The sequence below is a fragment of the Solea senegalensis genome, linkage group LG5, assembly GCF_019176455.1.
Source record: "Solea senegalensis isolate Sse05_10M linkage group LG5, IFAPA_SoseM_1, whole genome shotgun sequence".
NCBI lineage: Eukaryota > Metazoa > Chordata > Actinopteri > Pleuronectiformes > Soleidae > Solea > Solea senegalensis.
Genome location: NC_058025.1, coordinates 12,487,651 through 12,545,417, shown reverse-complemented (window position 1 = coordinate 12,545,417; position 57,767 = coordinate 12,487,651). Strand labels below are relative to the sequence as shown.

Sequence of the window (57,767 nt, the reverse complement as noted above, 5' to 3'; positions counted from 1 at the left end):
ACGTTCTACATGAATGGAGTTAAAGCTAGTGTCAAGGGTGGAACCATTCTCCTCTGGCATCAACAAAGCATTTTCACCCAGAGAACTACCACTTGCTGGATATGTTCTCTTTTTATGGCCTTTCTCTATGAACCTGGATGTACTTGAAAATCCCCAGCCTGGCCCGTCTGCCACCAGCAACCATGCCCCATTTAAATCACCTCTTTTCCCCACTCTGATGCTTGATTTGAACCTCAGCAGGTTGTCCTTGTCCGTGTCTACATGCACTGAGTTGCTGCCATGCAACTGGCTAAATAAATATTTTCGTTAATTTGTCGTCAACGGGTGTTTAGAGATGACAGACTCTTCAAGATATTTGTGGCCCAAGTATATCTTCCCACATCTGCTCTCTGCCCACATGCAAGTTCTTATCCCTTTATCATTGAACTATTTGTCAGCAGACGTGCAACTTAAGCTGACAACGGTTCCACTTCATAAAAAACAAATGCTGTTGTCGTTGGAAGAATGACTTTTGGCCTCTGTCTACATGAGCAACAGAGGTATTTGCTTACAGACCGAGCACCGATGAAGGCACATCAGGTGTTGAGCCAAATTGATTTGCTGATTAAATTATGCCGTAGAGCAGAGTGTTGAGCCGAAGAACTCCAACGACACACAAAGTGGAAGCAGATGTTCTCCTTACATTGCCTAGTTAGTAATCCCCATCTTCAACACAGCCTCATTGATCCACACACAAATCCAGATCTAGATTGGTCTCCAGTGTCTCACATCTTTCCGTGGGCCGCAGCTTTGTCCTCACCTGTGCGGCTGGATGTGCATATAGCAGACGATTTGATGACATGTACATGGTCCCTATTGAATAAGTCATCCGGGCTCTGCTTAAACACCCATAGTGCTCATGTATTTTTCAGCGAAGACCATTTCTCTGTCTCTCCGTCTAAGCCCCACTCTGTCTGCCTGTCTGCTTGCCTCTGTCTTTGTGTGTAAATATTACCATTTAGGCTTTTTTTTTTTAAACTCATATCATCACCGTTAGTGTCATTCTTGTGCTGGTTGAATTCCATCACTGACCATGAAAAGCAGGATGAGTCCACTGAGAATGAATGTGAAAACGTACACTTCTTGTGTATTATCTCTTCATGTGTTGTCATTTGTATTCCGCTTTATCCACAGTGTCACAGTGAAAGCACATTCATAGTAACAGGCACGTTTTGAACCCAGCCATTGGAGAATTAATGCCATTTTGATCAAGCCCTTTTGCATTCCTCCACTGGCTTTGAACTGCTAAATGATTGATGGGTGAGATGAAAATGAATGTAGGTCACTGTGGGTGGGGGTTTGACAGAAGCAGCATAAATCAGATAACGTATTGAGGATAATGACCCAGCTAGAGCATTACAGGTGTATTCAGTAGCTTAACCACTCTGCCTTATCCACTAAATTCTGGTTTGCACATTTTACTACCCAACTGCAATGTGATGTTATCAAAAACATCACATTACATAACACACAACAGTCACCTGTAGGTCATTAAGACGAGGAGGGCGTAAACTGCATGGCTCTGTCATTAACTAGTGACTCGTTCAGGGACGATGTATAAATAGGTGGATGGACAGTCATGGATTGACAGATGGATACAAACTAAAGTTCATGACCATAATTATTTTCATATGCTCTGAATGTGGGCGTCATTTTGAGTGGAGTCTCTTGGGAGAGGAAAATACTCTCGTGGTAAGTGTCTCTGTGCTCTGTTGGATTTGTTATCAGATGTGTGAGGTTTGAGAAATGTGTTCCGGACTTCGTTCTCTATGATCTCTGTTTAAATCATGCAAAAATATTCTTGTCTCCTCATTAAAGAAGTTCACTCCACATTCCCTCGGACGGGATGATGCAGCCAGACATAGAATGAGACCATCTACTGTTACAGACCTGAGCTCAAAGACGGTCGGAAGGAATCCAGAAAAATAATATGCATCGACGACTGAGCATCTGGGTAACTAAAACAGTATTAAATCTATAGCACACAGACTACATGTGCACCTCTTAGTCAAACTGATATGCAGGATATAAATAGTTTAGGGTTTTGATACTTAAAGATTAAAATGTTGGACCATGATAAAATGTTAAAATGTGGTTGGAAGAAGTAATTCAATTAAGTTTGGGAGTATGGCTGAATTATTTCACTTTGACTTTGCACAAGGAATATAAAGATTGAGTCAGATTATCGCCTTAATACCCAAACCCAGCCATTATTCCAGTGGAGTACATTGTTGTGTTTAGTAAAATATTTATCATGATATAACATCTATATTGCATTACCACTTGCCCCAGATTTCAGCTGTATTTTTGACACACACAGTAGACTGTGCTCTCAGTCTGTCAGAACAAAGCTCGTCCTTCTCTCTCTTGCTGAAAACTCACCAGAGATGCTCTTCTAAAAGAGTTTGGTTCAAGCTTCCATCTGTCTGTGAGAGCTGTATCTGTGTTGCAATCTAGAGATGAGCTGCAGACGCAACAAAAGGTCTAAAAAAGAGGGACCCCTGAGTTCTCTGTAGCTGGGTGAGAAAATGACAGAGGGAAATTGAAAGTGATGCAGGGCTATCAAAGGAGGAAAAAAAAGATGAATAAAAGGCTTAGAAAGGGACTGGGGAACAGATGGAGAGGGGAAAAAAAGGTGAAAATCATAAAGGCAGTGTCAGAAAAGTAGAAAAAGAAAAGGGGTGAGGGCCATAAGGAGTTAAAGCTGGTGTCAAGAGTGGAGAGAAAAGAAAGTTCTGTTGTCAGCACTGAGAAGGCAGCAGGTGATGGACGGATAATGAGGGAGGGAGGCGCCTCTTTGACCTGTCCTGACCTCTTGCTAGATGTGGCTGCTGGGAAGAGACGCAGGAAGTGGGCGCAGCAGCAGCAGCAGCAGTCCTAATGTGATGGGATATCCTGCCGCCTGCCTGCTAACCCGTCTTCCTCTGTTGGTAAATGTCTGTTCCCATCCTTTTCGCAATCACCTCTGCAGGATGAAGTTGTGCTGCTTAATAGTGAGAAAAACACAGTCAGAGACACATCATGTTATGATGCATCGCATGCTCACGTACACGCGCACAGATGGATATATGCACTGTTGTACGTGGGCCTTACCACACACACACACACACACACCTCCAGTTGACTCAACAACATTCACAGCCAAGGACGCTGTCACTCGGGTCACCAAATTACGCACGGATGAAGGTCAGTGTTGAAAATGTTGCACAGAAAGGAAGAGCTGGTGGATGGAACACACAGAAAGTCTGCCAGAGATGGCACTAACAAAAACAATATTATCATGCAGTGCAATGCAGCTGGTTTGAGTTACTGAGTGCAAACACGGACTATTATCCATCTCAGTGCAGTTTTACATATAAACACCAAAATGAAAGCCGTGTTTAAAGGGCTCCACATAATTACCCTGCAATTACACTATTTATCATTCTGTGATCACTAAAGCCAAATGCTAAATGGCTCGTCTCTACAAAAGAACAGTTGTTTTATTTGACATTATACTTCATTATGGTTAGGTACACATGTCACTGTCAGTCAGACAAAGTTCAGCGACTTGTGTGTATTTTCTCCAATGGAAAAGCCGCCTTTCCTTGCAGCCCCCCACCCACCCACCCACTTATGGAACATCAAAGCACGGCCACGCTGCAAATTTCAAGCCCATGTTGGCATTGCCCTCCTACCTCCAGATCCAGTAATTACAGCTCATACAAGACATCAACATTATTACTCGTCAAACCATGGTATAATAATACCACAAAGCACTTCAAAGGGACAACTCACATTTCATGGGAAAAATACAAACTCATGGATTATGCATCAGGAAAGACTGATTCAACCTTTCGACGCAGCTGGGGCTCAGTTCATGTGATACAGAGTAAGAACTAAACATGATTATCAAATGTTATGTTGGTGTAATTTGAAAGTATGTTTTATGTGATTGTTCAAACCACTCCTGCTTGTGGTGCCAACTGATTTGACCAGTGTGTACGCTGCATTTGCAGCGTCTCTCTCACACAGGATTACAGCAGCCGAGAGCGAGTTTAGAGGGAAAAGTTAAATTGCAGCGCTTGGATGTTAAGATGAGCTGCCATGCTACCAACGATTTTTTTTATGCTTCAATACTGCCCTCTTGTGCCTCATGTGTTAACATGTTTTTGTTTTTTTTTGGTTTTTTTTAAATGTTCTTTCCATATATATTTTCTTCTCAAAGTCAGATGAAGAAAAACAGGTTTATATTCTTCCTTTTTAAAGACACCAAAGAAGATCAACTTCATCTACATTCTTTTTTGCAATATTTTATTTTTCATTTTCCATTTTAGGACACAACACACAGAAAATACACAAACACCAACCCACCTGCTTACGAACTAAGAGAGACCAAACTCATAAGAAGCAGGTAACGCTCAAGAAAAAAATGAAACGAATAAATAATAATAAAAGAATAAATCATTGTGGATGAATAATCAATCAATTCATCCACCTCATTCTTCATCTAAACTTCATTTATTACAGAAGCTGAATAATGACAGCAGACACATTACACAATATAGCATACGGAATGGGAAAAATACATGTACATTACATACATATATATATATACTATATATTACATATATATATATATGTGTATATATATGTATATATATACATATATATATGTAAAATTAGATCTAAAAATTTAAATGAGAGCTTAAACGAGGGGTCTCAAACGCAAATGACCTGGGGGCCTCGTATCTAGTTTGGTCAGTAGGGGGCCGGCCAAGTGGGAAAAAAAATCTAACTTTTTTAGAAAAAGACATTGAAATAGTAATATTTATGATGATATTTCACATCATTTCAAAATGAAAGTGTTTGTTTTGTTATAGTTCACAATATAAACATATTGATGATGCAAATAACATGCATAATGATGCATAATAACTCATTATAACTTAACATTAATTGACTGGCCACATGGAATTGATTGCATATCATGAGTTTGGGACCTCTGGCATGATTTTCACAACAATGTCATTCAGTGATTCCACATGACTATTTTATTTTCTAGTTTCACAAAAGATCATGTGAATAGCTAAGGGTGTGTTTCTCTTTCTTGTTAGGTTCCTGCACTGAAAGAAACTCTTCTTGACAAATGTAAACACTGCTGGATGAGCTTAGAATTCACTCTTACTTAAGAACAGTAATATCTATACCCCCAATTACTGAATTTTGTCAATGAAAACTTGAAATGCAAGAATATTATTTAATTTTTGTTACATCTAGTCAACGTACAGCACATTTAACCAATAGTAATCCATAGGTTGTGCCGTTGTTGTATGTCAACACTGACAAGCAATGTAATATTTATCACAGTTAAATTATGAAGTAACATCTTAACAATGCTGTGACCTACTTCTCTGACTGGAAAGTCAACACTTTCATCATCACCAGCACCAACTGCCAAGACAATACATGTCACTGACCTTCCCTGATGCCACTAATATGTCAGATATTTTTATTATTCACTTAGAGGGGCCTGTTCCATTTATTTCAACATGCTTTGCTTGAGTATGAAGCCTTCAAATCCCCGTCCTCATTCAGGAACCTCCTTCAGCAGTGTTTTTTTTTTTTTTAACCTTGTGGAGCTGGGAGGATGTGTGGAAATGGAGTAAAGGAAATTAAGAAATCAGGTGACCTCTGAAAATATCCCGCCTGTCTCTGAACACCTGCTGCTTTCCAGCTGTTGTTCAAATTTACATAATTCAATGTGTTATAATTTAATTGGAGGCCTGGAGGATAGATAGAATATTCTATTTAAACAAATTTTAGTCTAAATGATGATTTACAAACTCAACGTGTGCAAATTCACCATGACACTGTTGTTGTTCAACATTCATTATCTTGCTGCAAGATGAACCCCCTGGCCAACAAATGTGTCTTGCTTTGTTACTTGTCTTTTTCTCACATTTTTGACAATAGTGAAAGGGAACTCCTCCTGCAGTTCAGCATTCATTGTCCTCATTAGTGTTTTACTGCCATTTTATAAAGACTTGGGCATTTGAAAATAAATAAAAGTACCACCAGTTCAGCAGGAAAATTGTAAGATAACAAAACTGTTCTGCTTCAGGTTGGATTAAAGCTGCAACATGTTCAAGAATACGCAGTAGTATCACCCAGATTGTTGGGTGATACTACTGCATATGGCCATAATCCAATATTTTGATTACATTTGAATTAAACAAAATGACACAAAAAAGAGGGCAAATTCAAACGAAACAGAACATTTCTGTGTTTACTGTATTCTGATCATTTGAACATTAGATAATGGACGGTCAGTTGAAAGACGTCCTCGCTCACTGGGGAAGTGTTCACTGCAAGCAGAGGTCTCAAATGCACGGCCCGCAGACCTCATGCGCCCCACCACTTAATATCAAGTTATAATGAGTTATTTCTGTATGTTTTTGTTTTATTAATAATAAAAAAATGGTGAGCTAGTTATCGTTCCATATCAAAACAAACACTTTTATTTTGAAATTATGTGAAATATCATCATAATTATTATTATTATTACGATATCATTTTTCTCAAAAAGTTTGACCCTTTTTTCACTTTTTCACAGGCCTCCTACTGAACCAAACCAGATACTGAGTGGCCCCCCACGTCATTTGAGTTTGAGATCCCTGATGGAAAGAGAAAATGGAAGACACTGAAAAAACTATAAAATAATGATGTGAAAGTAATGACATTCTTCATTACTTCCCATGACAGTAAAGAGTAATTTATCCATTTTCTGTCTAGTCCACTTTCTTATGAGAAAAGTTTATCTCATGCATAGTTAATCTGTAAGTTATGTCTAAATCATAAAAGAGAAGTCACTTCAGTTTGATAGATTATTGCTTCACTAATCAATTAATGTTTTGTTTTTGTTTTTTCTCTATTTTGTGTGTTTTACTTTCGGTTCTTCTTTTGCAAGGCAAAAGGACTTCAAGTACATCCGAGACATCAACACTCTCACTCATGTTCAAATCATATGTATACTATGCTATGCTATGGTACACCCTGGACAGTTCTGCAGTCCATCACAGAGCCACATATAGAGACCAACAACCATCCACTCTCACACCTATGGTCAATTCAGATTGAGGTCACTATGTAACCACTATTTACAACATTGTTAGGCAGAGGACCTTTGCAAAACACATAGAACCTTGAAGCAGATGCATCTGCATGTGGACTAATGAGAGTATAATCTGGATCAAATGTTGTGTTGCTTGTGTGTGTGCTTTAAAAAAATATTATTATTATTATTATTTTGTGTGATGTACTCAGCTTGTCAAACACAACTACAAAGACCATCATGCATTGCAACGAAACAGCAATTCTCATGACACATCTCTCTACCACAAGTAAAAGCTTCCTCTTTTGGAAGCATCCACTGTGCTAACCTTTGGGTAGTGGTTGGCTCCCTTGCCTTGAGGTTGTCATTTTGACACGTAAACCAGTAATCGTATCGACAGGTAGAGGCCGCCGGGCACTAAATATGTGCCGTCAGTGAGCCGCTGGTGCAGCTAGCGCTCTAGCTCAGAAGCTTGCTAAAACAGCCACAGAAGCTAGTGTGCGCTAATGGCAGCTAACTGAGGTGACCGCACTGGTCAACTCTAATGTTTGGGAGCTACGTTCACCACGAAGGAGCAGCTGACAGAAGAAAACGTTGACACTGTTTCTACGGGATACTCGACGTGGAAGCAGAACTCGGTGAGTAACGCAATCGCTTATGTGACACTGCGTCTTCGGTAGACTGTACAGCTGACTAGCTAAACTTGACGGCTAAGTTAGCGTCATGACACGAAAACAGGTCAGTCATGTATATGAGGTGTCTCTATTAATGTGGAGACACATATTTATGCAAACCAATGACACAACTTTGATGTTTTACTTTGTTGTCACCTTTTAATACGTTGTCGTATGAACATTTTGTCACGTGAGTTGCCACAGTTCAGAGATGATGAGGCTTATTTTTCTCCCCGTTTATGAAGTAAGATCGTGATTTTATCACTGCCCTATTTATGGATCATGTTTCTAAACTACCTTTAAAAGTACAGGGCCTGTTTTCACTCAAAACACAACCATTGAGACTTCATTGACCGTACAAAAAAACCCTCATTGTTTATCACCTTATATGTCTATGCAACTGTTTTATATAGCACGCCTAAGGATATACTTTCAGAGAATATAAATATGCGATCGAACCGCAGAATGAAGACAGTCACACTGCTTGACAGAAGTGGAATATTACAGTAATGAGCAATTCTTGAGAATATAATTGTTTTTAATTAGTAAAGACCAGGACTGAATGATTTGGGGGAAAATATCTAATTGCAATGAAAGTTTCTGTTCAGTATTCACATTGTAGTAGATTTAAAACGGATGCCATCTAAATATTAACTACTCTTTCATCCATCCATCCATCCATCCATTATCTACCTCTTTATTCTAACATAATTCCCATTACAGTAACATTAACAGTTAAGTATAAAAACACAAGTGGATATTCATGCATAACATGTTAATTGCTGCCTTGCTATTTATTTGTTCATTGTGGAAATGAAATTAGGAGATTGATGAAAATAGTGAACAGATATACCAGTATTTTATAATCTTGATTTGTTTGTTTGTTTACTTTTTACTTGGACATGGCTCCTCCAATATTATCATCACTTATATTCACTGATTTATTTATATTCGACAAGACAAAGCACATCACAATGTGAGTTAACAGGTTACAGGTGATAATCCAGACACACCCACGCTGCACCCCTTTTAACAATGGCATGTCGTCTATTGACAAACAGGTATTTATGTTGGTCGTCCTTTTTGATAACATTATACATTTGATTTATCTGATGTTACCCACCTGAAAGCGCAACCTGCTTCTATTACTTTAGGACCTCTCAGATTCACTTCGAGTTTCTGCTCACAGTCCCTTGTTCCATTTCCAAATCTATACTAACAGTGTTGTCATTGATCTTGCTGAGCCCATAGTGTTAATCTTTAAAATGTTGATATTTGAAATGGCGGGAATTTTAATTTAAGAAATAGGCCGCCAGTGTCCCATTGTGGGATTAATTTCATGCAGTTTTGGACTGCTGTAAAAGTTAAGGAACACTGCAAAATTCTACAAAAAGAGTGCCTTCCCCTGTCCTCTGACTCGCTGCAGTTTCAGTTGGATGTTGGATTTTTACACTTGTCATATATTAATTATACAATATAAATCGTGCTTTGATTCACTCAGCCCTTCTTTTGGTCTCTCTTTCTCTCAAACTGTCACTCAAAGAGACTCACACACAACCACACAAGAGCAAAACCCCTGACAAGAAATGCATCAGTATAGGCAGGCTGGTGAAACAACATAATTTGGTCTTTTGGAACAGAAATAGCATGTAAACATAACATAGTGTGAGGGGAGTGAGGTCTGATTATATGTGATCTTAGAGAATGCACCCATGAAGCATTTTAATGCCAGGTGTGCACCAGTTACTAGGTCTAAACCGGGGAGGACTAATGTGCAGGGGTCAGTAGTTGTGCTTGCCTTAGCAAAATAAGTTTCTGCTTACATGTCTCTGTTTTTGTCTCTTCTTTCCTCTCTTCCAAACAGCATGTCTGTAGAGTCCCTAAAGTGAATTTACAGGCTTCAGACCAAGATGAACTCAAATTTCCCATGGTTCCCCATGAACCTCACCTGGAGTGGTTGGGTGTTTTGAGAAAGGACACACATCGGGTCTATAATCAAAAGTCATGAATCTCCATCAGGTCCTCACAGGGGCTGTCAACCCGGGAGACAATTGTTTCTCTGTAGGGAGTGTCAACAATGTGCCATTTACGGTAAGATATGTCAAGCTCTGGAAATATTTTCCTCCCTGACATGTAGGGGCTCTGTATCTTGAGGTGTGGGTAAACCGATAGGTCACTAAGACAATACACCCATTTTAGACCCTGCACTCAGTATTGCTGAATAAAAAGGATACCAGTCATATAAAATGATGCCAATGCTGTTGCAACCTGTGTTGTCTGGTGACACTCAAAATAGAAGTTTATAAGGACAGTAGCCTTCCTTATGTTCCTTTGTCACACCAGACATTACGATGTGTCATTGTAGGAAGTACCAAATGAATCACATCAATGAATTTTGGTCATCATACATTTTTATTTATACATGTTCTCTTTTTCTGTCCCATTTCAGATAGTATTCAGTAAAAGATGTCATACAAGTGGTACCACACAACACAGGACAATTTCTTAAAAAATACCTTGTTGCACAAGAGTTTGAGCAGTTGTTCTGTCTATGAAACAAGGAACAGCTTTTCTGTTTCAAGGATTGTTTTCAGCAATAACAAACAAACACCTCATTAGCTGTGTTTACCCTGGTTTGAACAAAAACAATTTACAGGGCTGAATTATTAATCTTCTTTTCTGTGTAGCTCATCTCTCTAGACCAAAATCATGTTTTTTTTTGTCTGTATTATAATGCAAAAGTATTGTGTTTGTGTTGGTCAAAGATTGCTTTACCGGCTTCGTCACAACACCCACACTATTTTTCTCTCAAAGACAGTGATGGAGAGAAATAACAACTTAGGCCAGGTTTAAACAAAAATACTTGTTATTATTTGTAATTTTTAAAATCGACCAGTTTTAGAAACAACTGACTGGCTAGATAGCAATGATACAATGGGGTTACTCAAGCATTGCCTAATGGAATTAAGAATGAAAGATTGTTTTGTCATATTAACTGTATAAATGAAGTGATTAACAACAGGATGAAAGCACTCTTTGTTTAAGATTAAGACTTTATTTCATGTCTTGAATTCAGAAAGGCAGTACCTCTGATAGCATTTGTCACAAGGACCTGAGCTATTCAGTGACTGGATCAATAGCAGAACTATGTCCTTCTCTCTGTCCTCTTGTAAAAGAGTCACAGTCACAGTGCATCATAGCTCATGTGAAGAGCTCCATCTGAGCGCTATGGAAATAGAGTGTATAATTTAAATCTTGCTGCTTTCTCTTCAGAGGTGTCACATGATGGCAGAGCAAAAGTGCAATTCAAGTGTGACCCTTCATGCAATTCTCTCTGGATTGAGCAGAGTGTCATCTTAATCTATTCTCTCTACTCTTTTCTTTGTCCTCTGACATAGGCCTATGCGTCAGGTTGCGACGTGGTTATTTTGGGAAGTGACTTTGAGCGACTGCAGATCATCCCAGGGGCCAAGCATGGCAATATCCAGGTTGGCTGTGTCGACTGCTCACTGCAGGGTGGACAGGTAAGAGCCCATGAGGTCAATCTGGTATGTTGCTGAAATGCCACAGTTTTATTGAATACAGACACCATTGTATTACAGTTTAAATTCATATTTATTTTGTGTTAAACAAATTAGATTATTGGTGCATTGAATTTACTTTGGAAGTTGGAATTGGGAGTGATGTCACCTCTGAGTTGACAGTGTTTCAGTTGAGCAATCAGAAAAAAAACATGGATACTCACAGGACTATAGACAACTTATAAACCAATATATACACTCCACCTGGAGCACACTTAAGAGTATTATGCATACAACTGACTTAATGGGAAACAAATAAGACAGAAGTACAATAAACAATAAATTAAGTTTGCTGTGACTTACTGACTTGGAAATCTTACCTGAGGGGAGTTTTCATTTCAAACCTTGGCTTGAGAAATTCCAAGTTCCAACTACAACTGCAACACACCATTATTTATTATGTATAAGTAATCACATGTAATGTAAACTGAATCACAATTATTGTACTATGAGTCAATAGAAGATAAAGCTCTTGATGCAAGACAGTGTTGTGCTATGAAATTGTATTTCAGAATTTAAGCAATATAATGCAACATTATTACACTGTACAGTCATCATGAAAAACAAACCAGTATGACCCAAATTACAAAAAAAGGGGCATAAAAGTTTGTTTTTGTACCGTGAAGCACAATTACATGTTTACATGGCTACATGTGTGGCAGAAGAACTTTATTCAGGGGTTTGCCAATATCATGCTCATCTTAAGAATCCTATACACGTTTTCTTTCTTTGTTCTTTTTAACACTTTTAAGTGTACTGTGACTGGTGTGCAAAGTACAAGCTCTGCATTGCTCTAATTAAATGTTGGCAGCTTAATGTTTTCAGAAAATCATTTGTTGGCAACGTCAAAGGCACTGTAAAAAACTTGAGCTTCCAGTCATCAACTCTAAGTGAAGGAAGCATTAACAAGTAAAGCATGTAGTGATACACAAGAAGATATCTCCTTTATGAGCTCTGGTTTTGAGTATTGGCACAAACAACAGATCTGGTGTGATATGTTTTAATGTGCATTTGAAGTAGATTTCTAGGAGAAAATGGATTTGTGAAATGATTTAGTTATTTATAATTTCCAATTCCATCTGTGTGACAGAGATAATGACAAGTTGCTCTCTTTGTGCGGCGTCCGTTTCATGTTTAATTTCTTTTATTATTTATGTTTTGGCAGGACTGCAAATTGCTGTTTAAAATTGAAGCTTTGAAATATTTTTTATGGTATTTGGTATGGAAAGGTTGATATCTGCCTTTCATAACTTTTTCAATTCAAATCAGTCTTATCTGTGGCAAAATCATTCAGAAATTGGAGGAATTATGTATAAATAAAGACCCTAAATCCCAACTGCACTACAGTTAATGTTAAGTCTCCAGACCGGGGAGTCTGGTAGTCTGCAGTTTGTTTTTAATTTGTTAGTTTTTTTTCCTCACCGGAAGCTAAAGCAGTCCATGGTATTAATGAGCCCGCTCCGCTCAGCTACTCTAATTCTGCATTTGATTTTACAATTGTTATAGAGTTGCTGCTACATTTGCATACACTTGAAAGTCCTTCCTAAAGATATTACCATGAGTAGTCATTATTTCCAGATCCAGAAAAAAACAGACAGGGCTGATTTCATTCAGAGAGGGGTGTTTATATTCACCCAATCTCTTGCCACTACCCTCATGTGATATTTAATCCAATTGAGCTGGGCCACAACTAATCTCACATGCCTCTAGCGTGGTTTAGCATTTCTTAAAACGTGCTCAGCTGGTATTCTTGCCCTTCTCCACACTGTGAACAGTACAGTGCTATTAGTTTACAAGGTATTGTTGAGCTCATAATGTAAGTGGCTGCACTGTGTATATACTGTGTAATAACCACCTACTGTCCTTTATTTTGAAATTTCACCTACAGACAAATAGTTTTAATGAAATAAGAAAAGTTTTTTGTAATATTTATTTATTACTTATTTATGCAAATGGAAGATTTGCAGAAGCATAGCAACATGCAGCAGCAGGCTTTTATGTCTTCCATCTGGTTGGACACTACCGTTATTTGCCTTGCTTAATGCCATGAACAGAAGTTTATTTTTTAGAGTGCAGTAAAAATAATGGCATATTTAGATTACCTCAGAATTTGTGGTTATCAGTTGCTGTAGTAAGCAAATCAAAACAAACCTATGTAGTGCAGCATTGCACCTTTACACATGAGTATGTGGCTCACTTATTCAAAGAATCCACTCGCGGACAGTCGGCATATTCTTTACCTCACAAAAGACACAGCTGCTCTTATCCAAGACTTAGACCTAGGGTTGTTATTTGTCTAAATTGCCATTGTAATCCATCCATTCCCACACTAACATTGTGACTGTGGCTGCCATAGAGAGCACTATAGCATCTTATCAGTAGTCTGTGCATACAGTCGACAAGGCAACAACACTGGGTTGATACAGGCTATATATTTTTAGTTTATTGAGGGACTATGCTCATTAATTGTTGAGCGATGCCATGGTTGTATTCCCCAGTGTGGCTTCCATTTATTAAATTCAATAACTGCAATGTTTTATATCTGTGTGTGTTATTTAAAGCAGTGAATTTTAAATCTTTTTCCATTTCAAGAAATATATGTGTAATGATGCATGGTTTCACAGTGAATCAGAAAGTATTTCTTGATGTGTAATCTGATGCCTTTTCTCTGTTGACAGATTGCAGCTTCCTATGGAAGCACTGTGTGCATCTTTGAGCCTGTTCAGCACCCAGGTCAAAAGGATGCATCATCGACTGTAAGTAACCTATGTTCTATTTTAATTACTGTCTGTTCACGCAGTTATTCAAACAAGACATTTCTCTTTCAGGCAATGCACTCGTAGTTAGTTAAAAGAGATTGGAATATTTTCCCTCTAATCCTATTAGTTTTACCAGGGAAGAACAAATGTTTGAAATACACACACATATTCTAACTGAATCTAGTCATGAAGTCACTATTTCTTTTACACAATGAAATTAAATCATTTTTACACAATGAACAATGCTCAGTATCTCTTTCATAGTAGAAGTCTCCTGCCAGCACACTTGCAGTCCATGTGGCCTGATCACAAGTTGCTCACATGGAAGCAGCTTCACTGGCAGCTCACTCTTGTAAATAATGGTGGAACTGAGTAAAGTAAATGATGTTTTGCTTTTTCTTTCTTTGCAGAAGTTTCACTGCCAGTGGCAGAAGACTGGTCAGTTTGTATTGCATTCAATAGTACGCAACCTGGCATGGCACCCCACAGGTACTTTGAGATATAATTTGTTTCTTAATGTCACATATCTTACCAAAAGTAACTCAAAAGCATTAATGGTAAGTTATTATTATTTTTTAATTTTATGACAATAATACTGTAAGATTGAATGTGTTTGTGTGTCTAGGCAGCACTCTCTTAACAGGCTCTAGTAGCCTTCAGTTGTGGGCTAATGCTGATGGACTTACAGAGGAAACTGAAGGAGGAAAGCAGCCTGAAATGACCATGATAGATTCTCATTGTGCCTGGAGGTGCATCTGGCAGAGCAAGTAAGAACTGATGAAGACCTTAACATGGAGATTTGAAAAAGGAAGGAACTTTATTTATTCAAAACGTCTACTTCACCTCACTTACCTGACGTTATCAACAGTTTTTTTGTTTTTTACTAAATAGAACATTTATAAACCAGCTAGTTCCATTGGTGATACATTTAGCTTAACTTTTCAGCCTTCTTATTTACTTTTCTGAGATGAAGAATTGTGTTTTAGCATGCATTAGTAACATGCAGATAAACAGTCCATGAGAGAGCAGGAAATGTGGAAAAAGAAACAATGACAGAAATTCATCAGCTATCAGCTTTTTAATTGATCTGAAGTCATATTTTTGTAAAGGCTACTGTATTTTTTTTTTCCTTTTTTGTCTTAAGGACAGCCTCTCCAGTCAGTTTGATGAAGTTTTCACCTGATGGGGATTTCTTTGCTACTGCTGGACAGGTAAGCATCTTTTACCTGGGGTGGCTAAACCTGTTCAAATTTGCATACAAACTACCCTGTAGACTACCCTGTTTCTTTGTTTATTTACAATGACAGAGCTTGTGGTAATGACATAATTTTAATTGTCAGTAACTAAACAATACTGTCTTGCCCTCTTCTCCAACCTAATGGCTATAACTCTGCACCATGCCTTCAATTATATGCCTATTTGTGTCTCTTTTACAGGATGACTGCTTAGTAAAGGTCTGGTACTGCACCAGCAAGTGGAAGTCGGGTGTTTCGAGACTTTTTATTCCTCCAGATCCCAGTGTCAGTGTCCAGGGAAAGCTGGCCTTCTCCTTTGTCTACCTGGCCCACCCTCGTTCTGTTACCGGCTTCTCTTGGAGGAAAACCAGCACATATATGCCACGGTATATAAACTGTCAGAGCAAAATTACACAGTCCCACTTTTGCAGCCAAATTTTCCCAAAGTGAAGTATGATTGGTCCTTCTAAATTGCAAACACTCAGATAGGAACCATATCAATACATATGGCATTACTTTTTAGATGATCAGGAATATTGATAGGTGTGCGTCCTCTGTCTGACACATTCAAATCCATGGCTGATTGGGGGTTTGGGGGGCAGAATACTCACTACAGAATACACCATTACCACCTGTGCTTAATCACAATACAATTTCTCAAGAAATAGTCATTTTATTGGGGACCTTTCAAATGGTTCCTGGGACTCACTACATTGAAAATCTATCAACATCACTGGATGATAAACGGTCAATATTAGATAATTAACACAATTATGGGTTGGAATTATTGGTGGACTTCTAACTAAACCATTATTTTTCCTCTTCCCTTTTATTCTTCCAAAAAGAGGTGCGGTGTGTAATGTTCTGCTCACCTGCTGTAAGGACAGTGTGTGTCGGCTCTGGGCAGAGACACTGTTGCCGGGTGACGGCCTCATGTCTGGGCTCCTCAACAACAATGCATCTGGCCAGCACAATGACGCACCTAGATGTGCTGCTCCTACTAGAAAACACACCTGCAACGGGAAGGTGCAAGGAAATACAACACATGAAGTAAGGAACTTTATTGTACGTTTTATAGTTGCCAGTTTATCTTTTCTAATATTTGTTCTAATATTATTAAAGCTTTGTGGAAGGCTTTGGATGAAATCAGTGAATAAGTCTCCTTATTGTTTGGCCACTGTGGGCCACTTTTCTACTGTATATGCATTTAAAAGTCAATGTATAACCAGGCCTCACTGTCAAATAACAGAGCCCAGGGCTCATGAGCAGATAGGAAAATTTATTTGTAAATGTCTCTTCTCTGCCTTAAGAAAAGCCTGTAAAAGCTAGATGTGTGGAATTATTAAGTATCACAGATGAGAAATGCTTTTTCTGCGAGTGGATCATCCTGGCAGTCTAATAAGTCACTTCACCTGAAGAGAAACGCTAATTCACCATCGCAGAGAAGCTTTGTCAGTAGATACAAGTTGATTAATTCACAGTTTTTCCACAGTTTAAAAATGATTAATGGTGAACAATGTTTTTTCTCTATTATGTGTACAAAGAACAAGAAAGCATGTTGATTGACCCAAGCCATCATTCTTACAGGATTAGAAACAGTTATATAATTGTCTGATTTCAATAATGTACATTTTCATTGTGTTTTATTTTTGACAGTTTAATTTTCAAGAACCATGGCACTTCTCTATAAATCAGGATGTGCCCAAGCTTTCCCAGACTGAGTGCCTGCCTCAGCATCAGAGCCGCCATTACCATCACAAAAAATGTAGCAGCAACATACCTCTTGCCAACGCCCTCTGCCACTTCCACATAGCTGCCAGCATCAACCCAGCTACAGGTTAGACTTGAAAACATAACTTTTTTAATCTAGTTGTTGATCGTTGAAACAGATTTGATTACATTTAGTGATCTATTTAAGCTGCACTTCTTAAAGAAAAAGCTATTAGTTATTCATAGTCCATAGAGGCTGCATAGAGAGAGTGGCCAATAATCAGTTGTTGGTCATCAGTTGGTCACATGGCTTGAATATTTTTATTTTTTTCAGCAAACATTCTGCAGATTTTATACGTCACCTGTGGTCCGTTCAAGTTCCAGTGACCTTTTAACCTCACTAAAAGTTGTTCTCAGTAAATTTTCATTTTGTTTATCTGTTTTTTGTGGGGTAGCTTAAACTTAAGTTTGACCTGAATCAGGACAGAACTGTAGGGTCATATTTGTACGCTTGAATTATATTTTAGCATATTTCAACCCACGCTCTTATTCATAAATGTAAATTTGCTCCAGCAGTTTTCTGGTTATCCAGCATGCCCCTAGTCTAATGTTATGTACATTTCTGTTATTCTCAACCCTCTTTGTTAAACGTTGTAATGCCTTATCACTTATTGATATTTTGTGTTCGTCAGACATTCCTCTGCTGCCCTCAATCTCCTCTCTGACTGCATCAGATGATGAGGAACCTGGAGGTCCTTTTACTGTCCACTGGCTCAACAACAAAGAGCTTCATTTCACTTTGGCTATGGAAGTCTTTCTGCAGCAGCTCCGAGGCAGCTTGGAGCAACGCAATGAATGCTCCAATGAAGGTATAGGAAAACATTTGGATCAAATTTTTATTTAAAAGGGTGTGCATATGAAAAAGAAGAATTCACATCGAGGCACTTTATGAATTCTCTTTCAGAGCCTGAGGATGAGGAGTACTCTGATGAAGAGGATCATGGTAGCAGGCCAAGTGATCCCCAAGGACCAGAGGCTGTGGAGCTTCCAGTTGCAGCAGTGGAGCATGAGGTGGATGTGCTGCTAGAAGAGTGGAATAAAGGGGCAGATATGTTGTTCAGCATCCATCCCATGGACGGCTCTCTGTTGGTCTGGAATGTTGACTGGTTGGATGAATACCAACCGGGAATGTTCAGACAAGCTCAGGTACATTCATATTTATGTAAAACAATGTATTAATGGCTACTTAATTTATGATTAAGTTACATTAACAAGCATAACCCTTTATAGTAATGTATTTTTCATTCATTTTTATGGATTGTCATATGCCATAACACATCTGCATCTCTGCATTTCTTGGTCAAACAATTGTCAGTTATATTTTCATTTTATTATTTAATTATCAGTGTAAACGAAATAGACTTTTGGGTTCACTCTTTTGAATGACTTGCAACCACATTTTCAAGTTTCAAGTGTTTTTTTGAGGGGGGGTCTTTGTCAATGTCAAAACATCACTTGCTGCTCAGCTTCAGAATGTAAATCAACATCAATTCAGCCCTTTATTTTGAGTCAAACTTTTAAAAACATAAATAAATAAATAAAATGGGTTCATGATTGTCATTGCCATCTATGTTATGCAGTTTCATATTTAATTAACCCTTTTATTTGAGTCCCACTAATCTATAAACTAATAGAGCTCTAGTTTTATTTATTGTTTGTTTGTTTTACATTTTACTACTCTAATGTCTCTCTTCCTCTCAGGTGTCTTTTGTGTCCCGTTTACCTGTGGCATTTCCTGCAGGCGATGCAATCTCCTTGAGCCACAGTGTTGTTTTGTATGCCTGCAACAAGAATGTGGATCTAGCTATCCAACATGGCAGACAACGACCACCTGGGACCACATTGCCTCAAACTAAATCTGCTTTAATAAGCTACAGAGACCAAGGAAAAGCTACACCCAGCAGTAGTCTTCGACTAAGCATTTTCACCCCAAACGTGCTTATGATCTCCAAACACGCCGATGGTTCTCTGAACCAGTGGGCAGTCAGTTTCGCAGAGGACTCTGCTTTCTCCACTGTCCTCAGTGTCTCTCATAAGTCACGGTACTGTGGCCACCGCTTCCACCTCAATGACCTGGCCTGTCACTCATTACTCCCTCTCCTCCTCACCACGTCACACCACAATGCTTTAAGGACACCAGAGGTAGACAACATTCTGGCTCCCCCAGAGGCCTGCTCTTCTGGTTTCTCTCTGCCCCGGAGTTCACGAGCCAGCCGGGCGTCCCTAGGTGTGGTTTCCCAAGATCCTAATGCAATCTACAGTGAGCTGATTCTATGGAGAGTGGACCCTGTTGGCCCTCTGTCTTTGTCAGGCGGGGTCTCAGAGCTAGCCAGGATCAATTCTCTCCACGCGTCAGCATTTGCTAATGTAGCCTGGTTGCCCACACTCATTCCCAGCAGCTGTTTAGGTAAGAAAAATATAATTACATTTTGCATGGGAGGTTTCTCATTAACTCCCTGTGTGTGCATGGGTTTTCTCCGGGTTCTCCGGCTTTCTCCCACAGTCCAAAAACATGGGAATTGGACACTCTAAATAGACCGCAGGTGTGAGTGAGTGAGAGATTAGATGGTTGTCTGTCTCTATTAGTGGCCCTGCAATGGACTGGCGACCTGTCCAGAGTGAACCCCACCTATCGCCCTATGTCATCTGAGATCGGCACAGTTCCCCCGTGATTTTGTGGAAGATAAAGCAGTAGAAGATGGATTTCTCATTACTTCATTATCATATCATACTTTTCTTTATCAAACTGTTATTCTGCTTTAGTATTATAGAGAAAATTCATTTTTTTCTGAATAACCAACTATGACCAAATTAATCAGTACTCAGCTATACAAGTAAACACTGAAATATTCTAGTACGAGTCTTTGCTGGACTTTAAATAGTCTGCACTGCATATCTTTTATAATTGTTCATTTAATTTATTATATCTCAATATTGTTATCACAAACATGATCCCTTTTTTTTTTTCCCCCCTTGCCATCCTTAGGTGCATACTGTTACTCCCCAAGCGCCTGCTTCGTGGCAAGTGATGGCCACTCACTCAGACTCTATCAGGCTGTTATAGAAGCTAAGAAACTCTTGAGTGAACTCTCCAACCCCGAGATATCGGTAAGTTCTCGAATGGGATTCTCATACAGGATACAGTCACCATTGCAGTGATTGGTTTTCCCCATATGCACTTACAGAATTGCACAAGGAATATTAAGATTATTGGAATGGCAGTGACCACTCTAACCCAGAGTTGAATCCAGCAAGAAATTATTATTGGAATGGCAGTGACCACTCTAACCCAGAGTTGAATCCAGCAAGAAATTACCAATATTAGGTTTTTGTGAACTCATAATTTGTCTTTTTTTTTTTTTCATTGAAAAGTTATTTGTCTCATTGAAAGTGCTTTTAGGTTTTTAGGTTATGTCAAATATATTGGCATCATAATTATATGTTTAAGCTGATACTAACATGAAATGTCTTTTTCTCCTTAGAAATATGTTGGGGAGGTATTCAACATGATCAGTCAGCAATCCACTGCAAAACCAGGGTGTATTATTGAGCTGGATGCCATAACTGACTTTGTAAGTGAAGCGAAATGAGCATATCCCTAATAATTATAATTTAAACTTGCTGTCTCTCTAAGGACAAGGCTTTTATTTTCTCTATTTTTCTTTTTTATTAAAACGAAATAAATATATATAGAAATCCATGTATAGACCTTGTTTTTAATGCCTAAGTAACTATTTTTGTGCGGCACATTTGGTATTTGTTTCTGTAATGGACAACATGAGGATTACTTTACGTTTACTTTAAATTTAAGGTTAAGGTTAACAGGCATAAGTGTTTCCTTGTTTCTCAGAGGAAACATCCACATTCTGTAGCCAATCTTGTTTGTTTTTCTAGAAGCCATGATATCTTTATAAGATGTTGCTTCAAAAAAAAGTTTTGCACAAAAAGACCTTATTTTTCTGCTGAAAATAAAGTCTATATAGGAAATATTATGACTGTGAAAGGTCAAAACTAGTTCACAGCAAAACATCTCTCTTCCCCTCAGACACCTTCTATGTTTGTTTGTCTATCATTGTCACAACTTGTGTCTGTGCCAGTGTGTTTGCATCTGATGTAGTTTGATTGTAGCTTCCGTTGTTCAATACAGCAGGGGAAGGAGACCCAGCTCCTACATGTCTTTGAGGAAGATCTGATCCTTGGCAGTCAGAGAACAGAGAGCACACAGGACCCTCCTGATCTTCATCATGATGGTATACATTTGTTTTTCAAATTTTCTCTTTTAAAGTTTGATTTGCATCTCATTTAAACTCTCATTTCATTAATATCTAATCTCTGTGTATCTCTGTTTTTGTTTCTTTGTAGCCTCAAGTGAGGCAACCTTCTCGGCTCGATTTTTCCTGGTAGTGGTGGAAGTAACACCGAAAGGGCGCTCACTCCTCCACATGTGGCATCTCCATCTTGCTGCTCAACCCATTATTATGGGTAAGCCCTTTAAGCAAAAGTATTTTCACTGGAATTTGTTTACCATGACTTGAGCACAAGTTCATTTTTATCCATTGTCTTGTTTCATACCTAAGCAAAATGATGAATGGCAGACAATTTTACTCAAATGATGTCTGTCACAGTGTAATGTGTATATATAAATAATAATATTTTGATCACAAAGTCTTTCTTTGCATACTCTAAACAATATTTCCCTCTTCCTGTTTATGTCCTCAGAGGAGACCAAGACAGAAACTCCTATGAACAGCTCTCACTTTGACTTTGACACATTCAGTTCTCCAGTCACTCAGAGGAGTAAAACCTGCACTTCCAATTTGCAGAGTGCTTGTCGCCTCAACCTCACTACACACACACTATACAGCCAAGAGATGGTCCTGCCAGAAGGGGTAGAAATTATCAGTGTTACGCCCTCAGCAGGTAAGAGACAATGAGAGCATACAGTCAAATAGAAAATCTACAGGTTTAAGTTTACGTTCACTAAGCTTTGTACATGTGGGATGGATTCTGTGCTTAATTGTGTATTGCCATTCCACTCCTAGGTCACCTGAGTGCATCTTGTTCTCTGCCAGCTGGCCGTGTGCCTTATCTCCTTGCTACTTCCTGTTCCGATGGAAAGGTGCGCTTCTGGAGGTGTAATGTTGTGGCGACAGAGCCTTTCAGTATAGATTGTTTGTCATACCAGTGGGAGGAGTGGCCACTCCTGGTCGAGGAAAGGCTTCCCAGCAGCAGTGAAATAAGTGTGCCAGGTCGCCCCGTTGAGGTCAGCTGCTGTCACACTGGAAGGTTTGCAGTTGCCTATAGGCAGACACCAAATGCACATCTGAAATCCACACCTCATTTGAACTATCAGGGAGTGTTGATTTCTTCTCCTGCACAAGCTTCCTCGCCCTATAACACTCACCTGGCCCCAAGCTTGACTCTACCACATAGCCTAAATTCCACTCTAAGCCCCAACCAAGCAAACAGTAGAGAGCCCATGGTTTACATTGGCATTTTCCAGTGTGAATCCACAGGTGGGTCACAGTGGATTTTAGAACAGACCATAGTCCTCGACAGTACAGATTCCACGGCTAGTTATGGCATTAGCAGCAGCACAAGTGGAAGTGCCAGTAGTCCAAGTAACATGGACTTTTCTTTACCTATTGAGAACTGCTCAGGTTCCACCAGTAGGAGCCTGGTTCATTTGGACTGGGTGTCTCAAGAGGATGGGTCACATATTCTGACTGTCAGTATTGGGACAAAGATTTATATGTATGGGCGCCTTGCTGGAAAGCCTCCAGACCTGTGTCTGTCATCTGATGCAAGTAAGGAACAGAGCTTGTCTCGCCTAGTTTTGCTTCGTTCGGTCGATCTGGTCTCTTCTGTTGAAGGTTCATTACCCATCCCAGTCTCTCTTTCCTGGGTACGAGATGGCATCCTGGTCGTCGGGATGGACTGTGAGATGCACGTTTACTCCCAGTGGCAACCTCCAACACCACCTAAAGCCAGTGCTGCCATCGCCCAAGACACAGACATTGGCAGCAGTGTCTCCTCCATAGTCTCAGCTGTCAGACAGAGTCAGGAGGATGGGCTCAATCCTGGGGCTTCACTAGCTCCTCCCAAAAAGGCATTTTCAAGGTCGATGATGAGTCTGGCTCAGAAACTCCGCGGGAAGAGAACAGCTTATGACCCGCCTGTAGAGATGGAAGATTCTGGACTTTTTGAAGCAGCACACAAACTCTTTCCCACTCTTCCCCAGTATCATCCTGTACAGTTACTGGAGCTCATGGATTTAGGGAAGGTATGTTAAAGAAATGGTCAACTACTGTATTTACATACTGTGTATTTTATATTTATGTTTTGATTTTATATTATGATTAGATCCTTGTCCAGATAAAATAATAACTTTGCCAGAAAACTGACATTTGTTGTGGTTGCTGATGTGTAACATAAATTGTCTTTACTAAGGTTCACCGTGCCAAAGCCATTCTCTCTCACCTCGTGAAATGCATTGCTGGGGAAATAGTACCACTTAAAGACAGTAACACCAATCCAGAAAGGCGCGTGCGCTCTCGAACCATTGGTGCTGGAGGCAGCACAGCCAGGGATCCGAAAATGTTCAGCATTGCTGAGAGCTCCACCCCTGGCTACACTGAGATAAGTTCCATCCCTCCCCTGCCTCTTTATGCTCTTCTGGCAGCTGATGAAGATACATCAACAAAACACGGTCAGTATACAAATGAATAAAACAATAGAACACTATTTCAGTTGTAACAAACATGGGCAAGAACTGAAAATGTATAAAAGATCTCTGGGTTTTTTTTGCAAGATAATTTGAATATGTTTGCTTAAGACACATAAATACAAAAAGTACAAACTTGAAATGAATATACCCTTTACTATTTAACAATTTGAATGTAGGTGTCTCTGTATCTCAGAAATTAGTGGACCTATTAGTTCTAGTAGCCATGTTTTGAGATTGTGAATCACTATACTAACCTTTATAGAGATTAAACATGTGGATGAGATAAATATAATAAGGAGAGTGTTGAGCTGAAAGGGGTGAAAACCGAAGAGTGTATGTCATTTTGGCTTTCATCGAAAATGTGCTTTTTAATGGGTACACGAAGAAAAACAGAGAAATAGTACTTTAAGCAGAAAAGTACTATTCCTCAAGGTGTGAGAGACTTAGAATATGCAAATATTTCTTCCTAATGATTTTATTTTATGAAATACATGTCTTGTGTAATTTAGTTCTACCATGTGTTTCCTTACAGATAAAGTGGGCAGTGTAAGTGGGGACAGTGGACATGGTTCCAGCCAAACAGATGCTTATGACGAGCTCTTTCATACACCCAGCATAGCGGATCTGGATCCTCTCAACAATAATCAGGAGGAAACGGGCAACAAAGTAGGTGTCTGTGTGTTTTGCTTGGTTTAATACATGAGACTTCAAAGCAACATTTTCAACATGTATAATACATATATTAAGCCTTCTTTTAGATTTATTTTTGTTTTAAAATGATAAACAATTCAGAACTCATGATGTCCCTAGCTGTACCGTACATTTACTTATTATTCTGTCTTGTTCCTTGTCTGTAGGTTATTGACTTGTCTCAGTACAGTCCCACATACTTTGGTCCAGAACATGCACAGGTTCTGTCCAGCCACCTCCTTCACTCGAGTTTGCCAGGACTAACTCGTCTGGAGCAGATGTCTCTCATGGCGTTGGCCGACACCATTGCTACAACAAGCACAGACCTCAATGACAGCCAGGACAAGAGCAAAGGTACTTTGGGAGAAAGAATGCATAAGCTCTTCAAACTGATAGAAAACATTAGGCAGTTACATAATGCAAAATTAAAAAAAAAACGTTTTAAGCTGTATGTCATTCATTTACTAGGTGGCGAGACACTGGATGAGTGTGGTCTGAAGTTCTTACTGGCTGTCAGACTGCATACCTTCCTCTCTACCTCCCTGCCACCAGCACACCGAGCACAGCTGCTCCGGCAAGGTAGTAGGCTCAGGTTTTCAAATTGTTTTCATTGGGGTCATTTAGTAGCTAGCACAAAGATTGTAATTCACAGATATCCCTTAAAAATTATTTTGTTTTCTTAAAATGCTTTAGCACTGAATGAACTCAAGACTTAATCTGTGCTGACTGTGACATGTTCTCTTTTCCTCATGTACTTCTTTTTGTCTATAGGCCTGTCGACATGTCACTATGCCTGGGCCTTTCACTCTGAGGCTGAGGAGGAGCTGTTGAATATGCTCCCTGCCCTACAGAAGGGAGAGCCCACCTGGCCTGAGCTGCGCTCCATGGGTGTGGGCTGGTGGCTGCGCAGCAACAACAAGCTACGCAGGTGTATTGAGAAGGTGAGGTGGTCAGTCATTAGGGTTTTTTTTTAAGCTTAATCTGTGCCTTATGTATGTGGTGTTTCTATTTCATGGAAAAAGTTATTAATGAGTAAAGATAATTCATTCTAAAAACTTTGATAGGAAGATTTACTGCTTTTTATATACTGAGTTGATGCATGTATATTTTTCGCCTCTATTGTTAGGTTGCCAAGGCTTCTTTTCAAAGAAGCAATGATCCTCTGGATGCAGCTATATTCTACCTTGCGCTGAAAAAGAAAGCAGTGATCTGGGGATTGTACAGGTAGGCATCAGAACTGTCATGACTTTGCATATGAAATACAACTGCACATCGTCATCACACAATTTACTCCTGCCTAAAAAGAAGCGTATAAAATAATGTGTCAAATCATCAAAGGCCTCTGACAACAGTTCTGTTGTTCTCTCCAGGTCCCAGAAGAATGCCAAAATGACTGACTTCTTCCACAACAACTTCAGTGAGGACAGGTGGAGGAAAGCAGCATTGAAAAATGCTTTTTCACTTTTGGGAAAGCAGCGGTTCTTACATTCTGCAGCCTTCTTTCTTCTTGCCGGGTCCTTAAAGGATGCTGTTGAGGCAAGTAAAAAAATTACACAATGTTTCCAAGAAACCCATGTTCCTTCAGCTGCAATTGGCACTCGGCAGAACTCTATATAGGGATCTTGCTGTCAGTACAAGTTGTACTCATTTTCACGTAGTATGAAACTCACAATCACTAATTGGTGTGTGTGCAAAAATAAAGGGATGTGTTTGATATAGTAAGGAAAGTTAGTTACATTAACACAACAACCTGCGCTCACCAAAGTGTTGTACAAATAATACAGATACAAATATAAACCACAATTAAATTTGGAATAAAATATCTGTTAAGATAAACAACTAACATTTCAAATGAAGTAAATTTAAAAAAAGCTAAACGTGTACAATAAAAGCCCAAATATCATTCTCAACCAGAGTTGAAAGCCAGCAATAAGAAATAAATCTTCTAGGCTGGGGGGAGTTTGCAGTAAACTTATTAGAGAGAGCTCCCCAGTATGCAAGCATAAAAAACATATTCAAAAGAACATATCTTATGACCAGTTAAAATCATTGTGTAGCGTCCTTTGTATTATTAAAATACCTTAACATAAAACAAAGCTGTTGCCCTCAGAATTGTGCACAATCATGTAGATTATGACCCAAGGATGACATTCTTTCTTTTTGTGGTAATTCCAACAAAAAAAAAAGGTCATGCATAACTTGTGTTATGGGCAGAGTGTTAACACTAGGGGAAAACTGAGCATTTTGCACTATTTTCAACTATTGCTATATACCTTGCTTGGTTGCTTACCTGGTGCAACCGATGTACGATTGATGCCCTTGTTACATGATGGCTGCACTGAGATGACAATGAGTGTACAGATGTGCTCTTCCCAGAGCCTCATTTACACCCTCCGATGTCACAATGAGCATCTCAGAGATTTGCACACTCCTGGATGCAGGAAGTGCGTTTGTCAGGAGGCTTTAGCACAATTCACTGAAGGATGAATTGTAAATCCTCTGTTCTTATAAAATTCTTCTTAATTACTTCCATTCATAAACCAGCACTCTCTGTTTTTTTTGTTTGTTTGTTTTTTTAAGGAATCACAAGTCGAAGCTCTTAACTTAACAACCATTATACCATAAAAATGTATTTTGTTAAACATCATGTGTTACAAATATATACAGCTCTATCTCTACTCACTTATCAAATGGACAGCTTCTGGTTGTCTTCTTTACTTAACCACTTTGTCAAGGTTATTTTGGTTGAGGAAAATCCCTGAAGCAGTGGGTCACATTATTTCATCAGCATGAGTAACTGGAGCTTCTCTCTGCATTTTATGGAAATGAGCATCACCCAGGCAAGGGGCTATCATTGACTTTGTTTAGTCTCTGTGACTGTGAGGCAGTCTCATTTAAATTCTTCTCACAACTTACTATACTCCAACTATATTCACTAAAGCGCAGGCTTTTATTTTTAAATGTTTTTTAAACAAATTTACAAATAAGAAACTACTGACTTGATAAGATTGTTATGTTATATCTAGGACTTAACAATTTATTGTTTTCAACTCAAAAATGCTATTTGAAACATTGCATTTATAATAAATTGGCATGTGGTAATCACATTTTAAATCCATACACAGTGAATATTGAACTGAATGTCAACTCAAAAAAGTGATATAGCAAATCAAATGGCTATTGCAATATGTGTCTGAAAATTGCAATTTTACCCAATATCATTCTGGCCGAGTTCTGTCTCATTATATTGTGTTCAGAATGTTTGGCGTTCTCATGTCTATTAATTAGAGACGGACCGCGCACAATAGACCGTTACCCTTTTTCGAGATGCGTTGTACCAGATTTTAAGCAAAATTGCTATTTCTGCTGTTTGTCTCACCTCATTCTGCCCTGTGAAGGGCTCAGAGACTCCTTTTTCAAACAATAACTGACTTAATTTCCTTCTCCCTCAGGTGTGTTTAGAGAAACTGCATGACCTGCAGCTGGCTCTGGTCATCTCCAGATTGTACGAGTCTGAATTTGAGACGGGATCCACCTACAAAAAGATCCTTCAGAGACACATTCTGGGTCAAGACAAACAGGTACATAAGATATTGTACAGTATATGTCACAGCATCCATGAACTATTGTTTTTATTTTGTTAGATACACTATTTCTCCAAGTTGCTAACTGTTGCTGACTCAGGGATTTGATGAATAATGAACTGCAGAAACCAGAATGATTAATTAAAATTCTCTGTATATTTTAGATTCAAGCCCACCAGGACTCGTTCTTGCGCAGCATGGCTTACTGGGTCCTGGAGGACTACAGTAAAGCATTGGACACTCTTCTTGAGCATGGCACCAACAGAAACAGCTCTGGGACCCCTGAGAGCAAATGTGAAGCTGGTAAATCTGCAGTGATACTTTTATTTATCTACCAATGTGCAAAATGAAAATAGGACACCTTGTGTACAGTACTTATGTTTACACTTTATTTGGTTTACTGTCTCACAATTTTAGTCAAGGCTGCACAGCCTATTGTTACACATTAAAATTGGCATAATATGACGCCAGTAATCAAAAACAAGTGATCATTTTAGTCAAAATTCACTATTTTGTTACTGCTACTGTTTAAAATGTATTTAAATAAGTCAAGTATTGATCATATCTACATACTCTGACTTCTTGTTTTTATTGATATTTCATCTTTTTAGGAAATGTTTTAATTTATAACCTTTTGTGTTCCGTGAGAGTTTCCTCACTGTAATTTGATGCTGCAAAGTTTGAATCCTCTGCTCTTACAAAATGGCTCAGCTGTGCAACTATTTTTGGTCTTAAGTATATGAAATTGCACAAGGTATTGCATATTTTCCTAAATTAGCTGGTGTTCTGTGTCCAGTAAGACTTTCCTTAAGAGTAGATTAACTGAACATAAAACAAACTTTATTAAATGAAGAGCAGTAGCAGTCCCAGGTCGACATGCCTGTGCTGCATGTGTTTCGTAAATTATGCTCTCAAAAGCAAGTGTATTATATCAACAGAAAAAGTCAACGCTGACTCAAGTGTTTCTATGATAGATTATGTGCTGGTGTTATTAGTAATTTGACATTGTTTATACCTGGATTCTTTGGGCATATAACTTACCTTTTTGTCCATCAGCTCCTATTTATGTTTTTTTTTTCTCGTGGACAGGTTCCTCTTTTGTGTCTACAAGTAACCCTGAAGTTTTCAACTTTTACATCTACCTCCGTACCCACCCACTTCTCCTTCGCCGCCATTTTTGCTCTTCCGACAATGCTAAAGTTAGTTTGACTGCTGAGGGTCGAAGGGCTGACTCCATTAGCCTGGAGGAGAGGAGGCTGTTTTTCACAGCTGCATATGCCCACCTACAAGCTGGCTGCCCCATGCTAGCACTTGAAATCCTCTCCAAAATGCCCAAAGTTCATAGGCATTCACGACTCCAGAATCAGGAGGATACAGGAATCTCCGCTGAACTCAGTGTTGGGAGTAAGGAAGGACAAACCTCAGACCCAGACTGGTCTCAGCCATGTCTGAACGGCTACGAGTCCGATGGGAACAGCTTGTCAATCAGTAAATCAGATTCGTTGTTAAGTTTCGACTGGAGCCAGCCTTCACTGACAATTCCAGATGAGCCCCTAGAGCTGAAGTGGGACAGTGACAAAGACGAAGACGAGGAGGAGAGCGAAGAAGAAATTAAAAATGCTAAGACTGGTATAATTGCAGACAGCAGCAGCGTGTTCCAAGACACGCAGGATGCCATGTCACCACTAATGGAGACAGTGATGGAAGACGACAGCGAGAACAGCAACGACTTCATTGCACCGTCTGATGACGTCTTGGTGGCCCAGCTGAAGTTTACTGCCTGCTTGAAGATTATGACCAATGAGCTGCGGACACTGTCAACAGGGTATGAAGTCGATGGGGGGAAGCTGCGCTACCAGCTCTACCAGTGGTTAGAAAGAGAGGTAATTTAAATACACAATTATAGACTTGCAGAACTAAAGGGCAAATTCATAACAAAAGTTTCATTTTTTTTTAATAGCATGTTGTCACTTATGTTGTGAAGCAATATTCAGTCTGCACCCTAAGGTTTACTCAGTAAAACTTTCATAGCTTGCATCACTCTCACACATCACCATCTCTGTGTGTCTGTATGTCAGCAAATATAAACCTCATAATGTTGATACCTCCAGTGGCTTTTTCTTTTCAAGTAGTGTGCTTTGTCTTGTGGAAACAGTTTGACATTTTTCGGCATGGATGATAAATTCCTTCTTGAAAAATTGATTTTAAGTTAAAGTTGTGTTTTCTCTAGGTGGTCGCTCTCCAGCGTTGCTGCAGCTACAAGCCCTGCCTGTCAGATCTGTCTGTCCTGGGTGATGCCTCTGTTTTTGGGTTGGTGGAGGAGGAGCAGGTAGTTGCAGATAGCTGATTGCATCTCAAACTGTCAGATGTTCATGAGGGAAAATCAATGCAACACTTGCTATAATAAAAATTTAAAAACAATAGCACAATGTGGAATGACATAGTTTGAAAAAAATGTTTTATTGAAGAGTTTGTTGCACCAGTCTTACTTGGATCTTTGATGGACAGACCTGTTTTTGTTGCTGGGGGTTCAAAAACCCTCCCAACTCATGCTGCTGTGAATTATACTTTCTCTTTCTTTACTATTGATTCATTTTCAGAAGCAGACCTAATTATATGGGCCTATCCTGTCACAGTGTATGTAATGTGTTTTCACAAATTACAGACCCATTTTAAAGCTGCACTAGTTTATTTATTGTTGACAGAATAGATTAGTGTGCGGTTGTTTTCTCAGCACACCATTGTGGAGCTTTTATTTGAACACTAGCCAGCTGGAGAACATTGGCTCATTTACAGGGAATTTTATTGACTTGTCAATAAAACTAATAAAGTAAAAATGTTTTTGCAGCTGGGTAGCCCTCGTAGTGACAGCCAAAGGAGCAGGAGACACTGGCTGCAGAGTAACCAGCCTTTGCTCAGGATGTTCCTCAGCTACTGCAGCTTGCATGGCTCCCACGGTGGAGGACTGGCTTCTGTTCGCATGGAGCTCATACTGTTGCTTCAGGAATCTCACCAGGTAATTAAAACATGCACTGACAAACACGAAAGGGCACTGATAAATTACAGTTTAACTTACTTCAGTTTGTTGTCTCAAAAGGTTATTACATTATATTTGATGGATTAGTATAATGATTTGTTTGTGCTGCTGTTCATTTCTAGTGAATTAAATGACCTGCAGTTTGTAAATTGGACAGATTTGATATTTGGTTATATTACGCATTGAAGTATTTTACAAATTATAACATTACACACATTTGCTGATTAGTCTATAGGTGCTTTGTTTAATGTCCTTTTTTATTTTTGTCTGTCTTTAATGTTTTGCTCTGCTAGGAATATTTCAGCTGGTTTCAAACAAAGTTCATTACAAAAAACTTATTTTGTATGTAACATTAAAAACAGTTACTGGTTTGATTTGTGTTTTATCGGTATATTGTTGTTTTTTTAGGGAGAGGATCAGTTCTTGCCAAACTAAGCAAGCGTTATTCAGATATTATATGGTGTGGTGTTGGTACATGTTTTGGAATCAAGCAGATATACATAAAACCAGTCATTCGTCGACTCACACTCCCCTGTTCTGTCTTGTATATAAGATCATAAATTACACTATTAAGTTTAATATGGTGTGATGTTAAAGTAAACGATATCTTCCAGTGTGCAGGTGTCACAGTTTTATTGTACACTATTTACACTTTCTTTATGCATTGCATGATGAACAAACATCAGCACATCTATTCATTGTGGCATCTGTTTTTTTTAATGTACCTACAGACAATGATTTTACTTGTTTTTCCCTCTAATGTTTGTCCACAGGATGACTCTATCCAATCTGTGGTGACATCCAGTTCCCAGCCTAACGCTATCCCTCTTCTCATGGCGTGCACAGCCAATGTAAAGACCGTGGTGGCCAATCCCATGGTGTACCTGACCAACCTGACTCATGACATTTTGCAGACCATCATTGCACTCGATTCTCCTCCACACCCTGATGTTGTTAACAATGAGGTGAGGCAGTTTCTGCTCACATTTATCTGTCTATACCACAAAAACAAAATCAATAATATAGTCAATAAACTCAATTCACAAGAGAGAGACAAATTTGTGAGATGGTTGGTGGTGAAATGAGACACTGAAATAGCGTGAAGGACAATGAAAGGTGGAGTTTGTCACCACAAGGGACATATTTTATGTATTTCTTTTCAGAAACAAACCACCATTCACTCTCACACTCATGCCTACTGTCAATTTAAAGTGTCAAATTAACCTAATCTGCATGGTTTTGGACTGTGTTGTGTTAAATTAAACTTGAATTAAAGGAATTGCACCAATGTTAAATAATTAACTAATTCACCTGGGTTTTTTCTTTTAAGCAATACTATCATCCCTGACTGTGTTGCATGTCTTTATACTAGTGCTGTCAACATTAACGTGTTCATTTTGGCCATTCATTTAAATAATTTATGCAGTTATTGTTGTTTGTTTACTTCTGACCCAGTTGAGGATGAAAGGCTGAAAGAAGTCGTGCGCGATGCTTTGGGATTTTATCTTATAATTTGCCCTCGAGAGGAACCATCGCGTCAAGAATACACACTTTGTATGAGGAAGCGAGAGCTCGGCAAAGAACCACGCTCTCACAGGAGACCGCTGAACTTCTGTGAAGAACAACAACTACAGCGCTGTGTATCTGAGAGCTGGCCTATCTATTATGTCACTTCCAGGTACCTGGCCAATCACAGGACAGTGGGAAAGCTCTCGTTGGCTGGCCAATCACAACACAGTCCACATTCTGGGGGTGTGGTTTTGGTATGAAACAGCGCGGCTGACGAGAGCGTCAGTGAGGAGATATTTTGATCGGCTCGTTTGCAGCGATTAGGAGGTTTTTAACCATGAAAACAAGTTAATATATGTAAGTAGACCTCCATAACTAACATATGTGTGATACAAGCATTCTATTTCGCCTTAAATCAATTGACAGCCCTAGTTTATAAACAAAATACTTCAAGTATGGATACATATTTCACAATACATTGTACATTCCGTAATTAGTGGCTTTACATGAAATATATTTGAAATTGCAACTCTGTTAATACTGTACCAGTATTTACTAGCCTGGCTAAGTGCTGTTCGTTTGGATCAGTGTGAATGTGGTCTGAGACCTCTGATGGGGATCAAACAACAGAACAGAACTGTCTCCCTGAGGGAGGGAAATGAGGTACAACACATCAGTCTGGGGATTGTGTCCTCACGAGACCAACCTGAAGAAACTTTTTCAACACGCCTGTCAAGGCCAGTGAGACTGCTGCAGGCAGGGGAAGACCCTCCTTCCCCTGGGACTATAAATGATCCTGCACAGTCTCATCTCCTCAATATAAACTGCACTTCAGGGGCTACATTGTGTTGTACCTCATTTCCCTCCCTCAGGGAACATATTCATAACCTCCAGTTCCCTTTTGGTCAGCACACCTGGTACACCACATCAGTATGGGGATCTAACAGAGATACCCGTGCAGCGAGACTAGAAGACTCAGTAGTGACCGTGATGTCGGTCACATCACCTCCCTGCTGAGCGCACCGATTGAGTGACGTCATGTGCAGTCACATCTAAATGATAAAACTTCATGAAGGTACTTGGAGAGGTCCAGTTCGCCACGGAACAGACCTCCGCCACCGAAACCCATTTAAAAACACCCCAAGATGCAGCCATGCCTTGCCAATATTGGCAAGCAAGTTATGCAAACAAATCAAATTTTAATATATAATTATATATATATATATATATTATATATATATATATATATATATATTATATATATATATATATATATATATATATATAATATTATATCTATCTTTGTCTTAATAAGATACTACAGCTTACTTTAAGCTTAAATTACCAGCAACAAGCAAAAATAATAAAAGTAAATAAAAGTAACTTATCACAAGCAAAGAAATTGTGATGTTTGAACTTTCAAAGTTTTACAGCAAAACACAATTTGCTTACCCCATTGGCAGATTATTTTTCTTTTAAAAAAAGAAAGAAATTGATTTAAGAATATTTTGATTATTTCTCGAATAGCTGTGTTTGCAGTGCAGGGGCAGTTGGTGGCAAAAAAAAAACCCAAACATTTATCCCACGAAACCCAGTGTTTTTCTTTTTGTGGACGCTTCTTTGTGTGTTCAGTCATACTTCAGGAACCTCTCTTTACTAGCACAATATTGCTGTTGTCTCCATCTGTCTTTACATAAAAAAAACACTTCTTTTGTGCAGTGTGGTAACCTTGCTGGTCATCATAATATGTGGGAGTCATGGGGAGTTGATAGACTTAATCTGCAAATGTACTACAGCAATTTACTCTTTTTTTATCAACTGTGTGGTATTCACATTCACCTTAAAGTATGAATGAAATCAATAGTCTCTAGACTACAAGAGAAGACTATAGCAGTGACCACCCATTTGTTAAATAGCTTGCAGTTAGTCAGACTGGAACCAGTTCAAACAAGCCATGAGTTTTACCATAAAACCATAAAAAAGGCCATAAAACTTTTGATTCAGAAGAGTGAACTACATCCCATAAACCATTGTGAATTATCCTTGTTTGATCACTTCCAGTGTGTTTCTTTTAAAATTGAACCTTATTGTTAATATCGTATTGTAAGTATTGGTCAAAGGCTGGGGTGCCCCTTAGCAAGGCACCCAACCTCCATTGCTCGCAGAGTGCAGAATAGTGCTGGCCGCTGTTCCTGGTGTGTAAATAAAATAAATGCAGAGGTTCCAATGCACTATTACTAATCTGTGTTTGTTCAAAAATATTGCATTAAATGTGTGTCTTGTAAGTATGTAAGAAAGTCATGGTTCCTCTGTGGTAGAGATAATGTAATGCTGAACCGTCAGACAGTGGCTCACATGAGCAGTTTTGCCATTGTAAAACTTCCCATTGTATCATCGAGCTCCACCACTCAGAAATGCTGCCGTGACAGTCGAGGGTTGTGGGTGCTGCAGTACTTTTTCATCGCAAATAAAATCCATTTTCTTCAAGCACATTATATGGACTTGTGGCTTCTATAGGAGCGTATAACATCTTTTCTCCGAGCTAATGGCGAGTTGACCTTGGCTGGTCACAGTATTATGGCTGATCATCAAAATCCCTATGCAGAAAATGGATGAGAATTTTTACCACACTGCTAGGCTAGGAGTTAATGAAACAGCTATGATGTGCAATAGATCGTGATGACTTAGTGTGTATATGGTGAGTAATAAATGATAAGAATCTTTGTTCTAATGTGTGGTCATAACTGGATCTCATATGAGATATCTCATAGTCCAAAGAGGCCAACACTAATGAAATAGGGGTGGTTCATGTCTCCTCAGGGTGGCGCTGCTCAAATGAATCGAGTTTACAGCGGGATTATGGTGGAGAAAGCTCAGAGATTGCTCATCCACTACATAGACTTTATGCACTTTGTTGTGACTAAAGAAATCCTGCACTTTTAATTTTCACAGATATTAAATATTTTTCAATTAATCATGGGTATATGTTTTGACACATATACCCACAATGTGACACAATCAGAGCTTCCATTCCTTTTAAAGCCAGGAAGATAATATACTGTATGCTATTATAGTGAACAATTTTGCAAACTAATTCAATGTAGTAAAGACATGTTACTGTGAATGACAAATGTAAATAACGGATAACGGAAAAAAATAACGGATGCTCGTTGCTCACTTGAACAAAAATATGAGGATCAAAAGTGAAAATTCACCTTGTGCTTGACCGTGTCTGTCAGTGCACAGTGGGGTTTAAGACTGTTTATACTGAAAACAGCTTCCTGCTGTGGTGAAAAAAACAACACATCTCTGTTGAGGGTGAAGCAGGAAAGTGGCGTTTTAGGTCGAACATAACAAAACGCTTAAACTCGAAATACATTTTCACATTGCAAGTACCAACATTGTCCAATTAAAGAATGTGATTCATCATTAAAACAGAGAGATTAGCCAGCAAAACTATAGCTAATGTCTCTGGTTCACAAAAGTTAATACTGGACTACAAAGGCAGTTTTCCCTTGGAAATGTTTTAGATCTGTTTTTTTTTTTAATGAACTAAATTCTTCTTGACAGCTCGATTTAATGAAGGCAAACACGTCTAGTTTTATTCTAGACAGTGGAAGTAACCTGGGTAAAGTTGTAGAGATATTCAGATATATCTTTGACCTTTATACAAGACAGTGCAAGGGTGCCATTATGTTTTGAATGATTCCATACTTGCTCCTGTAAAAAAAGGACTTACACTACATTATGTATTCAATTATTCATCAAATATTGGCAGAATTATCCCGATTTAATTTAATTCTAATCTCTCAAATAGAATTGACCTTAAAAAACTATCTGCATTCAAAATATTACAAAAAGGAAGAATATTTTCCTTTAACTGCTCCTATACAAATGGTTATTTTGACAATGTGAATACAAGTCTGTTCATGCATATATACATATATATACATATGTGTATATATATATATATATATATATATATATATATATATATATATATATATATATATATATGTGTATATATATATATATATATATGTATATATATATATATATATCAACAGCATGTTTTGACCTCTTCCAATTTCTTTTTGAAGAGACAGTCTCCTTGTAACCCCGGAAGGTAAATCGACCCTTTAGCAGTATCATGTTTGTGTACGTATGTGCATCATTATCTTGTAATTATTTCTCATTATATCAACCCTAATGGAGTTAATTAGATCATAGGTAATTAAAACAATGGGTGCCCTGATACACTCAAAGACGATGATTACACAGGAAGTGTAATCATCAGCAGTCTGATGACAGCTCCATGGCAGGACCAATCCCTCCTATTAGAAATATCACACTGATTATAAGAGGTACACACCTACTCAATAAGCAGTCATTGTCACAGGACTCTTTTCATTTTTATTTCGACACTCTTTGACCGTACCTCTGTCTTATGGTCTGTACACACAAGTGGCTCAGAAAGCAGCGCAGAGACAGGAAAAACATTTTTTTTTCCAAAAAAGGAAGCTATGATTGCAGGGCAGGAGAAACAAAATGACTTGTCTTTCACCGGAAATGTCAAGGATTCTCTGTGATGACTTGCTGCAGAGCAGAAATCTAACAAAATTGAATCGTGTTTTTTCTATCAGTTTATTTTTCCCCAAATATCTTGAACCACACATGTATTTTGTATCCTAGCGTACCCCGACGTGACCGAGACACACTGAAAATTCTTTCAGTGCTTTTTGAAAATGGAGGCCAGTGAAGACATCACTCTTGTCTCCACACAAACTCAACTCCCCCACCACTATTTATGTTTCCTCATCCTGTTGTCTGATGTACTCTCTGTTGCCATTAAATCAATTTTCTCCATGGGGATTAATAAAGTTGAATGGAATTGAATTGAACTGAACACAAGCTGAAGCAGATATGAAGATGCAGAAGGCGCTGTGGCGTCTCTTTTCACATATTGAAATGAAATGTAATGTGCTTATCCTAAATGCCTCTGACAGGATTAACCGCATCGATTTAAGGATTCCCCAAGGAGTAAAACACAAAACCACACACATACACACGTGTTCACACACACACACACTCTCCCTGCGACTGCAGTGTAATTGCCTTGATCTTGGCGGGAGAAGCTGAGCAGCACGCAGCAGTAAGTCACCGATTCCGAAAGCGTTATTTATGTTCAGCTGAGTTTGCTGCTCGCTGCGGGCAAAAATGGTACTGTCACTGTCTGCAAGCACCATGCGTTGACTCCAGACGAAAATGTAATAACATGGTTTGTGTTGCTGTTGTTTTTCTGGATGACTAACACTATTTGGACTGAGGACAATTTGCGGAGGCGCTGGTTTTACTGCTGGTGGTAAATATGAAGCCTGTCTGCACCCTGGTTTCCCTTATAGGATCTGTTGGCATGAGGGAGTAGTTCCTGTGAGGAGATGCCAAAAAAACATCTATTTCAAGTAGGAACTAACCAACTATCTGGGGGCCACATCCAGTGTATTCCCAGTGCTGGTTAAATGGATAAATGGGGAGGTTTGTGTCGGTGGGCATCAGTCGTAAAACCTTTACCAAATCAATTATGCGGATCACTGTAATCCATACGGCCATGCCAGATTGGTCGAGGCCTGGGCCGGACTGTCATCTGTGCTTGACCAATAGGGTACGGATGGAATTCTGCTGGCCAAAGACAAAGATAGAGGAGCGCGTCGGACAGAGTCATGAGTTTGAAGCTAGAAATTGAAGGTTTGATATTGAATATTGTCGGTGCTTATGCCCCACAAGTTGTTTGTCAGTTAGAAGAGAAAGAGGAGTATTGGACTAAGTTGAATGAAGTGGTAGAGTGTATCCAGAGGAGAGAGGGGAGAGATTGGGAAAGACCTCAAAGACCTTGGTGATGGTAACAGAGGTGATGAGGAGGTGTTGGCTAAGGAGAAGAATGTGGAAGGACAGATGGTTGTGGATTTTGCAAAAAGGATAGAAATGTCTGTGGTAAATACGTATTTCACGAAGAGGGAGGAGCCTAGGGTGACCTATAAGAGTGGAGGAAGATGCTCACAGAAAGACTATATACTATGCAGAAGGTGCAATCTGAATTAGATATGAAACTGCCAATGTGATGCCAGGGGATAACATGGATAGGCAGCATAGCAGATGGTAGGATGACTTTGGAAACCATGAAGAGGAAGTGAGTGAAGGTGGAGCAAGAATGAAATGGTGGAAGCTTAAAAAATGAAGAATGAAAAGTGCAGCTAAAGTGGTGAGCGATACAGCCAAGAAGGTGTTTGGAGCTGCCAGGCAGGTGGGAAAGAGGAAGACCACAGTTCCATTTCACTCAGGGCAGTGAAATGGAAAATCCTCCAAAGTCCAGACACTGGTGGCAATGATGGTTGGTGAATGACTGATAAAGAAAAGATGCATCAGATAACATAATGCTTGTTGTGATGGGGAGGTGACAGGTGCTCATGAAAGCAGGCTGAGAGGACTTTGGCAGAACATATTTTCATTTTTTTTGTCCCCCAAAATGTCAAAGCACATTTCTAAAAACTGTGGCAATTTCTTAAAAATTCTAATCACAAATTCAAATACTCACATAGTGAAACACAGCACTCTCCTGCCTCTCCCTCGCTTGAGTGCAGCTAGAAAACCCTGAGTGACTCTCTCTGCTGCTGATTGATACATTATGTTTGACCTTGACATTTAATGTACAGTACTACCCAGTACAACAAACAGACTTTGAGTGCATATTATGTTGCTTAATATGTTATGTCATTTTTATTTATTCATTTATTCATGTATTTATTTATTTTAAACGTTCATTTTTAATATATTATATTAATATATTTGTTGCTTTGTCTCGTTTTCCTGAAAAATGAAAAAAATACATAAAAAATGATACTCACAGCTACTATGGTCTGTATTTATATAGCGCTTTTCTAAGCCTGTTGACCACTTAAAGCTGCTTTACACTAGTTTTGCCATTTAGCCATTCATACCCATTCACTCACACTTTCATACAGCGTATCTATGTGTAAAAGATATGTGTAGTATCTTTTACACCCATTCACACAAGTGTTTTGCCCTAATACACAACCATGAAAAGTGCTCATGTGTCAATGCAATAAAAATATTCAAATATTTAAAGTGTTACATATTCAAATGAGCATGTCTATGGAAATATGTTTCCTTAATTCTAGGTTTTTTGACATTTGGCATTTTGTCAAATGTATCTGCAACACCAATGATGCCCATTTTATTTGAGACTCACAAGCGCAAATGGCAGTACTCACATACCAAAGGATAACCGCAGAAAAATGAAATGTAAGTCACTTAAATCCTCCTTCTAGGTGTTCTTTCAGGTGCACAGGTGCAACACAAGTAAGAATTGGTAATTGGTAGCCAGAGTGTTGCATTTAGATGTGTATGGTGCAATTTGTGTTCAGAGAATTGCAAAACTGTGATTTAGAACCCTATTTGAGTGCGACGACTAGAGTTGTGCTTTGAGTTTAGCAGTCTGGAGTCATGTTGTTGACACATAAGCTTCAGTTTTTCAGTATTGTGTGTATAGTTCCATTTTTGTGTTTATGAAGTGGGGGTAAAAAGTGAAAGGTTGCAATGGAAATGACTGGCTAGAGATGTAGATGTGCCGCAGTGCTATTGGGACAGATAAGACCAGCTGATGTTCATGGCATTGGAAATGACAGCGAGAAGTTGATGGTGCACAAATGGGAGAGGAGACGCTATGATCGAAGCATGCAAACAAATTAGTATCCCAAACTAAAGTTATGCTGGAGATTTAAATAAAAAAAAATGTACAAGCATTTGATAATAACAATTATAATCATGTATTTTCCTTTGTTCATATATAAGTTTCTCATTATTCCCAATTAGCATCATCACAGTGATGGCACATACTGTATAGTGACACTGATAGCTACAGGGCCCTTGGTGTTAATTCACCATCTGGACTCTCCTCTCCACGAACATCCCATCACATATATCTGTGGCCAAATTTCCGGCCCCACTCTGTCACAGAGGCCTGTTTGTGCACAAAAGGACACGACTGCCCAGACTGTAAAGTGTGGGGCCGCTGTAATCGACGGATGCCCTGGCTTACATCAAAGCACCTGCCAAGCTGTGACTGAATCTCTCTCCACCCACAGTTTCTGTCCCCGGGTGACATTCTGAACAAGTGCTTGAGCTGCAGCCATTTTCTGATCCCAGAGATGTGGTGTGATGTGGCTAAATCGCTGACACAAGGTTTTCAGGCTGATAGTCCAGGCCAAAGTGTATCTATCTTTGGCAAGGAGTGCTATTTATTTTTTTATTTTTTTGGTCTTCATCAAAATTTAATCACTTGAAACAAAGAAATATAGTACAGTCTTTAATTAAAATGTATTTCAAAGCGCACTTGTCATAGTAATAGATTATCACAACTGCTTGTGTTGTATTCTGTAGCTCTGGAGGTCCTCAACATGCACATTCATCTTTAATTCATTACCTACAACAGCACAACACAAGTTATGATCCCCAGTTTACACTTCGAATGACTTTTACACTAAAACATTTTAAACTACTGTATGGGAAGGAGGAATCCCATTGGTGCTGCACACACAAAGTCAAACAATATTAGGAGAGGTGAGGGGAGGAAAAAGGGGCACTTTGGAGCTTGAAAGACAATTCAAAACCACATGTGAAGCCTGACTAAACATTACATTTCTTCAAACAGTATTTTTGCAAGCAATATTAGATACCAACAAACATATAATAAAGAAACAACATGTTATCAAAGTAGCAAGGTGTTACGCTAAACTTGTTATTGGAGGTCACTGAGAATCTATCAACAAATGACAGAGAGAAGGGGATATGATAATTTCTCACTTAAACAAGACACTGTCTTCTTGTTATCATTTAAAGCAGGGGTGTCAAACATACGGCCCGGGGGCCAGAACCGGCCCGCCAGAGGGTCCAATCCGGCCCACAGGATGAATTTGTTAAAATTTCACACTAATCTAAACGTAATGTCAAATGCTCCAGATACCCGTGACTAAACGTTTGTGCCTTTATAGATCCAGTGTGCTGTGTAAATAGTAAATTTAGGCATGATATTGTTGAAATTGCACTTATATTTCTCAAGATATTTCATGTTTTGTAAAATTATCCTTCAGTAAATGTAAAACAAAGGAGAAAAAACAAAGGAGTTCTTGTTGTTCATAGGTTATTATTCTATTATTTTGCTATTTTTACTGGACTGGCCCCCTTGAGATCAAATTGTGCTGTATGTGGCCCCTGAACAAAAATAAGTTTGACACCCCTGATTTAAAGGTACAGTGCAATAGATTTGGCAACATGTGTTAGTGAAGTTACATGTAGCAGTTGAATATATCTCACCTCACACTTCCCTTCCAAGTGTGTAAGAGGACATATAGCTTTCAGTTAGCATCAAAATTCAAATGATGTTTAGTTAAAAACGTGGTGATCCAACAATGGTAGCCTCCATAGAGAAGACCTGCTCCTGATGTAAATAGTACAGGATTTTTTTTTTGAAAAAAAAAAACAATAATTCATACAATCAGGTGATTGTATACACAAAAACATCAGTATTATTATTATTATTATATTATATATATATATATATATTATTGTTATATATTCTACTTCTGCCAAATGAAATAACTTCACCCAAATCTTACACACTGAGATATGATGTCTTATTTACAAGTTGGGCATTTATGTTGGTCATTAAGACAGATGGAATGATAAAAACATGGGGAATACTGTGCCTCCTAAAATAATGTATATATGCAATAATATAGTATATAAAGATTTTACACCATATTTCTAGTTAATATGGCTACTGGAGATATTATGTTGTCCAAATAAACTCTGACTATAATAAATAAACTCTATAATAATAATAGAATAGAATAGAATAGAATAGAATAGAATAGAATAGAAAATACTTTATTAATCCCTTGCGGGAAATTCTTTCGTCACAGCACTCCAGTGTACAAAGGTAACGAATGTTGTAACAGCAATTTTTTTGGAAATTACAAAATTACAAACTATAGGAAGAAGTAGGAGTAAACATAAGATTAAAATTACAAAATTAAAGAATACTATTAAAATAAGAATAAATTTACAGAGTTAAACATTTCCAGAATATACTACTACACAACTTGTACTTCCCCCTCCCCCCATATTAACAATATATACAGAGGAAGTATAAGCCTATTTATCATACAGAGGAATTGTACAGCTATACAGAGGAATTGTACAGCTAACATAAACTAACTTTGGTTTTTCCTTGGTTTAGGAAGTGAATGAATTTCCCCTCTTATCTGGCAGAGCATAATTTGTATCAAAACACCGTTTTATCATCATTTGCTCCTTGAACTGACTGAATCAATTAATCAGTTCAAGCATAAAACCCCAACATACACTTTACATAGTAAGGGAGACAAACCTATTAACTGTTACCAATTCTTGCAAAAGACTAATAGGGCTCAATGATTTCTGGAAATTGCACACAGTTTAGCAAAAACTCATTAACCTATAGGGAAATCTACCTTCCTCGATGTCTGGGCCTCTCTGTGGCTCTCAGGCTCTTGGCAAACAGTGGCCTATTTACACATCCATAAGACAGCAAGAGGCATTAGCATTTATAATGCGTAGCAGTGACTGCCCACTTTTAAAGCAGTTCTGGTTCCGGAAGTGAATTCCCCATTTATTTTCTCCGTCGATGTTTTAAAAAAAATCCTTATAAAAAGGGTCTTAAGCCTGGAACCAGGACGACCAACTACAAGATTAATTGCACCCATAAAACATTTACATTTAGAGCAAAAAAAGAATTGGAAGCTGTAAAAAGGGTGAAGGTAAAAGAATAAGTACATAATTATTCTAAGAGTGAAAGAACTATGCATCCCATAAACCATGGCAAATTAGTTTTTTCCCCACAGATTTCCAGTGTGTATCCTTTTGAATGTAATGTTATATAGTGTTACAGTATAATTGTCTTATTTGAATGTATATGATGTTGAAAGGTGAATAATTGAACCAGTCTTCAGGGCAGGTACCGTGTTTTGTAGGCTACATATTGTACATCTTTAATATGTTGTCTCTGTGAGTGTTTTTGCTGATATGTCATAATTAATTGCAGTAATATCGAGGAATGTAAAGTTTGGGAAGGTGTTAAAATTGTACTGTTAATAGTCTTTGAACCACTAATGTTTAAGCAGGAGTTTATTATCAGCCAATCAGAGATGAGAAGGGTGGGACTACAAATATGTGTGTCATGGTTAAATGACAGAGAAGTGTTATGGCGCATTATGCCTGCCGATATGTGCATCCCCGTCGCATGAATGAGCAAGCTGCCAGTCAATCTTTGCAATAATGTTTGAGGCAAAGTATGGCTTGAAAACAATAAAACAATAGCCTAAAAACTGTCTCCTTGTCACATTTGATTTTTCTGGGGATGCATTATTTTGCAGAGCTGCTTTTGGAGCTGTGGTGATTTGCATCCTGTTTTCTTTTCTTTTCTTTTTTTTTTTGCCAACATAAGTGTTACATGTTACATACAAATCCCAATACTAAGCTAAAACAGACCAAACTACCCAACAAGAGCCTTCTAAAAACCAAAACACATTTGCATTCAAATATGATTAATATGGCTCACATGCCCAACAATTGCCAATGTGATGGAAATCCTGTGAGCTTCTCAGAAAGGGTTTGAGAGACTCAGCTGTGTCAAATCCAAGCATTTATACCAAAAGCTCCCGAGGAACAATATGAATGTAATAAATACTTATTACTATAGAGAGGAAACTTCTTTTTATATGTGTCAGACGTTGCCTTCATTAGCCTGCGAACAACACCATTCCCTTTACTTATGTTTTTCTCTTGCTCAGGGACACAGTGGCACTACCAATGAGTCCCTGCAACACAGCAACACACAAGAGGTGTGGAGGGGCCTGAAAACCATGTCTGGCCAGTGGGGAGATGATAAGAGGGACCCTGAATCTGGAGACCTGGAGCAGGCAAATGATCTAAATCTAGTCTTCAACGCGTTTATTTTTTTCCCCCAATTGCTGCCCACTGCTCCTGCACCCGGCTTTTGTGTAATGGTGTGTAAAAAGGATGGGTTACATGCAGAGCCCAAATTCACTATCAATAATTGGTGTGTGTGCAAAAATAACAGATTTTTGTTTGTTTTTTAAAATCTACTTTAACTGGAGCTACCCTTCATCCCTCCCTTGTGTAACAGCTGATCAGGTGAAAAAGGACAAGGTCAGAAAGGCTACAGTCCCTAAAGGCATCACCTGCTCAAGGACTGAGAAGACCGTGCTGTCAGGTGGTTCTGCATTTCATCAACCTCAGTCTAGGAAAGGCTCTTTTTCCTGTGGAAATCCTCAGATTCCTATGACTGTGCAGCCCACAGAACCCAACCATGTGAGAACTTTAACCATGACCTCTCACCTGATGAAGACCATAAGACCATGGAGAGTATCATTATCAACCACCTCAGACCCCTTGTGAGTGCAGAGCTGGGCACACTACCGTTTGCTACAATATCTGCTGCCCTTTTCCAGAGAACTCTGGAAGCACCATGGGAATCTTTTTTTAAAACTCCTCAGTACTTTTGTCCTCTGACCAAGTAGGAGCCTCTTGGAAAGATAGATTTTTGTAGTAATTTATTTTTCTAATTTCATGTTTTATTTTAATGTGGCCCATAGCAAAGATCCTCAATTAAAAGTGTGTATTAGTGCCCAAAAAGGTAGTTGAGTTTGTTTCTGCAAGTCTGAGGGGATATCTTTTTTTTCACCTGAGTCTCTTCTTAAATGTATGCGCCATCTACTGTTTTTATGCTGTGCAATAATATAAGATTACTGCTTGGTGCAATGTTCTGTTTCATTTGCAAGTGCTATCCTTATTTAGTAGTCCTTTTGTGCATGTGTTTCTACATTTTTTAAGTTTTTAGATTTTTTCTAATACCTTTTATTGTACTCAAAATTCTTTTGTACCTGTTTATTCCTGTCTCCTTCTGTAGAGATGTACATTTCGCCATTAGGGATTAATGAAAGTTATCATATCTTGTCTTCTCAGTTTAAATTAAGCTTTTACTTTTGTATATGATAATGTATTAGAAAACCAAGTCATTTTAGTGGAGACTTTCCAACAATTGCAAATAGAGTTCAAAGAGCACAATATAAAGACACATAATGAGATAAACATTAGACAGAGATAAAAATAAATTATTAGTCATGACAATTATGTTATCCAGACGAAAAACCCTTGGTGACCTTCTTGCTGTGTGGCAATAATGCTAGCCACTGCAACACATTTATCTTAAATTTAAAAAAAAAATGCATCCCCCTGTTGTATTTCACAACAGAAAATGTATGGGTCAAATAGTGTTAACCACGTTGTATTTTGGTCTGTTTTAGCTTGTTAATTTGATTTTCACACATGAAACATTAATCTTGGCTAAGAATAAAGAAGCAGGGGACACAAATCTTGGCAGCTCCAAAATCAGTTCTGCACAATAATGCATCCCAAGAAAAAATTTGAGAGAAGAAAAAAAAGTTGTTGTTTTTTGCCACTTTAGCCTTTCTGTGTGAATTTGAAGAAACATGAATTTAAGACAATTAATTATTTGCCAATAAATAAAGCATTCATATAATCAGTGCTTCCATTTTACACACATAGAGGACACAGTGATCAAACTGTGTTATCAGCCTTATTAATCACTTGTGAAGTATTGTATTTAGTGGCTCTGTGTGTCTATCTGTCCGTTTCTTTGTGCTTCCACACTTGCACTTGCACCAGCTACTCTAAGGTAGTGGGAGGGGAGGGGAGGGGAGGGGAGCCCCCCAGTCAAATTCAGCTTAGGGTCCCACTTGGGCCAATGTATCTGCACATACATGTTAGGCAAGTTGTGCTTTTCCCTTAAAAAGATGCACCACTAAATTTGGAGGACTGCACATATAAGGAATGAAACATTTACTGAGAACATGCACAAGTTTAAAAATGGATGGGTGGATTGTCACTATTCGGGTAGAGGGAAGTGGATAGTACTTGTTGTATTACTGTTTTTGAATTGTGCCATGCCCTTCTCTTTTGAAAATGAAAAAGTAATTGATCAAAACAGAAGGTTTAAAAATGCCTCAGTGACCTCCAATCACGTTTGTTACGCCTTTAATTGAGGGTTGCTGCATATTTTGTACCAGTGTCATAATCAGTATACAAAAATGAAAAATAAAACAAAAAGCATCACTGTAGCAAATGTTCATTTTTAACAAACCCAGTACTCATATCAGCAGAATTTAAGAGAATATCTTTAGAGCTCATATAATAATTCCGGCTTTATCAGACTCAATTCAATATGGTTTTATTCACTGTTACTAAGCGTGACCGTGGCCCCTGTATTTTGACCAAGACATGATTACGCCTTCTAAAAAACACAGACATTCAGCGTTGTTTTATTGTACATTAAAATGTGTCTAAGTGTTGTTTGTTATTTAAAACCTTAAGGGGCGTGTTTCTCAGCGTGTATTTGCGACCGCGAGACTATGCGCTGCGTTTCGGAGCCGTGTCCAGCTGGCTGTAATTACACTAATTACGCACACGCCACAGTAACGTGCGGGACTGGCGGACGAGGAGGAAGTGGCTGTGTGAGCGAGTTTCTGCGCAAGTATGGACACTTTAAACCACTTCTAAATCATTTTGGACAAGCGCAAATAGTTTCGTAAGCGTTGGTGTTTTGTAATAAAGCTAAAAGCGCTGTCTTTGTAAAACATTTCAAACCAGATAAGTTTCGTAATAAAGAGAAAGCCGAGGAAACCAGTAAACACTTGCAAAAAAGAACATAATATTACATGTCTGAGGTAAAATATTCCAAATTGTTATGTGCGTCATATCTCAGTGTATTTTTGGAATGCATTAACATCATATTGATATAAAGAAAATGGATATTATACTAGAAATATTTGTGGGCCTTTTTCGTTATGTCAGGCCACATCAGGTATAGCAGGTGTAAACTTAATTAAATTACTGACAGCCGCGTTCCATTTAGCTTCCAGGGTTCACAGTACTGTCCTGACCACTGCGTTAAACAGACCCTTCATTAATGTTATGAGTAACACCTGTGCCTGTCCTGCTGTCAAAATGTGTGCTGAATAAAAGGTCTAAAGTGTTACTTAGATAACGTTGTTTTTGCTCATTTACTTAGATGCAGCTGTCAGAGCTCAGGACTTGAAAAGCGAATCCATTTCCAAACTTTGAAGGGTGAGTAAGAATTTTTTAAGTCCAACTTGTCTTGCTGAACAACTCAATATGTAGCAGATCCAGATGACAGTCGACAAACTAATAACAGTACCATGCAAATGATATAAAGACAGGAGTATCTTCAGTGTCTCAAGCCCAAAGCAAAGTATAAATGGATTAGACTGAACTGGGATGTATTTGCTTCCGGTCGAACGCCCTCAACAAGAAAACTGGGGCTTCTCAAGTACCTCATTAATTCAGAAATGTTCCAAGTGCATGCAATAAGCTTCCCTGTATTGTTTTTTTTTTCTTATTACTAGAGCCTTAGTTGTTTGAGGATGAGGCAGTAAAGCTGTACAAAAAATTATGCAGGCTCATCTGCACTGTTGTCAGTCATATTGCTCATTTGTTAGTTATGAAAAATGCATTTCAATGCACACATCTCTTACTGTGTGAATCTGATGTAAAGAGAAATGCCATGAGAATCCTGTAATGGAATTAGAAGTGCATATGAAGGCTACAGTTGCAGTAGTCATTACAGCAGCTTTAAGGGTGCAATAAATGGCATTCAGCTTTACAAGATATCAGGAAATAACTATTCCCTTTGCAAATGGTCTGTATTTATATAACACTTTTCTTGTCTTGATGACCAGCAGCTTTACACTGCAGTTTTGCCATTCACATACAGTGCATATGTGCAGCATGTTTTTCTGTCATGCATCATTCATACCCATTCATAAGCTGCCAGCACAGCCGTCAGTAACAAGTGTCTTGGACACACGAGTGGAGCTGGGAATTTAACCCACAACCTTTCAGTCGAAAGACTACTCACTCTGCCGCTGACCTACCGTTGCCCCAAATATATCATACAGTACTGATGTCACGTCTGTCCATTGTATAAGAGTAACGTCTGAACCCCTGAATCCTGTATATGAATGTGCTGATTTCAAAGAGGTTTGTTTACTGTGTTCAGTAAATAAGCTCATGTCTTATTTATGACCCATTCACGTACATTTAATGAACGCTTTGAGTTCAGGATGTCATAATTACAAGTTCACAAATTTCACTTAAATGCAGCAATAGACACGGTGAATAGCGGGCTGACCTGTAGTGGCTTTATTACTTTATGCATAGATAATGCTGCATGTCTATTTTCTTGGTCTGTTTTATGCTAGTAAGAGTTTTCTTGGCGTAGATCAGATTACCTCATGTCTGTGCATCAAGGACTCATCTAATCTGAAATGTTAGATAATTAATTGCGTTTTGAGGTGAGACTAGAAACAATGGGAAGAAAACGGGTCATTTCATCTTTCAAGTTAATAGGGCCAGTGGGTTTCACTGAGAAAAGCCACCAAACACTGCTTTAAATGTGGTGAAACTGAGCAAAGTTGTTGAAGTTGTTGTCCAGTCAGCTTATGGCCAATTTCACATTGAATGTGTGTGCCGTGTGTGATGGCAACAGTGCTGCTCTGCGCACATCTCATGCAACTCTGTAGTTTACACAAGGTACATGTCTCCTGCTCCTCTCGTAGCGCTTCTGTGCAGCTTCTGTTAAGTTTTACAAAGTTTACCTCTGACAATTATAAAACATACTTTAAAATACTCATCTGTACTCCGTTAAATACCAGGACTCATCAGTAGGAAGCCTTGCTTCTGTTTGTGCTGCACATATTTCACAATGTTGAAAAAATTAATGCAGTCAGGGAAATTAATAGAATGCTTTTACTATAAAATATTCTGTTTGTTATAAACTCTGTTTGTGTGTGTGTGAGAGAGAGAGTGTGACAGATACAGACATTTAAACTGTGAAAAAAAAGATTATTTTCACAGTGAGACAAACATGGCTCGTGTGAAAAATAAGCGAGGGGTGTATTCCCAGAAAGAGCTGAGCGGCTCACTCGAGGGAGTCTCACGCAGCCCGTGTGAACAGTCTCATGAGTTAACATGTACCTATGAGTATAGAGAGCCGCAGCTTTGATGCGTCACACATGGATCCAGTGTGAAACCCCCCTAATGATGAGCTGAAATTCTCACTAAAGCTCTGTTAAGGAAAAGGAAGATTTAAAGAATAGCTCTGTAAGTTCATCAAAATGAACCTATTTTGTTTTAAACAATTTAGCCACTGTAAACACAAGAACTTGCATATATTACTTGCGTATTATTTTAAGACTGTGATGATTCAGTGATGCTTTTTATTCAAATATTTAGTTTTGCTTCTTTTTCTTTTGAACCAACAACACACAAGTATCAGACTGCCCTATGGCAGAAGAAGGCTTTAAGAAGTTAATTGTGCTAGTCATTGACTGCAGAAAGCAGCATTTGTAGTATATACTTTTGGACTAATGAGCAGAGTTGTGTAGATTTAGAGGCTTTGAAGTGAGGAGCTGAAACCCAAGTGGTCGGCTTTCACACCCACTGGCTGATTTAAGCACATTATCTGCCATGATTGGTCCAACTTAGTTCCCCACTTTTGCCTTTGAGAGAGTGGCAGCTGAAAGCAAAGGCTTGATTAAAGAGAAGCAGAATCAGACCAAACAGCACTGAGGAGACACTGACAGGACAGAGGACTAATGCGAGCCATGAAGCTCTCAATTGCTGCATGATAGACTTGTCTTATGTCAAGTACAGAACAGTCTGGAAAATGTGTCGTATCCTGCCATGAGTGACAGGTTGGTGTCATATACAGGAGTGGATTGTTTCAATTCAAATCATGACATCTCCGGAAGATGCATAAATGGGTTTTGTGCTTCTTAAAGTAACTTGTTTTATAAAAGGACTCAACTTTTTCAGAGCGCCATGTTAATATTCCACTATAATTGCCTTGATTGTTCTCAAACAACACTGTGGCTGTAATTGGAAAATAATTAAGGAACTAATTGACACGATGAAACTGCAAAATTTTACAGTCACGTCTCCCATGGTAATATTGAGACGGGGGCAAAAACAAATAAATGACGTTCAGAGGCAACACAGGATGCAATTATAGAATGCAAAAGATGAGGAAATGTACCACTGGCATAGCTGTGTTGATAATTAGATATGTGGAATCCATCCACCTGATCACACTCTATTTTACATTTCAGTCCCAACACTACTACAGATACTTAGGGTTGGATATCAAGTTTTTTTATTTTATTTTAATGGTGTTAAAACTGTTGCACATATTTGTTTTTGAATTAAAGCAAATCTTAGATTCCAACCGCTGTCAAATGTGTTCACACAATTCTGATTAAGCCTATCAGCTCCACATGACTCTCTCTTTCAGCATAGCGATGTTTAGATTTTGTCGCCGGGTGACAGCAATATGCTGCATACAGGATGTGATTTGTTTTATGTTGAGACGGACAAAATAACAGCAACATTGCGCTCGTAAAGCGAGATGGTTGCAAACAGACGAATCAACACTTACGGTATACAAATATGTAATTTCTGTCACTTAACAAATTTGAGTGCTTTATAAATCAGGTTTTACTGTATTTTAACTAAAATCATATGTATGAAGAGCCTAGTCCTGCCAGTCGTAGGTGATGACTTGACACACGCACACACTAAACATACAGACAACCACTTGGATGTTTAGTATGCAATTGCTGTGAAAACGTTTACCACCAAGTGTCTCTCATCAAATGGTTGCACTCCTAAAAGAGGATTAGCAAGAGTGAGATTCCTGATGTGACACTGATAGTTAGCTCCCTGACACTGCAACATGAAAATATTTACCAAACACTTGTTCTGTCTTCTTGTCATCACAAGATTAGAGCTTGGTGGGAGCAAAAAAAGAGCAGAAAGAAAATTACATGTACTGGACGGAAATTAGCGCCATGGTGGTTGACAAAAATATGTGCATTAAAGGCATGATTCTGTGATCATGTCAAATTCTGTGATCATTAAACCTGGTGTATTGGACCTTTTTCACAACAGACAGTTGTTGACATTAAAGAGAGGACAAACTGGTTTTAGCAGTAACATTAATCATGGGTCTGCTGTTCAAGTATAAGGGTCGGTCACACTAAATACTTGACACGGAAGCTGCTTTTTTTCAGAAACCTTTCTTATTTTAAAACTGCATGCATGTTTCCCGTATTTACTGGTGATTGAGAAACGGTTATGTGGTTGTTTGTGGGGTCATTGTAGCATTGTTTAAAAAAATCAGCAGTCGACAGTAGAGGGTTTTTTGTTCCTGTGTCCCCACCAATCTTGTAACCATGTGTAACTATGCCCTTAATTTATTTCCACTAGGATAATTTGCTCTCATCATCCTTCCTCACATAGACTTCAGCCTCTGGTAGAGCAAAATAAGATTAAGACTGAGCAAGAGATGCGATGACTCATGTTTATTTTTTTGGTGATTTCTTTAATTTTCCAAGCAAATTCCTCAGCTCCACTCTGATCACATACCCTGGTATACAGTTAGGTCCATATATATTTGAACATAGACGCATATTTTGTCATTTTGCCTCTGTACACCACCACAATGAATTGTAAATGAAACAACAAATATGTGATCAATGTGTGGACACTTTAATTTGAGGGTTTGAATAAAATAATAGCATTGACCATTGAGGAATTTTTAAACATTGTCAATTTTCCGTGGCTCACAAATAATTGGACAATTGACTAAAAAGCAGTTTCATAGCCAGGTATGGCCTGTTACCTCACTATTCCCTGCCAGAACAAGTAGATAAAGGTCTGCAGCTAACTGCAAGTGTAGAATTTGCATTTGGTGGCTTTTCACTGAAATTTTCAATTTTAGAGCCATGGATATGTTAATGCAAGTGAAGAAGGCCATCATTCGAGTGAGAAAACTAAATAAACCTATCGGAGAGATGGCAAAAACATTAAGTGTGGCCAAATAAACAATTTGGTACATTCTTAAAAAGTAAGAATCCACTGGTGAACTTAGAAACACCAAAAGACCTGGAAAACCACGGAAGTAAAGTGGATGATCGCAGAATTCTTCTGAAGGTGAAAAGGGATATCCTCTCTGACACAAAACATACTGCAAAAGCAACACGAGCTGTTGAAGGTAATGGAATGTCCTTCTCTCCAGTGACCAAGTCAGTCACCTGATCTCATGCTTTTACTGAAGACTAAACTGAAGGCACAAAGACCTGCAAACAAGCAGCAACTGAAGGTGGCAGTAAAGGCATGGCAAAAGCGTCTCCTGGGATAGGCTAAAGGAGGGAGAGGTATGTGACTATACAGTTCAAATGGTTAGAGCTGATGAGGTCCGTTGGTTCTAGTCAGCAGATGCAGGAAACTCTCTCGCCTCCTTTTTGGGGATGTAATGATTATAGATTTTGATGGTATAATTTGAGGAAAAAAAACACTTTTATAATGCTCTGCTATTTCATTACTATCCTGGTGGGAATTACATGTTCTTGGCAGCATTTAGTGCAGTGCATTGTTGTTCAAACAACTCTTAACTGCTGCTATTATATTGGCTTTTCTTTTTATTCACTACTTCACCAGCTCAATGTTCCATTCTTTAACTAATGTAGCCATATTGATGTTATTCAATATAGGGTGGCAACAAGATTTAACAGTATAGTACTGTGGCCAGCACTGACTGTACTGAAATGTGGCTCATACTTTGATCATGTTGCTGCAGGACACTTTATGCTGGTGTACCAGACTTGTATTCTGCCTGCAGTCTGCCAATTGCACCTGCAGTAACTTGTGATTTTCCACACTGTGCTACTATTATTCAGAGGAAAATACTGTACTAAAACCGGAACATTCAGTGTAGCTGAGCCTTTCCGGTTCAGTAACTGTGACATTTTCAACCACGGTTAATATCGAAATTGGTATGTAGTTGCATCCATAATGCCATCTTTTCTTTGTCGCTTCATGAGCTGCCGTTATCAAAGTGAAAGAACTGCATCATTTAGTGTGGCTGTTCTCGTCACTGTTGCGCTTGAAGTTGAATCTTATACTCCATCTGTGTTTTACTGCAAGTCTGCCTTCCCTCCTGTGAGCTTTCAGTGTTACACACTTACCCAGCTCACAGGGACAAACGCTTGCTAACCGAGACCACACCCACATCATAACACCAATCTTTATTCATGATTATACCTGTGATGTGATGATGCTTTTTCATCTGCAATATGATTTAATAATGCAAAGGCCTGCTGCACAGAAAGGCCCAAGGAGGAAAAGGCTAAAGTCGGAGTCAGAATTCCATATATTCAGTTCCCTTTGTGCGACTATGGTTAGCTGCAACACATGTTGGAGTCGATAAATCTTTTTTTCAAGATACAAGAAGACAGTGTTTGTGGAAGCAGCAGTCAGGGCCTCGTATGAAATGTAGTAGTTCTCACTGGGTTTAGATTGCATCATCACACTTGGAGACATCTTACTCTGATTCTGTTGCATTAATTTAAATCCATCATTTTTAGTTAAATTTTTTCATTATAACAGTCTCATACTGAGCATTGGCTTCCAAAGTATTTTTTTTTAGCATTAATCAGGCCTGTCTCATTATTTTGTGTCTCTGTCACCACGTGATAACTCATTTAGCTTCAAACGACCATCCTTTGTTAAAGCAGTTTTGTTTGTCTGGGGAAAGGAGTGGAAGCACGAGTGAAATGGCTGAAAGTCTCCTGCCAACCAACAGTCACTCTTAAATATAAAACACAAAACCGCTGTTGAGAATATGGCTATGTCAATACATTGCTTCAAAGAATCAGTACAATATGTCATGTAATATTGTACTCTTCTCTGTAAATACCAGATTGCAATTGATCAGTAGTCTCTGTGAAAACAGACCTGTCTGCTTAACCCCAACAACCATGCCATGTTCAAAGTCACTTAAATCACCTTCCACCCTCATTCTGATGCTCACTTTGAACTTCAGCTTGTCTGAGTGTCTCAATGCACTGAGTTGCTGCCATGTGATTGGCTGATTAGATATTTAAACTAACAAGCAATTCAAGTGGTGAGTGTCTATGCATTTTAAAAACCGGGGTATTTATGGAAACACTTAATTATATGCAAGTGGCTTTCCATCAGGGCAAGCAAAGTAGGCATAGCTTGCCCACTTATTTCTAAAAATAGATGCCGACTAAAATACCCTGTAATAGCAAGATGCCACAACCTGTTTTTTTACATTGTTAATGACACATTGGACAGAATTTATAATATCCACCACACTTAACTAAAGAAATTGGTGTAAAAAAAGGCTTTATACATTTTAAATTAGGCTGACTTGCCAACGTGAGCAGTATAATCATGCAGCAAACATGTATGGTAGCTATGTAATTAAAAAGAGCAAGGAGCACAATGTGCATTTGAAATGAAGGTGCAGTCGGCGGCAGTGTCATTAACTCTGATTTAGTAATCAACTCCTTGCTTCTCTTGCTGGTACCTTTTGCTGTGTAGCTGTGAGCATTTTGTCCAAGTAGTTATTTAGCTTTCGGTCACAAGCGAGTCTCAGAGGAGCTTGGCAAGTTAAAAGAAAACAACCTGTTCATTAAGAATGCATAAAAGCCCCCACCATGAAGCAAATGAACAAACCTGCAATGACAACATGGTCAGTGTTAATCGCACCACTTTTACATTTACATTCAAACAAAAAGACCAAATGTCCCATAATGTATCAGGTAAGACAGATGGGACTATGCCTATTAAGTGCCAGGAGGAGGGACAAAACTGGAGATGGGATTTAAGTCATAGAATCACAGGCAGGATACAAATCAACTGCCTTCTATAGGAAGCAGCACCTGCACAGCAGTGGTGTCCAGAGTCAATCCAAAGAGGAGAGACAGTCCCACATCTCTACATCATGTCTTCCATTCACACTGACACAGATGGCAGACATTTGATAAATGTGATCTCACTGCGAACAGTTTCTTCCAGGTCTCAATTGCTGATTTCTATATCAGTGTTGGTTGGGGCTGGGGAAAAATATCAAAGTGTTCCAAAGCTGGATGTTCCTAAAAATTGAAAAAGGCTCCAAGTGTTGATGTATTCAGGCAGAAATAGTTGTCTACACTCTTTGCATTGGTAAGATGATTTCATGAAGTAGTGTTGTATTATATTCTTCTATTCTATATCTCTTTTTGTCACGTGAAATTTTCAGTCTTGTGATTAGCAAAATACTAATCATTACATTTTGCAACATTGTTTCCTGGCTATAATTTGAAACCTTGTTGTGGGTCGTATTTGTCCAAAGATTGTTTTGTAATACATACAGTATATTTTAAAACTTTGCTGTGACTAGGAGCCCATTTGTAAAGCAGGTGCTCAGATGTGACGTCTGTGGTGCTGTCCGGTGCTGAAATGTCTGCACTGTAAAACAGTCTTGCAGGATATGAGGTTTCTTGGGTGCTGTCCGGTGCTGAAGTTCCTGCCCTGTAAGTCGGTCTTGTATACAGATGCATCAATGCTTTCTTTCAGACCTAGTATGAATACAATTTTTTTTTGTGGGTACTTGATACTGAATACTGATACAAGTACACGATAATATCATTACAGAACTTAATTCATTAATTCATTTTACTTTTTACTTTTCCTTCATTAATTAAAGAAGAATTGTTTCAAAACATTATTGTTTATAGTATTGTTCTCTACCGATCCCCAGGCATGGCATGGGGCAAAAAAACTACAATTTGGTATTTTGTGGCCTTGGAATAGGTATAACATGTGCACAAAATATTAATTAATAATATGGGACCCGCCACAACAAAAGTAGCGACAAGTCGGCCCAATGCAAACTGAGTAAACAGTTTGCCAAACAACCATTTACTCTCACATTTACACCTATGGTCAATTTAGAGTGATTTAGACTGATTTTGTGCTTGAATAATGTGTGAATGACACAGCTTTGTGTATAAGTGTTGACTGTGAGGCTAATGATTTAGCAACTCTCTGAGTTTGCGGTTGAAATACATAAAGAAATAAATAATACATAGTTTGACATATTGACTAGTTCTGAAATGAGGCAGAGATTAGTTGACCTAGAGGATCTGCACAGCTGCTGTGTTCCATAACATGTTTAGCAGACTGCTACTACAATTAATGATGATCGGGTGGCTGGCTGGTGCGGGTATTAATTGTTGAAAAAAACATCGGGTGGATGGCAGGTGGATTATTTAAATTTAGCAGCGGGTGTGGATGACATTATAGCTCATCAGCACATCTCTATCACCTATTTTACTCTCAGTGCTTTTTCATTTTATTTGTGATTAGATCAGGGTGATGGATCTCTTTTTGTTTTGTTTAGTTGTTGGTCACTGCTTTGATGGTCAATACTGGACATTACAGCCATATTTTTGAGCCTAAAAGTAGAATGAGAATGAATGTAGAAAAAAAAAAAGGCAGACAATTCAACAAAAATTCGACATGGGGGGCCTGGACAATCTACTGTCAAAATGTAGGCGAAAATTAAATTGTGTAGACTGAAAAAGCAATTGTCAGCAGAGGCATAGCAGTCCAAGTTGCATATAGGCCCATGATGAGGGTAGGGGGCTTACATCTTGAAATGGACAAATGTAACAATTAATGTATGCATGGCCAGGATATAAAATCTAAAAATTAAATATTACAACTAAAAGTAGCCTCCTGACTAAAATGGGCAATGCAATGATGAAACTGTATTGCAACTGCCATGCAAACTGTTATTTCAAAAAGAAAAACAATAAAAACAGATGATAGAAATATGACTACACTAAGGAATGTAAGGAATAAGCCACACCCTCCTTCCAATATATTTTTCACGTTTCATTTCATATGTTAAGAGGTTTTTATGTCCAGTTATTTTATGTATTGTATTGTATATGTAAGGTTTGATCATTCCTTGTGGATACAG

General features: G+C 38.6%; 1 protein-coding gene across 1 annotated transcript; it reads left to right on the top strand.

Annotated features, from left to right (window-relative positions):
- Positions 1–7,369: 7,369 nt before the first annotated feature.
- LOC122769441 (dmX-like protein 1) lies at positions 7,370–45,764 on the top strand. The gene is made up of 34 exons (XM_044025966.1): positions 7,370–7,770; positions 9,671–9,897; positions 11,205–11,330; positions 14,066–14,143; positions 14,557–14,635; positions 14,772–14,913; positions 15,291–15,357; positions 15,583–15,767; positions 16,227–16,431; positions 17,038–17,218; positions 17,784–17,960; positions 18,056–18,297; positions 18,853–19,558; positions 20,138–20,259; positions 20,634–20,723; positions 21,299–21,401; positions 21,514–21,633; positions 21,871–22,071; positions 22,194–23,434; positions 23,602–23,860; positions 24,411–24,544; positions 24,736–24,922; positions 25,037–25,147; positions 25,340–25,509; positions 25,695–25,792; positions 25,939–26,104; positions 28,021–28,149; positions 28,317–28,455; positions 29,242–30,035; positions 30,383–30,481; positions 31,001–31,168; positions 31,963–32,154; positions 44,605–44,733; positions 45,744–45,764. The coding sequence occupies exons 2-34, from the start codon at positions 9,811–9,813 to the stop codon at positions 45,762–45,764; spliced, it is 6,948 nt and encodes a 2,315-aa protein (XP_043881901.1). The 5' UTR covers positions 7,370–7,770; positions 9,671–9,810.
- Positions 45,765–57,767: the final 12,003 nt, after the last annotated feature.

What these genes read in the sequence shown, in the direction of transcription:
- LOC122769441 (XM_044025966.1), top strand. Translation starts at nt 9,811, where the DNA reads ATGAATCTCCATCAGGTCCTCACAGGGGCTGTCAACCCGGGAGACAAT. An exon ending in CCTTAAAGGATGCTGTTGAG is followed by an intron (nt 26,105 to 28,020) that starts GCAAGTAAAAAA and finishes CTTCTCCCTCAG; the next exon opens with GTGTGTTTAGAGAAACTGCA. An exon ending in ACCAGTGGTTAGAAAGAGAG is followed by an intron (nt 30,036 to 30,382) that starts GTAATTTAAATA and finishes TGTTTTCTCTAG; the next exon opens with GTGGTCGCTCTCCAGCGTTG.